The 72,089-nt window shown below is 39.3% G+C and overlaps 1 protein-coding gene across 5 annotated transcripts; it reads right to left on the bottom strand.

Moving 5' to 3' along the window:
- Positions 1–22,107: 22,107 nt before the first annotated feature.
- On the bottom strand, positions 22,108–68,302 carry kirrel2 (kin of IRRE like 2 (Drosophila)). 5 transcript variants are annotated; one of them, XM_015376899.1, is made up of 15 exons: positions 67,634–68,301; positions 42,863–43,018; positions 42,089–42,238; positions 38,257–38,414; positions 35,881–36,031; positions 35,660–35,765; positions 35,218–35,366; positions 34,955–35,082; positions 31,698–31,824; positions 30,432–30,532; positions 29,535–29,733; positions 25,952–26,071; positions 25,688–25,797; positions 25,423–25,533; positions 22,108–23,409 (listed from the first exon to the last, which is right to left on the bottom strand). In XM_015376899.1, the coding sequence occupies exons 1-15, from the start codon at positions 67,689–67,691 to the stop codon at positions 22,906–22,908; spliced, it is 2,328 nt and encodes a 775-aa protein (XP_015232385.1). In that variant the 5' UTR covers positions 67,692–68,301; the 3' UTR covers positions 22,108–22,905. The 5 variants fall into 5 exon arrangements, with proteins under 5 accessions (XP_015232385.1, XP_015232387.1, XP_015232386.1 ...); XM_015376901.1 differs by having other exon boundaries at positions 25,964–26,071; XM_015376900.1 differs by having other exon boundaries at positions 22,906–23,409; positions 42,863–43,015; positions 67,634–68,302.
- Between the last annotated feature and the right edge of the window lie 3,787 nt (positions 68,303–72,089).

The following is a 72,089-nucleotide window of genomic DNA, read 5'->3' as shown; positions in this document are numbered from 1 at the left end:
TGCCTGTATTTTTCCAAAGCTCATTACTTATCACCTAGTGTTTGGATGAATGTAAAGCATATTGCCATAGATTTTTCTAGGGCGTTAATCATGTCAGTGTTGCAGAACAGGACCTCAGCAAATGTGTCCTATCATAGCCTCCCCCTCTTAGAAAGTAGAACAAGGTGTGTTCCATCAAAATAGCAAGCCCCCTGCTTAAAACTCTTTTTTAAAGATGTTCTATTCTTTATTTTACAGGCTCCTTATAGAAGATTGGAATTAACTCCTAGGAAGCTGTAACACTACTGAAACACCAAGTTGCTGAAAATCTAGATCAAACTTATTTGTTTGAGTGACATTCCAGTCTATCTTTTTTCCATTTTATGTTTTTTTTTTTTTTTAGCACTTTGAATTATCTTGCCAATGAAATACACCATCAGAGCAGTTTAACAGCAGCAACATAAACAGATGAAATTAAATAGGATCTATATGCCTTTTCATAGTTATTTTGTTGTTAAATAGTTTTCTTTCTATCTTTTCCTGTTATCAGAAAAAGTATTTCCACCAAGTGCAGAGAAAATGTCTAACAAAAAAAGAAAATAAGTCTTTGCTAAAAAGACAGGCATCCTAATCAGTGGTCTTGTGGCGCTTCATGCCATCTTGGCTGCTGCGGAAAACCTCATTTGGTAATTAATCTGTAAGAAGTGACTCCTTATTTCATGATGTATTTAGTAGATGAAGGAATGGAGATAACCAGGTGCCCTTGGTGGAAAAGTCTCCCTCACCATCTGTGAAACTTTAGAAAGTATATTGGAGAGGTTCAACAGTAAGCTAACATGCTGTCATCATAGAAGGAAGTAAAGAGTAAAGGCATAGCCAAAGGTCCAGTGCCCAAGTTTGAAGACCTACCAAACCAAAAGCACCTAAAAAAGACTATGGTTAACCTTCACCCTTAGTATTATTCTCATGTAGGTGAGAACAATTGGCAGAACTTTTGTCACTCTTTTGTCATTTGTCCAGAGGCAGAAATTTAAAAAAACATAGTTTACACTAAGTTTTGGGGAAACAGAGAACTCACCTATCCTAAAGAACAGAAGTTGTTTGCTCCTGATTCTACCTTAAATATATATTTTGATTACAAGCTGTCATCTGAAACACTGAAGGTGCTTTTTAGCCCTCTGAGTCAAACTGAGCATATGTTGGAACCAGTCTTTCAGATTTCGACTCTAACGCAGAAATAGCATGTCAACTAGGTCAAGTCATCACAAAGATCGAAATATTTAGAATGAAGCAGGTCTTCTCTGCAAGAAAAAAGAATCTGTGTGTGTTTGATTGTAAGGGGAACATCAGTACAAAGAACCGCAACACTTTTTTGTTTGTTGACGAGGTGTGGTGCATTACCGCTCAGAGGTGTTGACTGGCAATCAGTTCTGATCCCCTCCAACTTATCCAGTCAGCCCGCATTCTGGTGCAGAGGTTGGACGGCCCTTAAATATTCAAACCTCCAGATTACTACACCGCACTACACAAGGAAGTAAAAAATACAGCTGTTTATTTGACAAAGCCTCTTCATGCCATTTAAGAGTGACACCAATTTCTTTCCTGGAGTTTTTCCATAATGTGTTGATAAGTATGAGCTAAATAACGAGATGTCTGTAGATGTTTACATTTGCAAACCATCGCCAGCCGGAGCTGCTGCTCGCTCGCCATGTGTTCCCTGCGGATCTATCGGCGTAGTTACAAATTTTAAAAATTCTATGTGTTGCGTGCGAAAATTCTGGCTTCATGGAGTCCGTTGAGTGCCGTGAAAGCTCAAATTGTCATAATTTGGCCACACGGACATTGCGGATGCTTCAAGCATAAATCCAGCTATAGGCTCGGACACAGTGTCTCTGGTGCTGGGCAGCAAGTCGATAAGAGCTACCCCCAGCTGCTTGTGAAGTTTACTGTGGTCCTGCAGCTTGTGATTGGGTTACTATGGCATGATTCCAAACACCGCTGAGGCTGCGGACGAACTGTTGTCTGGTTGAGAATGGACTTGCAGTTGAACAAGAGGGGTAAAGGGGCAGACATTCAAGTCCTCTCAGAAGGTTACCACAACCCTGCAAATCAGGGTGTAAAGAGGAAGAAACAAAAGAATTAGTGTTTGAGAATGGGTTGTATGGTGGAGGATCTGGTGTGTGTGTTTCAGCATGTTTTGCAGACACAAAGCAGTTTTCAGATGTTCCACACATCCTTGCTTTCATCCTGTCTTCCTTTGCATCTCCTTGTTTTGCTGTTTTCTAAAACATCTCTCAGCTTCATCCATCATCCAACATTTTAAAGAGGCCTTTTGTTTTCTCAAAGTCTGTTACTCTTCCTGCCTTAAATTCCTTTTAGCCACTAATTTCTTCTCATATTGGTTTATCTATCTTCCAACTTTTTTTAGTGTTGCAACATTATCAGAACCTCCCTGAGGAAAATCTGCAAATGCGATCCAGTCATTAATGCATGCAGTGCTTTAGAGCCCACGTTTTATTAGCATAAAATCAAATGTTTCTCCTTGGGGGTAGGCAATTTCCTGGAACCTTGTCTTTTTCCCATTCTATTAGAACTGCAAATTTGTCCCATTATTCTTAACTAATTTACCCGTGTTCAATATGTACATACTGGTTAGACAGGTAACACTTGGATAATGACGGGGATCCCTCTCTAGATTACTTATGTCTAAGTAAAATCAAGGACCTTCTGGTAATACCTACAGCCTTCCCTCTAGTGCTTTAGAGGGGCCCTCTCAAGTAATCCTTTTGTGAATGTTTTTGTTCTTAGGTGGAAAACGCCACATTACCGTTCCTCTCCCCAACAGAAAGAGTTATCAGTATTTAACTTTTTTTATTTGCTCTGTATTTATGCACCTTAAGTTAGGTTCTTTAGTATTATACTGATTTTAGTACATTTAAATTATTAACCTATTTATTTTAGTTTTATTTAGCTTTTTTCCCCAAATATAGTTTTGGAGCTAAAATTTCATTTATATTTAGTTTTCTAAAATAATCTTTCTATAATCTATTTTCAAAATTTTCTCTTAAAATAAATTACTTTAAACTGTGCCAACAGAAGATTTATCCATCCGTCTCAAAGCAGGAGTTTGCATCTCTCGCCGACCCCTAGGGACCTCGACGACAGAAGTCCTTCCTCTCTTAAACTTCTAAATGGGGTGCTGGAACACTGCTGCTTTATGTGGTACCTGACTCTGCTGACAAATGCAGTCTTTGGAAAAAAAAAAGTCAGTAATAGCAGATCCCGCTGACAATGCTAAATTGTCATAGGAAAAAAGTGTTCAACTATGCAATCCAATTAAATAAAGTAGATCAATAGTAATTGAGTCAGTCAGCACATTTTATATTTGCAAAGATGATAACAAGACAATCATAACAGCCATCACAGCTTGATGTCCTGCCCCGTTCTTATCTAGACAAGATTTATCTCGCTAACTTGAAGGTCTCCACATAAATGTAACCCATACATTACAGACATTTGAAGAAAACAGTAAAATGTTGAATAAATCTTGAGGGGAAGAAGTCTAGCCTGTTCTAAACAATCCCTAATACACAAAAATATCTGGGCAAATCCTGAGTGAATACAAAAAAAAAAAACATTTAAATGAAAATCAGCACTGATAAATCAATATATATAAAGGGAATTAATAGGAAACAGATTTTTCCAATCACAGAAGATGCTCTGAGGACCTCAGTGATATAGTCCAAGTTATACATGGGTAAACAGCTTATTTTTCAGTTGACATTGCGTATATTTAATTCCAAATCCCACATGATCTTAGATTATTACATCTTACATTATTAGGCAGAATCTCCGAACCAAAGAATCTCTGTGCCAAATGATGATGATAAAGCAATCACCTGCCCTGCTCTGCTTCTAATTTTCTAGTACTCACTGCCTTAACTGATTACATAGGTTAACTTTAGGCATGACTTGTGAGCCAATTGGAGGCAGAGAAGGGTGGTTTACGCTGATGTTAATTTTGCTCAAAAAACGTTTACAAGTTTACTTTAAATAATTTGCCTTGACGATTTTTAAAGAATCAAGCTAGTCAAACAACTCAACTTGCCAGTCAAACAACATTTTCATTTCCTAATTACAAACATCCTCATGAATTAACATTAGTCAGCACTTCAGCTAATGTTAGCAAGGCTACCCTGTTACGGTTAGGCCCACATCGATGCTCACTCTGCCCCCCATCCCCGTTGGACAAGATGTTGTCAGTAAGGGTGCATTTTCGCCCTTAGCAAAAGATGTCGGCACAACTTTGGATGTCTGCTACGTTAGGTGGGTTTGGGTCATTTTTATCGTTGGACCTCGTCAATTATGTTAATAACATGTCAGGGCTCGACAGTACTGGGGTAGGAGAATATATCACTGTTAATGTGTTGGAAATGCATTTTATTTATGTTACATATTGTTATGTTATAGATTGTTTTATTGAATGGTTTGAATGATGAATTCCAATCATCATATGATATAAGTATATATGTCTATGAGTTACACCAAGCTAGTCTTTATTTCAACTTTAAGAGTTTATCAACTTTTCAGTTTATCCAATTGGTTTTGATGCATTTGATTTAATTTTTAAATATAATCTGAAATATGAACAAGGATGTAAAATTCACATCTAAAATCTTTTATTTAAATAAAATTTTTGAGAAATAACTCAAACACTATGTTTGCCTCAACTGTATTGTATATTCATGCAAGCTGCCTGTGTGACCAGCAATACCAACAAACTGCTCCTGATTAAGTTGTGTTAATTTTAATAGTAGCCCACACTAACTGTTGCAAATCAGCTTTTCAAACAGACAGTTTACAAAGGAAACTACTGACTTACGAAGTGAGAGAATAGGTGTTATCCATAGATGTATTCAGGAATAAGGAATAGTTCACTAAAAATCCATAATTGTCTCTCACAGGTCTATGGGCCAGTGTTTAGTTGTTTCATAATCCTTCCTTCCTGAGATCAAATAGCAGAAATTAGATGACCCTGAGTAAATACTACAATGGAATTTTGGGGTAAAAAGAGGACAAGTATACCCACATCTCCAGGGACCACAACACTAATGGAGGACAACACACATGTATCCCTAGGAAAGTTTCTACATTTCAAGCATAGATACTGTAGTTTTAATAGAAATATGAGATCCATGTATTTATATTCTTAGTGTTCATGTCTGCTAAAACTGGCATATCTCAAAAATGGATGATTTACACTTGCTGTGAAGGCAAAGGTCTTTAATATAAGTCTGTAAGAGTGGCGTGTTTGGACTTTAATTTCCCATTAGCATTAGCCTTTTTGACAGGTCTGACGTTCGCCTTTTAATAATGCATAATAGAAAAATGTCAACAGTCATGGCACACGTTTCTTGTCTTCACACAAAGGGCGCCTGATAAAATGCCTCTAAAGTCTCCATAAATATAACCTTGATTCAATTTGCTGTTTTGATTGCCATGAGAACCAAACTGTCACCACAGATCATATTATAAAGCCTTGGGACTCCGCTTCAAGAAGTATTCCTTGCCTATTTTGCATACCCGAATGGAAAGCAAATAACTTAGGGACTGAAAACCCAAATTACATGTGTGATGCATTATTTTAAAGTTAACATCTTCTAGTTTCTGAATATATAAATGAATTGGGTATAAATTGCAAGCTGCATCAGTTCAAACATGACTTGCGAGAGCATTGTGCACGCTCTTTTTAAAAGCTGCTTTTCTCATGATTCATACAAGTTTACTGTGTGCGAGCAGCCACCCAAACCCATAAATCCCTCAATCACTATATAGACTGGGGACTTTATAGTGAACTTAGTCAACTTACCGCTTGGACAGATGATCACATCTCCGTTGGTCCACTGCAGGGTTCCTGTGGCATCTTTGTTATTAGTCGCCGCTATCAGGCCGCTATTAGCTGCAGCCTATGGTGACAGCGGGCCCCTGTGATAGCAAATGCCAAAAAGCTTTATCAGGAGAGCTCTCTGCACAAAGCTCTTCGGAGGCCTTTCATTCTTCTTATACACTTGGTAAACACTTTGTCTCTTACGACCCTTGGTCATTTCCAAAGAACTGTGGTGAGAAAGGTAAACTTCAATGACTGTCTGAAAACAAAGCTCACCACAGATCTACGCCTGAAAGTGCGCCTGCGCAGAAAAAGATATCTAACAGGACAAGCATGTAGGAAGGTCTTACATAAAGATATCACCAGAATGATTGACAATTAGGATGACCACTTATTTAGATGATCCCCCTGGAAATAAAAGATCGTCATCAAACCATCATGGATGGTTTGAAGTATGACCAAAAGCTGGAGAAGACGGCAAGCAAAGGGTTAAGCTAAAAGAATGGACATCCTTGCAAATATAGCATCCACTTGTTCTGAAATTAATTGAATACTTTGTACAGTACAGCCTTTGTTGGCAACGACAGCGTAATGTCTCCTAAATGGAGAAATTTGTTGCATGCATTGCTCAGGTGTTTTTTTTTTGCCCATTCACTCAGGCAAACAGTCTTCAAATCTGGAGGGTTTTGTGAGGCTCTTCTATCAACTCTGATCTTCTTACCATAGGTTTTCTATTGGATCCAAGTCAGGTGACTGATTTGGCCATTCTACCACCTTTATTTTATTTTCTCTGAAACAAATGAGTTTTCTTGGCTGCAGACATCCCAAGTCTACCGCTAGATTTTGGAGCTTGGGATGTCTGTGGATATGTGTTTGAGGTCAGTGCCTTTCTGAAACGTCCACCCACTTTTTATTTTTATCATACTGATATGATGGCAGCAGATTTTATACCAACAATGTCTGTAAATTTGTTTGCCAGTACCATGTGCTGAAAAAAAGCCCCACGCCATGGTGTTCAAACCTCGAAACTTCACTGTTATTATGATGATTTCGGGTTGATATGCAGTACCATTTGACCTCCCAACAGGATGTGCATTATGGCATCAAAAGAGTTGGTCTCCCCTGACCAGACTATATTCTCCCAGTATTTCACAGGCTTGTTTAAATGTTATGCAGCAAACTTTAAATGAGCTTCAAAATGCTTTTTCTTCAGCAAGGGAGTCTTGCATTGAGAATGTGCATAGAGTCCGTCTCCTCACCATTTTTGATACATCCAACTACTGCAGAATCATCAGAAAACTTCTGAAGGTGGGAAATCTCTGTGCAATAGCTTAAGTCTATGGTGTACAGGGTGAAGAGAAAAGGAGAGAGGACAGTCCCCTGTGGGGCCCCGGTGCCGATGATCACCTTTTCTCACATGCAGTGCTGCAGGCGTGCCTACTGTGGTCTGCCAGTCAGGAAATCCACAATCCAGGAAAAAATGGGCCATCCACCTACATCGCTTTCAGTTTCTCACCCAATTGAGCCAGCCTGATGGTGCTGAATGCACTAGAGAAGTCAAAGAACATGACTTTCACAGTGCTCGCTGGCTTGTCCAGGTGGAAATAGACACGGTTGAGCAGGTAGATGATGGCACCCTCGACTTCTAGTCATGGCTGGTAGGCGAACTGGAGGGGATCCAGAAATGGTCCGACTATGGGCCAGAGCTGCTGCAGGATGAGCTTCTCCATGGTCTTCATGATGTGTGACATCAACGCCCCGGGTCTTTAGACCTTGGAGCCACTGGGGTGTGGTGTACAGGAATGATGCATGACGTTTTCTACATCACAGGGACCTTGTCAAGACTCAGGTTCAGGCTGGAGATGCTGTGGAGGACTCCAAATAGCTGGGGGACAGAGACATTGGACACCCCGGGGCTAACATCAATGCGGGCCTGCACACTTGCCTGAACGGAGTCTGCTCAGTTATCCCCTGACATGATCAGGGTTGATTGTCAGTGTGGAGGTGACAGGAGGGTCGGGGTAGAGGTGTTATGCGTCATCTGAATCTGTTTGACTCTTTCTAAACATTCCTCTCCTCTCTCCTAATCTCTGGGTCAGATGTTTAGTTCATTCATCATTCATCTGTCTCCTTTAGTGATGATAATATGTGTAATAAGTGTAGTATTTTTGTAGCTTTGGAGGCAAGAGTGTCAGATTTAGAGTCCATGCTTTGGGCTTAAAAACATCCAGGAGTTAGAGTTGGCCCATTTGTTAACTGCCTGGAGCCGCCAAGACCAGGGACACATTCGTGTAGTGGTTCTTCAACAGCACCCTGGCAACTGGGTGACGGAATGCAGAAAGCTTAGTCGTGAATCTTTATCCACTGGTCACCACCAACCTGTGCATGTTTCTGACCAATTTTTCCCGCTTAGTGACGCACCCACTGGGAAGCCCACTCTGGTAATTGGCAGCTCCATAGTCAGAAATGTGGTAGAACTCACTGGTTCTATATTTGCAGAACCAGAATGCAGGCAGTAACGACCCCTGATCTGAGGTCACCAAAAGTAGTGTTGTTTAAGTGTGTAAGTTTGCTAAAACAATTCGCTCTGGTCCCCTCCCTCATCTTACCGCTGGTTGTCTAGGTGGTGTCCTGAGAATGATGTGGGCTACATTGATAATTTGCAATCTTTTGGGGGGAAACCTGGTCTGATACTAGTTCCCTTCGTACTGCCTTAGACAACATAGCCCCTTTTAAAAGGAACACATTTAAAAGTAGAAAGCTGGCTCCCTGGTTTAATACAGAGCTGGGCACTGTGAAACAACATGCTAAGAAATTGGAAAGAAAATGGCGCTTTACATGCCATGCCTTCTCCCGACTCTTAGCACTAATGATTTTTTGGGATTATTTATAAATAAGAATGGTTCCATTAATAATAAGGTCTGAGTTGTCCAGGCTCCTCCTCCATCTCCTCTTCCTCTCTCCCTGCTTCTCCTTCTCCGGTGAGAGAGACTCATCGGAGAAGGAGTCCCTCTTGGCCTTGGGCAAGCGATGCTCTCTACTCTCCTGAACTGACTGACGAGCAGTCATTCGAAGTCAGGAGGCGGATCCAGGTTCAGTCCACAGGCAGAAACCAGCAGGAGTCCGAAGACAAGTCAGGCAAACAGATCCGAAACAGGAGGCAGGATACGGAGTACTTTCTTGTGATTGGCTTACACAAGAGAGCTTTGCTATCGGTGGCAAACCATCCCTGCTTAAAAAAATGCATTTGGGTATTGAAGCACGTCAGGGCATTCTTAGAAATCCAAACGCAAATGCAGTAAAGTTTAAAGACCACTGGTACTTTCTAATTTAATTTATAATTGTTTATGGACCAGAAAGACTTTGGTGAATCTTGTTCTGTACATGTGTGGATCTTTTGTGCTTGAGTGAACCGTGCTCTGTGTGCATGGATTTTGTATTGTGTGTGTGGACCATGCCACTTTCAATTCTACTGTTGCAATTTTCAACATTTATATAATTACTTTAAATACAAAATAATGTATGCATTTAGCACTTTTAGTGTTAAATGGTTTTTGGCCCCATTTAAAATGTTTTCTGATGGTATAATTTTGATACTGTTGTCCTAGATATTTAGACAGAGATGTATGAGTTGCTGTTGTAGGAGAAGGTGAGATGGAGCAGAAAGTGCTACAACTGTCACCAGCTCTCTTAACTGCAAGGAAATGGAAAAGAAAACATGTGACCCCAATATTTTAGGCTCATACATCAAATTCTATCAGCCTCACAACTTTGCTGACCCATTCGTACTCTTTCCCTCAGTCTTCCCTGTCACTTCTTCCCACATCTCTGTCTCTAGTCAAAGTTGCTCATATGGTCAGGAAACCCACAGTAGGTGAGTGCAGTATGTCCTGTTTTAACCACCTGCTGCTGTAATTTTCCATCTGGTCTGATGCTCACCCTCTTGCCAGTCTGTAACAAATTATGGGCTTGTTCTGTATTGCAATGGCTCTGTTCTTGTCACAGATTGCAGTCCTTGTAGCAGTCAGTTGAAGTTACGTTAGCATAAAGCTTTAACACTATGTAAAAAGTCATATCATACTCTTTTCATATAATTAAAGAAAATTATGACATAAAAACTTCATATGCATCATTAAGAATTCATTAAAATCTAGTTTGCTTTCAAATTGATTACTCCATCTCTGTGTCCAAAAATCTGAGTTGAGCAATATTTTTCCTTTTCTCAGAGGACTTTTTCTTCTGTCTGAAAGGATTTAAAGCTGCAAAAAACTTTCCATCTCCAGGATATCCCGATGGCTACCTGCCAAACTCTCAGCCAACGGTTTACTGAAGATTACTTCAGGCATGACTTTATCTCAATCTTTGGTTCTCTGAGTCCTGACCTTTTATTGTTTATCTTAGGTCACACCACGGTAAGCAAAACACTACCACCAATCACCATACAATTTACCCCGAAGCCTGCCCATTATTAGAATATGACAGCCCTCACGCAAGTCCTGGTCCCGGGAGCCACGGACCCTCCCTGGACCAGGGCTTGCACGTGAAGATGGAGAGGAGTGCAGCACGCAAAGAGCGTCATGGGGTGGTTACATTTTGACTTCACGTCTGCATCTCTCTCCCTTCTGTGGCACCTGTCTCCTCGCCTTTTTTTTTTTTTTTCCTGCTGAACTGCTCGGGACACGCTGGTATCTGGTGGACCCCTCTCGTACATGAGATGGGTGTGGTGTCCAGTACACCCTTCTAGGAATGCGTGAGGCGGGCTCCGCTGGAACCCTCCCTTACCGCCTGTGTGGTGGTGGTGGTGGAGCTTGGGGACCGGATGACCCATGTGAGAAGGAGTTTTAAAGTTATTAGATACTCTCGTTTCAGAGATGTTAAAGATCATTTTTTTAGTTCAGATAATTTTTTTTGGACATTTGTCTTTAGGCCTTATGTAACGCAGGTATAGAAGTATTCCGGCCCAAGGCCGGATCTCCGGCTCGTAGCGATTGCCCGTGGTTAACAAAAATCAGTCGAAAATAAATTGATGGTAAATAAATTTAAAAAAGACAATAAAAATCCCTCTAGCATTTGTATGCCAATGGTAGCAAAGGAGCGCTTTGAAACTAACAGTATTAGCCAATCAGAAGAGGAAGGGGGCGGGTCTTAGGAAAGCATGTAAATCATCCTCTCGTTTCTTGCTCAAGTCACCAGATAGAATGTGTTACAGTGCTGAAGTTCTACATGTTCAACAGAGAGATGTATAAAAAGTCAAAAAATAAATAAATTAAACTTTGTGTTTGGAGAGAAGGACGATAGAGAGAACGGAATTGCATGGAGTGGGCACAATGCAGTTCATGGTTCCATTAATACTAAGATCATGTCACGACCATAGATAAAGGTCTTAAAAATAAATGTCTCTGGGCATGGCTGGAGCAGACGGGGCGAGATGGCTAGCCATTTAGCAGCTGGTGCAGGAAATTAGGTGACCAGACGCTTGCTTCTGCACGCTGTGCTTCAGGAAGCTTATTTACGCCTCCAGTGGCAAAAAGGTGCCACGCAACATGGGTTAGACCCTGGTCATCAAGCTGCTGTTCCTGTGGGCCTGCACACTACACGTTTACCGGGCACTACGGCAACAGCTGATGTACTAGCGTCAATAACTGACAGTGTATGCGAGTTAAAAATAAGGTTGTGCGCTTTCCTCGCCAAACACAACACTTGGCAGCAAAACTGGATATCAAAAGAAATGTGGTACATGCAAGTGGTAGATATAGATGCACTTTTGCCATCTCCTGGCCGTTTTTGGTATTGGATTTTCAAAAGTCAAATTTAGTCTTTAATCATTCATGCAATCTATATATATATGTATATATATATATATACAGTATATATATATTTATTTATTAATTAATTAATTTATTTATTTATTTATTGCATTGAATAATATGTCATTCCTGTGCTGGCATTGAAAAAGAACAATAGAGATGTTTACCTTATTTATTGTTTCAAAATATGTAGTAGTTCTTCAGCCTCCCAGATCCTTCAATTTGGATCTGCCGTTAACCCTGGCAGCCTTATAGCATTTCCTGTCCAAATCTAACTATTGAAACTTCACATTAACAGCACAGTTGAAAGATAACAGTTGTTCTCTATGCATTACTTTTGAATTGGCTTGAAAAGACCACCAATTAATGGAGGAGCCCCTGAAGCACTGAAAAAGTAGTCTTGAGATTTGGGAGTACTTCCTTTTACATAGCAGGGCACAGATCACCTGTGTTAAGGAGAGGCAGCCACTGGATGGTGTCTGTTGTCAACATTATTTTCTCTATATGCCATTCTGAATTAAAAAGGCTTTGCCTCTATCACAGCAACAACCAGTCCCTGATTGGTTACTATGATGCAATATCACACAAATGTTAAACTCTAGCGGTCACTGCTCTGCTCTATCTGCACCATGCCGTTGTTTGACAACACCTCGTTTTTGTCAGGTAGCCTGTAGAGAGAATTCACCACAGGCCGCTTCATTGCTCTTAACTGTATGGTTTGCAAAGGGATACTACGTAAAGCAACTTCCCTTTGCACTGAAACTGCATTTGGCATGAATGCACCCAGATATTATTATTTAGATTAGATTGGATCATACAGCAAACACTTGCCTTTTTTTTACATTTCTTTTACAGGGGAGTTCTATGAAACCAAGCAAACTGTCATTTGCGCACCCTCAGGTTATCATTTTGCTCACATTGTGTAATTAGCACTTGTGCAGTCGTTTATACTTGTGATGATTATGGTCAAGTTCAGACACCATAGAAGGACTTCCTTTTTTAGATCCTTGAGAAGGGCAAACTTCAAACTGACCACCCAACTGGTTTTAGCAGAATTTTGTCTGTGGGGTAGGTATGTAATATGAATCTTCAGATCCTGAATGCAACATGTATACCAGCAAGCAATTTAAAACTCAGAAACCAATGTTAAAGATATACAGACTTACTAAATGACAAATCCTTTTTGATAAAATTATTGAACATCAGGCTTTATTTAAAACCACAGGGTTTATGAGAGCTATAATCTAACACCCTGTAATGATATTAATCTCCTGGAGGTGGATTTACTGCTGCTCTTTCAGGATCATTTACACCTTCACGACTTTTCCTCCAGTGATCTTCAAATCCTTTTGTTAATCTAAATATTTAACTTGTAAACTCCACCTAAGCAATTTAATATTAGTGCTATTATTACTCTCCTTATTTATATTCCCCCCCCTGACAACTCTGCTATTGATCTGCTCTCAAACTGCTTTGCTTTTTATCAGCTTAATGTGCTGTGGGCTAATCTTAGAATTATGTGCTAAAGAGCTGATCCACACACTTCAGAAAATTCACAGAGCATAGAAAAATGTTTTGTGGTTGATTGTTAAAACTCAGTTGGAACACATTTTATAGGTGCCTTTTTCTTTTACATCCTCCGACAATGTGGTCAAAGGCCTCCCTCTAACACCGTGAGTATTGTGTCACAGGTTTTCAGGCACAGTACACAGTCATACCCAAGATTAAAGGCATATTTTCTAATATCCAGAGTACTTAACTTGGTTCCTGCTTTCTCCTGTTAATGGTTCAAATCTATTTTGAAAGTGGATGTACAGTAGAGTTGTTTTATTATTGGTATTTTGAGATTTAAGTGGATCTAGCAGTGTCACATTTTTTAGGGTAATGAGAGATTTCAAAAAAAAAAAATTCACACATCAGTATGCCAAAATTTTTACTTTTATACTAGAACATTGTTTTGAAGTAACACTATTCTTGTTGGTGTATGATTCTCTTATTTTCTGGGCACCCCACAGGGGAAGAACCCATTTTTAAACAATATATACACAAAGAAGATGGCCACAAAGCTTGTTAAAGTAAGACTTCTTCTGATGAGAGTTTTTGTCTGCTGAACTTCTTTCTTTCTTCTTCTGATTTTTTGTCAGTTTTACAGATATGTTTTTTTTATTTTATAGTAGAATTCAGATTACTTCTTATTAATCTACCTGTCTAATTAAATCACTTCTTAAAGAAAAGAATTTAGACATAATCAGCCAAAAAAAGTTGTGCTCTAATGGTTTACCAAAATTTACCAAATTCCTTTAAAGATTTTGTTTGAGAAACATTTTGATAAAACAAGAATAACACAAAGAAACAAAGTAAATAACATTATAATACTTATAATAATGATAATAATAGAAATCTACTCTTTCTTCTTTTCTCTAAATATCCAATTACCAGTTGATTTTAGTATCCTGCCTTTAAACAAAAACCAAATCATCCTGAGCATGTGCGATTTGAAGATATATATTTACAGACAAAAGAAAAACAATGCTAATGAGTAAAAACAAAAACTGATGATAATCAGAGTTCTTTAACCTCCATGTACCTCATGAAAACCATATTTTGTACCGCTCTTTGAGCTGAGTCCAGCTTCAACATTGCTTAACCACTGCAACCTACCCTTGTTTAAATAAGGAAATAATAAACCTCTTTCAATTATAATAATAACTTTAATGCAGTTTACGCAGAAATTAAAAATGAAAAAAACAACAACACATAAATAGAAAACCACAGGGCCATTACTTTTGCTTTAAAAATAAACACAACTGACATCCAGAGGAGGACTAGATAGCACATACATGTTTTAGATTGCATTCTCCCCTAAAATTATATTATTGTTACCTCCACAATGCAGATGTGGAGGTAACAAAGGGGAAAACACATCTCCACTTCATCCAAGCCTCTATCCTCCTTCCATGGACTGCAAGTGTACCATCAAGGTTTGTAAGACTTAGAACTTCACCCTCATACCCCATGTTTCCCTGCTTTAGCCCCCTCCTTCCTCTCATCCATCCTTAGCCTGCTATGGGAGGAGAGAGGAATGCTGAGGAAGCACTATTGAAGCCAAGCTGCTCAGTACCTCTTCTATCTTCATCTGTCAGGCTGCTGTTGCTGCTCCAGTTGAGCTGCAGGGTTTAGTGTGTGAGTTTTGTTTATGTGTTTGTTTGTGTGACATGCATGCAGGTTGATATGTCAGCCTTTTTACACCAGGTAACCACTGTTTATATGTTTTAACCTTTATTATTGTACTTAGATCTATAAACTTCTTTCTGGGTAAAAGTTCTGGTCAGTATTGTTACGAATCTAATAAGCTTCATAGACAATTTTCTTCTCATGAGCCTCGGCCATTTTCAAAGAACAGCTGTGAGATAGGTGAGCTTCAATGACTGAAACCATACTGTAGCTCACCACAGATATACGCCTGGAAGTGCGCATGGGCAGAAAAAGATAGCTAACCAGGTGAGCACGTAGGACGGCCTTACATAAACGTATCACCAGAAAAAAAGACAATTAGGAGGATCACTTATTTAGATGATCCTTCCGGAAATAAAAGATCCTCCTCTATACCTTTTATTATATTATAGTCATTATTTGCAACAGGTCTCCTAAAGGAAAAAGGAACATGTGCTGTCTCTTTATGTCCTCGTTTTCTGTGTATGTAAGCAGCTTGCACTGGCGAGTTTGCCTACAACAATGGCATGTGCATTGCAAAAAAACTGCAGTGTAATGGCTGGATCAACTGTGGCAACATTAGTGATGAGAAGGACTGCCATAGGTTGATCATGCAACTTTTTTTTTACAGTCATTAAGGTCTTCTCGCCAAAATCTTTCCTTTCCATGTCCTCCTTTCTTAAAAAAAAAAAAGTTAATTTAAAAAAATCATAATGGCTTTCTTGCTGAGAGTCAGATGGGCAGATAGATACCTCTCTCATCTCTGTCTTGTAACTATTGCCAGCAGCCAGTTGGCTTAGCTCAGCAAAACGAGTGGGAGCAGGGGGAAACACTTAGCCGGCATCTGTCCTGAGATAACGAAATCTGAGGAGCATAAAAATGACAAGCTGTGGTTTTATGAGCCAGATCATATCTTACCCTCTCCTCAGTGGCACGCTTTCAGACTCCAGGAAATCATTCTGTGCTAATGGTTAAGAAATGGGGCACGACTTACCAACATTTTCTACTTTTTACACCCTAAACACTTTGAATTTAACACTCAGACATATTGTATATGGATAACCGAGAGTTTTTCTGTTATCTCAAAGCAAAGCTGCAATATCTGTTTTTAGTCTTCTAGCGCTATCATAACTGCTGAGCTTGTATGTTCACAAAGTTTAGCTATTTTAAAACCAATTTTTTAAAATCTGTATAACTATAATACCAATAGCTGCCTAGTGCTGATGTGGCATGGTCACTGATCACTGCGCTGGTTGGAGACATTTAATTTCAAATCTTATAATTCTTGGAAGAAAAATGAAGCCAAATGCTGAACTCTATCTTTGCTGGAAAACTGCTGCCTTTCTGTCATCAATGTAATTTCCTTCTATATTTGTTTCTTGACAGCGTGAGTCAAATGAGTGGAAATGGGGAAACAGAGTTTGTCTTCCACAAGATTTTGTCTGTGACAATGTAAAGGACTGTGAGGCCTCATGCAAAACCTGTAAGAGGATGAGATGAACACTTGCTTTGGACATGATCTTATTTCCAAATATTCCTCGTCACTGTTTTTTTACTGCTTGATTAATTTCATACCACCCTCCTTTTCTCTTTTCGTCAATATCTTTCTGATTTCTCTCTACCAGTCATAGATGCTCACAGAGGGCACAATTGCATTTCCTTTTGATTTTCATTTCTGTGAATAAGGAGGCATATTAGGCCTTAATCCCAATCAATACACCCAATCAATGCAATCTGCTCCTCAATCACTGCACATTGTGGATTGGAGCCTCACACTGTGTTCTCACTGATTGCATAGTAGTTTACCAGTTAAATGTGTGTTTTCACTTTGGTTCTTTTTCATCCCCTTTCACCCCCTGACTACATGCTCTTACTAAAGCTTTAAATGCGCCGGCTGAAAATGCATCAACAAGGTGAACGCTGAATGTGACCGTTTCAATGACTGCTCCGATAATTCAGATGAAGCTCTCTGTCGTGAGAAATTTGTCAATATTTGGTTTTTTGGACAGTTCTTTTTTTTGTATTTCTTTTAAACTGCTGAAGCTGGCTCTAATCTTGTCAGTGTCATTCAAACTAGATTATAGTTGCTAAGTCGAGCTGCATGTTGAGCTGTCCGCCAGGAAAAAGAGCCCCAGGCCATGTGCTAATTTATTTTTATTCTTCTTTGAAAGCTGCCTCATCTCTGGAGTTTATATATATATATATCTCCCCCATTTAAGTCTTTGGGTGTCTTAGATTCTTTTTTTATTTGTGAATATTACTGTATATCTTAATAGGATTTAAGTACTTTCTACAGCAGTATCAGCACTTATTGGCCTGTTATTGTTCAGTAAATTCAGTCTTATTTTCTAGTTTCTATAAAATTTCTTTTTTTTTTTTAAATACATAGGCATAGACATAGGCCTTTAAGGTCTTACAAGATGACATGCATCATAGGAGGGCAGAATGCAAAAAGTGGAGAGTGGCCCTTCCAGGTCAGCCTTCACTACTAGACATCTGGCCATGCTTGCAGCACCTCAATCATCTCGAATAGGTAGTTTTTGTCTGCAGTTCAATGATTCGAATTCTCCCCAGAGTGAGTTACACATTTCCTGCACTTACAGGCATGCACAGAAAAAATAAGTGCAGCTTTTAAGATTGTCTCTTTGCATCATACTATTACATTTTCACAGTTTGATTCTGCTGAAAAACAATCTACCAGAACATAGTACACAAAATATTACAAATTCCCTGCAAATTCTTGTTTCTAATTTATGGCTCTCTTTCTGTGTTCATCGAAGCAGCCTGTTGGTGGTGCACTAACCATACTGTTCAGCCTGAGCACAGTCTTATTAGAGTCATTTATCATGACTGATTGTTTTTTCAGAGATTATTTCAGAATATCGAAATGGTTGAATTAATTAAGATGAAACATTTAAAAGTGTTAAACACTTAGATTTTGAAAGATTTGGGATTTTTATTGTTACTCTTTGAAGACATTGCCTTTGAAATTGTGTTATTTTTGATAAAACCATATTAATCTGAAAATTAACATAGCATGAAATATATATTGTGGAGGACCAGTGTAGCTCCCAGGATTCTATTGGAGTCCCTTCCTTTTGGAATATTATATAAAGGACAGCAGGTGCAATTTAAAGCACTGGTTTTTAATTGTCCGGTATTCTTACAGTCCATATATTCATATTTCATTCACGTTAATATTCATCTCATGGCTGTAAAGCACAGCAGTAACAAGTAACATGACAGACAGATCAAGCATAAAGATTTAAACAATCCTGAAAAGAAAGCCAGGCATTTAATATAAGTAAAGGATTTACTAAATGTTTATAATATTTCTACATGGTTGTCTTCATGCCAACGGGCCTACCTATAGTGGTTTGCAGTCTCAGTTTAACACAAATGAAGCATCATCCTCCACCTATATTATAAAAAAAAACAAGCCACTGGAGTTCTGCATCACCATCCAACCAAACCGCCTCCCTTCATACTCCCACATCTTTTTGCCACGGGAAGAAGGTATTTGGCTTTAATTCTCTGATTAATACTTGCATTTTTTTTTTTTGTATTATTATGGCCAAAGTTATTTCTCTGGTTCTCTGTAATAATTGATTAACTCATTTGTCACTTTTTTCCCCTTTTTTGTGCTTTCTTATGCGAGTTTCTTCCCTTCATCTTTATCTCAGTTAATTAGGAATCTTTTCTCTGCTTTGATGTTACTCCCATTTTTTTTTTTTGTCTCACACCATGGCATATTTTATCACTTCTTTATCAGGCCTCACTTTTCTCTTATCTTTTTTGTCTGTTCTGCCCCATCCACTTAAGTCACCTTCCCTATGTGTAAGATCAGCATGCATTCTCACTCTCTTGGGACGTTTCCTAAACCCTTTCTTAATAACATCTAATACAGGATGTTACCACCTTTGATGTTGGCTGTGAACATGAAGGTAATGTGGCAACACGGTAACATGCTGATCTATCTGTTTCCCCTTTTGAAGGTCCCATGGTGATTGTGCTGCAGAAGTCACTTGTGAAAATCATCAGTGATGACGTATGCAATAGGGTCATTGGGGAAGGGTCACATCCAGGTTGTTCTGCAGTGGAATCCTCATGGGAGGAGTCGCTGTGTCCAAGGTGGGTGAGTACAACATCAGCAAAGGAAGAAAAGAGGGAGATTTTGACATCTTTGCAATCCCTGTGCTCTCACATCCAAACCTGGTCTAATTATTTTTACTTGGTCACATATGACGCTCCACAGGGAGACTCTGGAGGCCCTCTGGCATGCCTTTAGGAAAGCGGGAAGTGGTTTCAGGCTGGCATTGTGAGCTGGGGTGAGGGCTGCGCTCGTCAGCACAAGCCTTGAATCAGTGTAACCAAGCTCAGAGAATGGATCAAAAAGAAAAAAAGCATTTGAAGACCAGGAAGATGTGAGGAGAAGCAGTTACAAACAGTAGTATTTTAGTATGATTTTATTAAGATTGAGGCCAACTCTCTTTGGGTTTACTCTCTTTAATAGCCAGCATAGCATACTGTTTCCTAGGGCCCAGCTGTTCACATTAATGACTTAAAACACTTTATTTGGTTGCTGACTTCCCACAGGAACTCCATAGACTCGTTTTAAACACTTTCCAAAGGTTTTGCATCCCTGCCTGTTGTTCTGACATCTATTCACGCAGTATGTCACAGGTGGATACACTCTACAGTTAGAACAAACCATGATGAATTCCGGAAGACTTTCCCTTGCAAGGGTTCTTTAGTTTGATTTCATAAACACTTCAATTTTGCTGTTTTTCGATGCACATTGTTGCCTCAAAAATGACCTAGTTTGTAACATTGCAGCATTGTAATATTTGTTTTGTCTGTTTAAAGTAATATCTGACAGGTAGATGATGCCCCATCATTTCACCGTAGCTTTAGAGTGAAACTTTAAACTTAGACAAAACCACAAATTTGAATAGAAATACTTAAATAACATAATCAATGAAGGAAACTGGACCAACACCATTTAAAGTGCATGTTCATGTTATCCTTAGAATGCATTAATACCTGGCTGAAATGGAAGAAAAAAATTGCATCAATCAGTCTAAAAGCCTGTAATTTACTTTGGAAAACTGCCAATGGTTAAAGTGTGCCAAACTTATAATCAGTGGGCCCAACTAAGCAAACATCTCAGTATCCTCCAAGATATATTTTGAAATATTTTTTGTTCTTTTATTTTTTGGTCTGCATGTTCTCTGACTTTTGGCAAAATTAGTAAATTATTTGACAAGATATATCCATACAAATAGATGTGTGGAGGTTGAACTGTAGATTTAGCAGCTAAAATAGCTACATTTAGCATGGGCCCCTGATTAAAACTCCTTTGTAACCAATGCCTAAGAGTTATGCTGACATAAAATGGACTGATAAACTATAAAACCAAATAAAAAATGTTTATTTTTGGTATGTAGTTCTCTCTGCAAAACTAGCGTGTGAAAAAAAAACACATAATGAAGTTACCAATTTCTTTTTTTTTTTTTTTAGCAGAAAAGCTACAGTCGCCACTTTTGTCTCTCATAAGATAAACAGTATCTTATAGACAGAAGCCCTAATAAGTGATGGGTGATGCTCCTGTTGTCTTTCTCATCTGTATTTTTAAGGCGTGCTAGCCCATTTTCAGCAAACCTACAGGTAAAGCTATGCAATTGGTAGAAGAGGGACACAGCTTTAATTACCTCTGCATATGATGTGCAAATAGTCTTTTGATATATTAAAGCAGACTAAAATGGTGACGGAACATTTTCATAAATTTTGACGTTTGTACAATTTGAACATGTCTTGTCTTGAAGAGATATGACTTGTATATCATATTTTCTTACTGAATGCTCTGATTTGGAGTTCCATTGTGTGCCTGCTTGTTTTATGGTTTTATATGAAAGAATTTTACAGATAAACTCCTTTTTATTTGGCCCTGCAGAGTCTAAATACATCACCTGCTTTTCCCGTCTTTGACGCATTCTTGTTTGGTAGATTATATTTTACATAATAAATGCATGTGTTGAGAGAACTCATCCCTTCCCACAGTGGAATTGTAATGAGGATGTACCTCTCCTCCCTGTTGTGAGCAGCGTGCTTACCTGGGGAACAGAGATGACAAGACAAGCTCCTATTGTCAAATAATACCTTTCTTTGTCACAGCTCTATCTTATTACCCTGCCAAATGGGCATGTTGACTTCAGGAGGTGGATACACATATAGTGGGGAGTGATGAGGGATCTACTGTCTCATCTGTCTTCATTAAAGTCACAGCAGCAGTGGGAAAATTGGAAAATCAACATAGACAGTGCTACTAATTTATGTATTCATCACTTTTGCTACATGGGAAGCTTTGTTTGTCGATGTGAAGATCCGGCTGAATATCTTCCAGGATTTGCCAGAGTCTGTTCTTTACTGGAAATGGTTTTATTTAAATATAAATATGTGTACAAAGGTACAAGCAACAATATCTCAGTTCTAGCAAATAAAATTATTAATACATCAATATAAAAATGAAAAAACAAATGGCATTTAGTTGTGTTCAACTAAAAGAAAATGAGCATTTTAACTGCAGTTGATAATTAAACAACTCCAATGTGAAAAACTGACAGCGACAAAAAAAAATCAAAAGACAGATTACAGATGTATATAAAGATTTACTTTACAATAGCAGCTCATAAGCTGTACTTTAAGGCTTATATAAAATATAAAAATAAAAGACAAGCAATGATGTTGGTCTTCTCTCTTTCAGTGACAGTTTGTTCACTCGTCAGGCTGCCCTGGCACTAGCTCGCATAGACAAATGGCAGTATGGAAAACATCCAGGTAGTGATCAGATGAGGAGAATCCCATATGCTCAAACGTGAAATGGAGATGAATATAAACGCTGAAGGTTTGTCACAAGACACATTGTTTGCATGCAACAAAGAGAGAGAGAGCAAGAGCCATTTGTACAGATGCAGAGTGTTTCAGGGTAGTTCTGGTTCTTGTAAACATAGTAAGACAATTCGATTGAATTTGTAAAACTTTAATGATCCACATTAGGACCACCAATGACCTATCACATAGCTTTTCTGAGCCTTTCAGTGGTTGAAACTATGTTCAAGTTTAGAGTTCGAGATTGCCGACATTTTCCTCAACACAGCTTTTGATTGTTCCTATCTTTGTTTTACAATCAGAAAACAACAAGTGTTGGCTCATATTTTTCCCCATACCGCTCTTACCATCTTTTAAGTTTCCGTCCTAACCTTTTCCTTCTTGCACATGTTTAACATTTACTGTACACACATTCTCCTTGTGTTTCCACGTTATCCGCTGGAGAACAACACTTCAAAAGTCCAAAACATGTCATTACCAGTGGATGCTCCAGGAATACAGCTACACAAGATGTATTCCGCTCTTCATACAGTACAGCGCCAGCAGCACTCGTTGGCCAGTACATCTAGCCTGTTGTGCAGAATAGGATAAGCCTGTCTCTGTAAATAGCTCAGTCTTTTGTTAATGATAGGGACACAAATGTGCTTAGAATTGCTTTCGCATGCCAACAAGACATCATATGACAGATTAACAAAACGAAATGTTGTCCATATTGTTCTTTATTTTTTGTTGGTGTTTTCTTTTCTTTGAATATGTTAAACCTTTGTGAGATCTTCTTTCCAAGTATTCATGTGGTCATTTTTGACATGTAGTGTTGACTCAGAGTTAGGAACTGGAATGCAGGTTTAAGGATATCCCAGCTAAGATGTAGTCGTGTTCCACTTGACCCCTTCCATATTCAGACAATTCGTGTAAAACCTGCTGAGGCATCACACACACACTGTTAAATTTTCCATCTTCAGATCCATCAAAGGGAAGTTTGGTTATCCAACGACCATAATCATAGCTGTTCAAACAAATCCTTGCAGGACTGTCTGAGTACATAGGTCTCTTATCATGTTATTTCAACCACAAAAATGGTATCTACTCACTTCTCCTACTTTTGATTCTGTTAACATTTTTCGTGTCCTATCAGACATGAGTCTGCATCCGTTGAGTCTGCCGGCCGTAGTCGGACTGTTGGGAAGACACTTGAGAGGAGGCGTAGGAGAAGCGAGATGAGCTTGACACCTTGCTGGCCTGATCTGATTGGTCATACGCATCAACCTTGTCGTAGGAAGATGGCTTAACATAGCTGGTGAAGGCACGACCGTAGGTGGCAGGAAGGTAGGCCGAGCCACTGTAGAGGGGATCTGTGGGATACATGTTGGCTGATTGGGTCGGCGACTGAGGCTGCTGCTGCTGGGCTTGTGGCTGCTGTTCGTATGAAGATCTGCTCACGGTGTTGGTGGCACATCGATGGGAGAACTCGTAAATACGAGGTTGAGTGCCATGCTGGCCATATATAGGGCTCGGGGAAGGCAGCTGTGATGGTGTGTAGACTGGCCGTGAGTTGGGCACGTACTCTGAAAAGCCACTGTTGCGGATGTGACGATCATCATGGCCCCGGACATTGTAGTATCCGTTGGTGGGGTCCTAAGATGAAAACAAAGAAAATACAAATCCTAGCTATTAAATATGCTTGATATTATTTATTGTTGTGCAAAGGTCTAAGAAAACAATAGTGCATACAGTTCTTGAAGAAATATACAAACTCCTAAAGGTTTTCAAGGTGTTCTCATGTTGCCACTCTCAACATATATCATGGAACACCTATTAAGATGTAATGCAATGGATTATGTTTTCTAATGGATATTTAGCTTTATTTATCTCCCAGAGCTCTAACTGATTTAAAAGTTTTAGCTAAAAAAAAAATCCCTCCTTCAAGATAATACTACCACAACCATGGTCAGTCTGTTGGAATTGGTTAACAGTCAACTATAGCCCCATTTACACTACCCTTCTGAAACTGTGCCAAGATCAGTCTGAGCACGGTAACTGAGATAACTGTTGAGTGTAAATGGCACACACAACTGAACTGGACCACACCAGACAAAACCAAACCGCGCTAACATACAGTAGTACTCTTTCATCAGTAGTGCTCAGAGCAGTTCAGTTCTGGATCGGTTCTAAGATGACCAAGAGCGCATGAACAGACCATGTTATCTCCTTACAGTCAGCCTCTGTAATCATGAAATTTCAGACATTCATAAAAATACCAACTTGTTGCTTAGTAGTGTGATGAACCCAGAGATGGGAAGTAACGAAGTACAAATACTTCGTTACTGTACTCAAGTAGATTTTTCTGATATTTTTACTTTACTTTACTACTTATTTTTATGGCGACTTTTTACTTCTACTCCTTACATTTTTACACAAATATCTGTACTTTCTACTCCTTATATTTTAAAAAATTGGCTCGTTACTTTAGTTTTGAATCATTTCAATGGAGTTACCGTTATTATTTTTCACGTCATCAATACCAAATTCAATCTAATTGGATGGGAATCTATGTTGCATTTGACGCACCACTACAAGATGAATCAACAGATGCGGCGGTATTCATTCGCGGCAAATCATTGCAGCTTGGTGGTGGTGGCGTTAGCATAGTAGTATGGACGACGAGATGATTGAAAATGAACACAACGGAGATCTAGTCCTATTGGCAGACATCCATTTAAAGTGTAGGCAACGGCATGAAAAAAGTGGTTTCTACTTTTACTTTTATACTTTAAGTAAATTTACAAGCCTATACTTTGTTACTTTTACTTGAGTAAAGAAGTTTAATAAGTACTTACACTTTTACCAGAGTATTTTTTAACACAAGTGTCTGTACTTTTACTCAAGTACGGAAAGTGAGTACTTTTGCCATCTCTGGATGAACCTAAACTCCTGTTGTTGTTGTTAACTGCATCTGTAAGCCCTGATTAGACTTTCCTGATATCCACTTTCTAAAAGTCGATTCTGTCAAGTAAATTCACCTAAGGCTGCCTTCTTTGCCTGACTATCTGCAAACTTCCTGAATGTTACGGGTGGCGCCATGTTGATTTGCTTGTTTACCTCTAGAGAGCAGTAGTACTGTAGATTGTCATTAGGAGGTGAGGAACCGTGCTAGCGTGGTGTGTAAATGGTCGTAAGGAACCGAGTTCGGCATTGTTAACTGATCCAAGCTCGGCACTGATCGGTTTTTAGAGGTTAGTGTAAATGGGGCTTAAGTCTTAGGTCTTTGTTGGGTTAAGGTGTGAGAGGTCTAGAATTTGTCAAAATGTTTTTTAATCTAACCCTTTTTAAACATCTCAACAGCTATCCCTGATCTAGCTGCTTTTTTTATGAGGCCTTCTCCAAAGTGAATTATTTATTCTAAGAACAAACTACAGGAGATTCTGTTTATGAACCGATTTCTTTTTTGGGTTACAAAAGAAATGTGTCTGGATATATGTACAACTTTCTTTTAAAAATGTGTTTTGTTAAAATGATAAACCAAAAATATGTTGGAGTAAATGATGCAAAGTGATATATTTGAGAGGTAAGTATAAGTTGTAAGAATGTTGTAAAATACTCTACTTTGTACATTGATGGTCGTTTTTTTTAAAGTGTTTTGAGTTTTACCTTGATGTCCGATCTTTCGTCGTCCTCCTCCTCCAGGAGGTCGCTGTGTTCTGTGCGAGATGTCCCTGGAGACTCACTGCTGTTTGGAGCCTGAGGGAAGACCAAGCATTTCTAAAGAATTACAAGAATGAATAAGACCTTGCTTGAATAGGAACAAAAGGACAGTTTGAAGTTTCTGTTCCAGTGTCAATGTAACCCCTTTCTTTGTAGCTCGCATCACTGTCTAACTCACAGGGAAGTCAAAAAAAATATACATCACACCTACCATTGGTTCTTTGACATCCTCCTCATCATCGTTGCCGCGAGAAGCGTTGTGATCACTGTGAACAATCTGAACCCTGATATCACTCTTGGAAAGTCGAGTGCATCTTTTACCTGTGGGAGTTGAAAAGGGTCTCAAGTGACTTTGTTTTTAACATTTACATATTTAAATCCAAGATAAAACTGCAAAAAAACAAAAATCTGCATTCAGCATGAGAAAAAAGAGATTTGTTAGATATGAAGAATTTTCTATCTCGCACATACTGACCGTTAAGCTCACCTTTGCCTGTGTGTCGGCAGCAGAGGGACACCAGCGTAATCACACAGATGAGCAGGACACAACCCCCACCTACTGCTCCCCCAACAATTATCAGCATAGGTAGGGCTTCTGTTATAGAAGAAGAAAAGGGCAGGGGTAGATGGAAGAAAGACAGTATGTCAAAAATTTGAGGAAAAGAAATCAGAGGAAACCAAGAAACTTGTCTTCTTTAAATTCCTTAAAAACACTGTTGCTATAAATCCATAAAACGTATGCTTCAGTCTTCTCACAGCGTCTGCAGCATATGTGCATGTGGACAATTCTGCATCGTGGTGCTTGACTATTGTCTCTAATCTCTCTGATGGTAGGGTAACAAGGCCTGACATGCTATGAAGCAATAGACAGTAATCTAATTAGAGATTCCAGCAGATACTGCTGCCCTTCTCTCTCTGGAGACCCCTGCTCTGATACGTTGATGTAAATCACTGTCGAGGACCCTGTTTAAGGTGTTTGTAAGTTTAACATTGGCTCTGCTAATTCTGAAAAAAAAAAAAAAACAGGTAAATTCAAGACCACTTCAGGGGGTTTGCAACCTCATTGTCTGAGCCTAGCTATGCAGTGGTGATAGAGATTAAGATCTGAACCACATACACATGTCGTTCCTTATCAATATCTACGTTATGGGGAAAGAATATTCATTAATATAAACATGATTAAATTACAATTAATTAGAAGAGTATAATTAAGATAACCGCAAACAGATGCTCAGTTTTCTCTTAATCTCTAATGTTCTTGTATCAGGAACTGAAAATAACACTATTACACTATACACCTTCTATAAAAAATGTTAAAATATGTCCAAGCTTAGGTCACCTTAGCTTATGCAGCTGTAATTACACTGCAGAAATTGTACTTCTCATGTAGGGATGAGTAATACAACAGAGCTAGCTGCTATAGCAGGGCACAAAGCTGCAATTTAAAATGTTGCCATTGCAACAAATGCTGTGATTTATTAGTAATTATAGATTTTTAAACGCCCTTCTTAAAATTTATTAATGAGCATATAATGATTTCATTATTCCTGTTGCTGAGCACGTGGCTCCAATATCATAATTTGTCATCCACTATGACAAATTAACTCCAACAGCCAGCCATCTGCTTGCGGTATTTACAAGACAGAAAAGACTTTAAAGATCAAGCAGCAGAAAGTATAATCCACATGGTTACCCTGTTTATACCAGTAAGGATTAACACAGGAAGCAGGATAAGTGTAATTTAAAAAGTCAATGAGTTATTGCTGAAAATATGGTTATTAATCATGTTGTGCTTGTTTTAGCAACCATTTGCTATGGATGATATTTGTAGTGATCATATTATCATCTTTTTTATTGGGGCCACTGAGCATAGCTGTTTTTTTCATTAGTTTATTACGAGCCACCATGACAAAAAAAAAAAAAAAAAAATCAGCATTGTTTAATAGTCTACCAGTAATTATAAGATGACAAAGCTTTAGAAAATGAAACAGCAGATCCTTATTTCTCCATATTGTGGCCATCAAAGCTATGATTAGTTATGCAACACAGCTGACTACTACAGGAAGCAAGAAAAGTGGTTATGTTGCAGGGCTGTCAACTCTCACCCATTGGGCGTGAGACTCCCGCATCTCAGGGTCTTCAAACCCTTTCACTCCATATCCCCACTTTTCCACACTAAGAAATATCGGACACTAAAACTCAACTCCATCCTGATGCCCTGTTTATACCCAGTCATATTAATTTATATTATATTATATTAAAAAATACCGGGATTTCTGAGCAGTTATTACAACGTATGTCATTTGAACTTTTATCTTTATGTTATCTAGACTAAGATTATTCACTTTGTAAATTAATGAAGACCTTAATCAATCTAGTACTTCAGTAAATGTGAATAGAATGTACATCAGCTAGCTTAAATTATCAATGTAGAGACTGAGTGTAGGATCACATAAAATGGTTTGTTTTCTCTACACATAGTGTTTTTTTTTTAGTGAGGTTTAATCCTTGTTTCCTCTTATTTAGCCAACTGATTTAGTCCCAGTTTTTATCCATGTTTTCCCCACAAGTTAAATAATTATTGCTCAGTCTAGTTGAATAATCCCCCATTGAAATTTGGAACTAATTAAACCAACACAACTATCTAAATTCTTAAAGCTTTGAGGTATGCCTTACCAACCCATAGGAGGTCCACAAAAAAGAACCATTTAATTCTATTTGTCAAAAGATCAGCGACCAAAGAAAAGACCAACCAGATACACAGAGGATGTGCAGAACAACTCATTTATCCAGGATTGATAAAGGAGGAACCACAGGGACGTTCTAATTTTTTTTATTATTTATTATCCTTATTTAGGTCCATCGAATATGTTTAGAAACTTAATTTCCATCACACCTTCCAAAATTAAACATTCAGGGGAATGCTGTCTTGTGTCATGGTAAGTTTCTATAGAATCTACTAGGGCTTAATCGGTTAATTAATCGGTTTATTAATCGTGATTACCGGTAATCAATTGTTGAAAGAATCATTAACTAATTTAGTAATTGATTAATAGTTAACTGGAATATAGAGAGTCTAGAACATGCTTTTGCTGACAGAGCAACCTACCTTGGGCAGAAATTATACCAAAATTGTAAAACAAATATTTTAAAATGTTGTATTTGAAATAAAAAAACTTTTTCATCTGTCATCATGCTCTATTGAGAACTCTTCAAGTGGAAAGGTTTTAGCTTAAGCTAGTTTAATTTTGTAAAAAAATTCTTCTTTAAGGAACCTTTGGTTATCTGATTAATAATTGAACAAAATAATTTAAAGGTAAATTTATTTTGCAAAATAATGGTTAGTTGCAGCCATAGGAATCTACAGACTCCTAGAGGGTCTGAATTGTTCAGCTGTTTTGTTACTTTTAAGAAAAACTAATAGCATAGTGAGTTAAGATTTTTAAATGCTTAGCCTATTACCAAATATTCATAGACAGTGAAGTTTGCATGGGATTTGATTCCACTGGTTCCTGTATTAGTGTCAGTATTCCACTGATAGCTTATTAGTTCCCCATTGTTTATTTTACTTGAACTGCATAGAATACTTAATAAACATAGTTGTGAAATTATTAGTTTACGGTTTATTTAAGATGAAGTATTTTATTAGGTCCCATTCTTCTTTACTCCAGTTCTCTAAAAATCACCAGACATTAGAAAATATATAATGTTTATGTATAATGTGTGAAAACATTTCCAGATAACTGCAGATAATTTATGGTTATTCAGTAACATTTACTGTGTTATCAAAAATTCCCCATTTAGCCACTTTGTTTCAGTTAAATCCTCTTAAAACCTACAACCTGTAGCTGCACCTATCCTCAGAGCCTTTTAATCTGACCATGACAAGGGTTGCCTCTCCAAACTATTTTAAAATCTCACTCACGGTTTGGTGAAAAGTTGGCAGCCCTTGTGCTGTAATTTTATTTGGTTTTGCAGTTTCTGCTAATTGGATTTATGGGACAGATCTATGTTAATATCATTTTAACATTATATACAGAGCCGCTCTCAATGTTTACCTTGCTCTTTCAGTGTCACCAGTGCAGTCCCTGTGCCGAAGCGATTCCAAGCAGTGCAGTTGTACCGCATCTGAAAATCCTGAACCAAAGTCTCAGACAGCACCAGAGAAGACTGGACTCCATGGTCAGTGGTTACAGTCTGCACTGAGTAACGACCAGAGGATCCAGAGGACAGACTCATGTCCCCAAAGGTCCACACCTGTGGAGGGTAAACATTAGGTTGGAAATTACTTTTTTACGTAATGAATCTCTGAACAAATGACCAACGCAAAGGCATGCACACTTGTTTATGGATCCCTGTCAGCTGCTGTCAGAACCAGTTTATCAGTTTATTCTGCTCTCCATCTGCTGACCTCCAAGGTGCTCTGTGGCTGACATGGCTCATAGGCTCATCCTTAAGCTACCATCAATATCTACCCTGCGGGTGAGGCCCAACGAGGGTTAGGAGGCCATGCAATGAAATAGGGATCCTCTCTGCTGTCTTCAGCTTGAGGACAGCAGGGCACCTGTCTCTCACTCCTCTTCAAACCTTAATTATCCCATTCCAGCCCAGTATACCTGCAGCGGTTCAACAGGGTCAGCTGAGCGATGCCTCTCTGGCTGCTAATTGAATGTAGTTCTGTAAATCCTGCAAAACCCCCATTGTGCGCTGCTCCCCTCACTCTGGAATCCTTCCAGCCTCTCTGTGCAATTACAGCTGTGAATATGTGCACCCAAGTGTGTGTCTTTTAACAAGTCAGGCTGAGGTGTGTTGGAGCAAAGGTCTGATGCTGAGGTCAGGGCTAACATTCCTCTGACTGCGGTCTAATGTGGGTGTGGTAAGTAGAAATATTTCAGTGTTTTATTCTCCCACAAATGATTAAATAAACCACTACACAAACAAAGAGGCTTGCTTACAATCTTATCAGGTGGAGGGCTGCTTCCCACGCGGCACTCAAGTTTGCCCTTTGAGTGCTTGACAGCATGCTGTGTTGCGTCTGCTGTGATGATAGGTGGACCTGGTGTGAGGATGGCAGAAAAATAGATAAAGGAATTGTTTTACTTAACTGAAGCTTCAAAAAAAAACAAAGAATCCATAACCTACCAATTTAAGACGTTAAAACATTTAAGATATTGTTAGCTTCATTATTGTTATAGGGGAGTACACAGAGCAAGTTAAGGTCAACAAGTCGGGATGTCTGCTACAGAAATTTAGGAGAGTCACAGACAGTGCATTCATTTTTTAAATCACCATTTTAGTGAACTTTGTAAACCTCTGCAGTGAGCATCTTTAGCAGTTTTTATTAACCAGCCTAGCTGGGGATGTGGCTTTAACATGTTCGTCACCCCAAAACAGATTTTTTTGAATCGTGTAACTTCCTTATGTGGTAAAAAATCAGATCTGTTTCCGATAGTTTTCAAAGCGCCTGCAGTCTGAGTGGTCATGTTGCATTTCATCTGACTCTCCTGTTAATCATCTAGACTCTGACTAATCACTCATAGACTCTGACTAATCATTCATAAAGAACCCTCTCTGGCACAGCAGTCACTGCTTCAAAAAACACATTATAAACAGTTCTGTTCTCTTGTCTTACATTGCGTTCTTCTTGTTATGATATGATTATATTGTTGTCAGCTCTCAATGTCAGATAAATTATAATAACATAGAGACCATAACAATATTCCATAAACATTGCCCAGCTAAGTGACGTATACATTTCTGTTGTGCCCATATGGGTTTGGGCTGTGAAACATTCAGACTGGCGTATGATCTTGGTTGCAATTAAGTAGCAACCTGAACAACCACGCAGAAAAAAAAAATATTTCAACAAATCATTGGAAATGAGCAACAATGCATCCTTAATGACTGACAATGTATCCTTAGTTTAAGATCAAGATCTAGTGCAAAACTTAAAGCCCATACAACTAGTCAAACTAATTATGGGCAAAGAAGAGTTTGACTGCATAGAAACTGTAATATTTTACTCTGTCTATTACCCACTGACCTTTTTTCTTAATCTTAATAGGATTATTAAAAAAATCATTTACCTAAATAATGACAAGAGAAAACAGTTTCTGAAATTGAATACAAACTAATCATCTGCAAGTGCCAAAGTATCTCAAACTTTTACAAAGGAACAATAGTTTGTTTCTGTAAAGTCATTTGCTGCAGCCATTACTCACCATTTACTGTTAGAGTGACATCTCTTTCTGCAACTCCTATACGAGGAACAATGGCCTTGCAGGTGTACGTTCCAGCATCCTCCTGGGTAACAGCCTTCAGCTGCAAGGTGTTACCATTACTGAGCACCTGGAGAGAAATTCAAAGAGACAAGTGAGAAATGTGTCAGAAAGGGAAAAGCGAGAAATTAAGCGGTAGAGAGAATAGGCAGACAAAAGAAGCCCAAGCCTTCAGCAGGGGCCCCCTCATTGCAGAGGCAGCGCAGAGGTGGGCTGACCATTGTAAGAAATGCTGGTGGTTGGAGTTTAATTTCATTGTGAAGAGCTTTAATCACAGCATTAAGCACTCCAGCCACCGGTGAGTGACCGTGCTGCTGGGGAGATTGTTGTAATTAAACAGTGGGGACAGATCGTGGCATACTATGTGTGAGTGGGCCCTAGCCTTTGGAGCTCCTACACTCACTCACTCCTTAGCTCATTGATCCTGTCATTCCATCAAGCTGTGATTAATCCATTTATCCCTGCTCTGTCCTCCTCCCTCCCTTTCTCCATCTTCACATCCGCCCTCTCACTCTCTCTATTTTATTTTTTTATTTCAACACACTTATGGAGTAACCCAATTAATCCATTACTCATGGTTGTCTAAGGGACAGTGGCAGTGGGTGGATTAGAAAAATGCCTGCACATTTTGCTTGGAGTGGCTGAAAGTGTTCACTCTGAGAGATGACGGCACCGCTTTTTTTTTTTTTTCCAACAGCGGTCTGCGCTGGGGCTGCTTTCTCCAGCACAGCTTCAGAAATTATATTAGTGGTCTGGAAAGAGGTTCCTAAGGGACGCTACCTTTAATGGTGTGTGCAGGGAAAGACATTTACCAGAGTGATGTAAAGTTAAGATGGAAACTTCTCATTATTTCAACCCAAGAAAGTGACTTTGAGGAGACAGATTCAGGTGTTGTGTCTAGATCTTTTTTTTTTTTTTTACCTGAGCAGCAGAATCACTGTTATAAAAGATACAGGAATTTTTTAAGACAAATACCAGACAATCGCAAAATTAAAAGTAATTAACAGGCACTTTATAAAAAAAAAAACAAAAAAAAATAAAAAAAACATCAGCATTCTTGCTTCCCAATAGCAGAAAAGAATATAACAGAAATATTTGGCAAGTCTGAGATCAATTGAAATAGAGTTTGTTGCTCTGAAAGGTTGGAAAGCTATCCAGTAAGGAACAATCTATTTATATCTTTTACAGTTTAGAAATTTTTGCTGTGAGATTCTGTTAAAAGGTTGAAATAATTTAATACCTGACTTACATTAAATAACTCTCTTTGGGTCTTATTTTAGCTTAGATGGTTCTAACATTACCTCACACTTCCTCCATGACACCACTTTAGAAATATTATGAACTTGGAAGCAGCTTTCTATTATTACTGATTACATGAAAGAGAACCAAGATGGTTGTATACTGTTGGGTTTGACGGTGTAAATACTAATGCGAAAAAAGAGTTGAAAGAAGTTTTCATTACAGTCTAAGGTTCAGAAGTAAATGTTATCAATTTTGTTATATCAAGTGTCGATGAGTGTATCTGGTTAATATCCAGAAGAATAATTAGCCATCTATATATTACAATACTATGAAGATCTGCTCGGATCACTTTATTTCAGCAATGACATTTTCAAAGGTTTTGAGAAATGGATATATCATTAAAATGTAAAGCTAGATTTGTGGAAACCATGGAGGGTAGAAGAATAAATGCCTATTATTCCCACATTTTAGTTGCATTCATTTACAAGCGTTCATATCACTATAAATATATACTGTTATTTCACTTAAAGGTATAGTGGAGGATTTTCAGAACAGAAATGCCTATTAAACACTTGCAAGAGCATGCACAAGCCAACTTCTCCTTGTGAATGCTCTGTTTAAAAGTTGCTGTTTGCATCGCTCATACAAGCTTACTTTCCAAAAGAAGATTTGTAATTTTTCCACTATGTCAGACTCACCACCGGTAAGTGAAAATGGGAACGAGCACTTAGGACAGTCTTATGTAAACATATCACCAGAATGATTGACAATTGTGAGAACCACTTATTTTGATGATTCAAATAACAACATCCTCCACTATACCTTTAAGATAAAGACCATATATGCATGCAAGGCTGATATAAGCAAATTAATCTGCTATTTTCATGGAAAAACAACTGATTACCCTGTATTTTTTCACTCTTTCCACCTTGTATTGATTAATAACAATAATGGCTATCTTTGCTCCATACCCTTTTATGAAGAGATCATCTAACATTTATTTATAAGCCCCTTCAGCAGTTCACTGAGCCATTTCTCATAAGAAAAGGAGTAAAAAAGAAAAAAAAAAGGCTTTACAGGTATACTATCAATATGCAAATTTTCTGAGCCACTAACTTACTCCGTCCTTGTGGGAACTATCTGTTAATCCAGATCATTGGTCCCAGAGGAAGCTAATGGCTACTGCAAGTGTGACCATGACCTAAGTGGGTCTGTACCAATTTAAAAAAAAATTACAATCAAAAGTGTCATAGTGGATTGTTCTAATGAAAGATGAATGATTTCTCTGATCAATATCTAGGTAAAAACATTTACAGCAAAGTGGATTTTTTTTTTCAAAAAAGAATGATTTTTTATACAGCTAAGTAATAAAAAAACATGCATTTAGATTGTTTATAACAAATAGATCAGCCATGACTGGGTAACCATTTGCATCAGCTTCTGGGACCAGTTATTCTGAATTTATACTACCTGATCAGAATTCTGCCTTAAAGGTCTTAGCCCATTCCATTAATCAATCTTACATGAAGCTAAAGGAAGAAAAAAACAACAATAAAAAATGGATATCATGCCAAAAGAGAAGCAAAGTATGGACAATATGGTAAGATGTGATCTTCTTATAAACTGTTTGAAGTCAAGTAGTAATTTCTTTTACTTTGAACCAGTTGTCAGCTGACTGATTGACCAACTGATTGCCTTTGACTTATGGCAGTATGCCATGTGCACATATTTTTCTGTATGAATCTGTCAGTGGGCAGACAGTTTTCTGCCAGAGGCTCTAGCCCGAAGGGAGCTAGCTGTGAGAGTTGTTGAAGATTCAGCCAGGAAAAAAGTGTCAGAAAAAGTGTGTGGGATTCTTGCCTCAAGGCCATGTGCAAATGTTTCTCTCTGGAGGAATGTCAGCATTGAGGTTTAACCATCAAGATAAAGTGGTGACTTATTTTTGCTGGTTGACTTACCACGCTGGAGCCATGCTTTGTCCAGGCCAGAGTCAGAGGAGGGTTTCCAGTCCAAGCACAGGTAAAGGCAGCATCCATCCCTATGTCTACAGTCATTGGCTTGGGCTCTGACAGCAGTCTGGGGCCAACTAATGTAAAGCAAACAGTTTCAATCAGAAAGAAAATTATTTTCAGGCAATATTCACCTTTAAGATGTAAAAAAAAAAAACAACCAAAAAGGCAGCTTGCTCTTCAGCATTTCTAGTTTCTGAACTAAAACTCACACTGCACATCGACCAGTGTGCTGACATTGGTGCTGCCCACGGAGTTGGACACCTCGCAGGAGACTGGGTCGGTGAAGTAAGAGTAGTCCACTGTCACCTCAAGGCTGTCCCCATTGGCCTCTGAGATGGGCACACCTCCTTTTGACCACCTTGAAAGTAAGAGTAACCATATTAAACTGTTTCATTTATTCAGGAAATTTAATTAACCATGCATATGAAAACGGTCATTAGCCGATTCAAGGCCAGTGCCAATCAAACTCTGCCAATCATGAAGCTAATTTCACCTAGATAATTGACTGGCAAAGCTTTTATTTATTTTTTTCTAATACACATCTGTGTTTTCAAGAAAGTCTGAAATTACATACTTTATGATCAAATCATTGCAGATAATATTATTTCCAAGGATCAATGGGAACAAACTGAACTGAAAGAAATGGGATACCTGTAACCAGTGATCTCAGGGTTGGCAGATGCAGAGCAGATGAAGAGAACTTTGGCCCCTTCAGTCACGGTCTGAGGTTGGACGGATAGGGTCACTGAGGGAGGATCTTTGAGGAGCAAACATGTTCATGTTAAAGTTTCAGGACTAACGCTGGCAATCCTTGAACTCTTCATCTATTTTTCATGTTTTAAAGATCTGTATAGACAGGTACATGCACTTACGCTGGACACTGATAGTAACTGAAGTCTGTCGTCCAGCTGGGGCAGCTGGGTTGAGAACCCTGCAGGTGTAGGTGCGTCCAGAGTCACTGTCTTCTGGAATGATTGGAAGCATACTGACAGCTGCCTCCCTCTTCCCATCCTCCATTAGTGTCTACAGAGTTTGGACAACAACAATGTGGAAACTTAGAAAAGAAAACTTCCTCAATGTTGCAAAAAATAAGTTATTACTTTATGACACTGTGGGCTTTATGTTTTATGTGCATAGTTTGAAAATTGCATTCCCGATCTTTGGAATGTCAGTTAAGTCATATATTTTATGTTGCAGCCACAGAATATTGTGCTGTTTCTACAATTTTCAGAATGCTCCCTGTCAGCGCTCCGTGTTGGTTATCATACTTTAAATCTATTTACTCCTTAGAAATCAATACTTCTAAGTAAGTAAAGCAGTAGATTCTTAGGATTTGGCTTACCGGATGCCGACTTTTTCAATTATGTTTCTAAAAAATGCATAAAGAAATTTTGAGTAACGTGATATAGTGCTTTGAAAGGCTGTTTATCTCCCTTTAACTTTTTCACATATTGTCAAGTCAATGGACCGCAAAATGCATTGTATTTTATAGGGGTTTAATGTAATGGACCAAAGTAATGCATTTAATGACAGAATGATAAGAAGACTCTATAAATATTAATGCTAAAGGCTTACTAAAGATATTGAACTAGACTTTAGATCTAAACCATGCCATACTTGCTCTGGCTGCATATCTGAAGTTTTGGGTCATTGCCCGGGTGAGAGCCCAGGTGCCCTATTTTAGCTGTACCATCTTCCCACCAGCTCTGACCAACTTTATTGTAAAAACAATAGGTCCTCACTGCTTCTTTCCAGGGTTTCATTTTTTTGTGACCTTAAAAGCTGGCCCCACTCTACTGTCACAGGACTTAAGAGCTGGACTTACAAAGTCAGTGTCTTAAACACACTGTGGCCAAAACTGAGTTCCTCTGCAATATGAAAATTGTAATTATTTGGCAAAGGCAATTAACTGCAAAACCCTACTTTCTCTAGCTCAACCATCTATAAAGGTCATATTTGTGTAACACAGGACTAATACATGTCCTGCCGACATATTTACAACATCTGAGCTGTAGATGTCTGTACTGACAACTAGTGTGTTGCTTTCTTCTCTGTTGAATACCCTTAATGCTAAGCTTAAGGATGTTTGTGGCCATGTGCGCCTTATTTAATAATGGAGTAAAAATTTACTGAATTCTGGCATTGTGTTATAAGATAACCCTGCTTCTCCACAACTTTCTTCCTGACCTGCCTGGTGTTTTGGCTGAGTCTGCATGATGGTATGGTGCTCACTAATTCTCTCAAGCAAACCTCAGGCCTTCATAGAACAGCTTTATTTACAGTAGGATTCAATTCATAAATTAATTAAACAGAGGCTGCAAAAATATAAATTATGTGGTGATAATGAAATAAAATAGGTTAAAGTTATAGCAAAGTCTAAAGAGAAGATAAGATAACTACAAGGGCCACAGAGAATGTGGGGGGTGAGGAAAAGTGTGACGCATTGAGTGTGAGCTGAACCTTTTCCTTTGACAGCCAAATCAATGGAGCAGTTCCTTGGCTAGACAGACAAAAAGCACATTTATGCTAGATCAAATCACATCACCACCTGTCACCACCACTCACTTGGACAAAGCTTTGTCCGACCCTCCACATGGCCTCAGTTGGGAATATTGACGGATATTTGCTCCGTTATTCACAAAGCGGCCTCATGTTTTAACTGAATATTGATGCCACTCTTCTCCTCTTCAATTTCTTATACCTCACATCCTTTCATATCGCTCACCATTCTGACCCTCGCCCCTACCCCTCAAACCCACGCCCACCTCTCCCTCTTTTGCTTCTTTAAATGTGGCCTTTAGCGTCGTTTAGAGTGGTCAGGGAGCATGAAATATGTGACACTTTCCCAGCCACGGCCCGCTGACGCTTTGGTGCATCTCCATTGTGAGTCTACATTGTTTTGGGTGCTTTCCCCGCTGCAAAGGCTGTACTGTATGAAACGCTCATGCCTGTCTGAGCTTTGGCATGCTCCAGTTATGCTGTAGTATGGTTGCATTAGCAAGCAAAGGGGGGCGGAGGTGGGGGGTGGAAGCATAAGAGGGGAAGGTGGTGTTCAGAAATGAGTGATAAGTGAAAACAGAGGGGGGCAGCTAAGAAGTGGAGAGTAGTAATAAATAAAAATGGAAAGATATTTAGAGTCCTACCCTCAAGAGGAATTATCTTTTCTTTTAATAGTCCTGTATTCAATTATCTATAAATTAGTACAAGATTACACGGGCGGTTAATGGTTAAGCCTACTCTCACACTACCTTGGAATAAATGGCCATCTCCATGACCTCTCCGTCTCTGTACCAGGTGATATCAGCTGCAGGTTTAGCTCCTGAAGCTCTGCAGGTAAGGTTGTGCGGTGTGTGGGCCTTCAGACGTACAACAGGGCCGCCTTCCACCACTGGGTCAGATGGAGGAACTGTGGATCAGAACAAAAACATAGCCATTAAAAAAAAGGGCAAGATTCAGGTGAACGCACATGCAGGCTAAGGCTTGCTATAGCTTTAAGCTTATCAATGTATGACTACAACTTATTACTACTAAGCATCTTTTAACAAGGTGTAGTTTAAGACATAAGGACCAAAAAGAGTTGCTAGTTGGCAAGAGGAAACAAAAAAGAAACACTCAACCTTGTTTATTTCCTTTCTGGAGACTAGCATTATTACTCTATTTGCTCCCACCGTTGCAGAGTGATGTTTCAGTCGAATTGCTTATTTGTTCATTTATTTGCATGGTTTCGCACGCACCACTGGCAAGCCGAGCGTGCCACCCCTGATGAAGGCGTCTATCTCCCCCGACCAATAAGAAAAGGCATAAACATGGGGTTTGTGCTGGCCTTTCTCGCACCCTCCGCCGAACCAATTTCGCTGTGTGTATCTGAATTGTCAGAGGTCCTTCCGTTGCCGCAGCATGGACACTAATGGAATCCGAGTGCTAGGTGATTTTAATTTCCATGCCGATTCCCCTGACTGCACTCCCACCGTTGACTTCTTTGACTGTGCAGGATTGCTTTGGTCTCATCTGGACAACATTGATTTATACACACACACAAACACACACCTACACACCCCACACACATGCAGACTGTTGCACATACAACACAGGAAAGCCGCAGTTCCTTCTTGATAGTTATGTCCTCACAAACAGCTAAACTGGATCCTGATTTCATTTCTATGTGTATTTCACAGGCATAGTGATAATGAACATCCAGCAGGAGTCTTAGGAAGCTTTCCCAGGAGAAGTGGTAGATTTTCTTTGATTCTCATGGCTTTGCATTGTGTTTATGTATGTATATTCATATATAGATGCAACTGAAGAGTGCTTTGATCATTGTTGTGCAGCTGTGAAACTAAATATAAAGGTGAGCAGTTGAGCAAATATCCACAAACCTCAAACTTTTCACATATTGTATCATTACAGTCAGCAAATATGATGTATTTTATTTGCCTTTTATCTCCCAAACCAGCAAAATTGTTCCCTTAGTGTGAAGTGGAAGGAAAGTTACGCATGGTTGTCAAGATTCTGCACAAATACAAATGTAAACAAAATGATTTTTCCCCCATTGTTGTTTTAAAGAATATATTAGCAACTCTTTGTATAGTCCAGGGTTTCAAAGAGTCCCGTCAACATATTATCTCACCTGACTGGGAGCTCATTTGGTGTTCCTCCAAAAGGTACCACTGGCCTCTAGATTGCTTTGCTAAAGTATGCTACCCTTTTATAGCCTTTGAATTTAGATAAACACCTGTCTTAGCAGGTTTGCCGTTTACTGTACTTTTCCCCCCAGTTTCTAAAAGTGGATTTGCCAGTGCTTTGTGATCTTTACAAAGCTTGGGATATTTTTTTTATAGTCAGACTGTACTTCAAACACCAAAACAGCTTTCTCCCTAACATATCTGCTGTTCTAGAATTGCAATGCTTAAGGTAGTTGCACTTTGGAGTAGCTCCTTTAGCTTGATTCTGATATTCTTTTTTATTCAATTTCTCCTTGGGGTTAATTAAGTATTTTTGAGTTTAATTTTCTTGAACATGATGATGCTGTTCATTTACTGTTCTGTAAAAGCACCATGTTGCCTTCACAGAACAGCTGAAGTTTATATACAAACTGGTGGACTCTTTTTGCAAATTAGGTGGGGGGGATTTGGTGATTCTATTTACAGTTCTTAGAGTAAAGGGGGATAAATACTAATAAATACCACACTTTTGAGATTATGTTGAAAATTTTGTGCATATTATCTTTCTTTCACTTTCCAAATATTTATCACTTTGCATGGGGCTAGATGATGAAATGCACCCCATAATACACTGAGGCATGTGGCTGAAATAGGGCAGATAGTCTTTTGTTCTATTTGAGATCCATGGGAAGTTACCCTACAAAGAGAAACCGGATCTCCAATCGACAACAATAAATTAAAGAACAGCAGCTTCTGAAGCTCAGTGTGTCATAACAGCTCTGCATAAATTCTTCATTTGAGTTCCCCTCTCCTGACAAGGATTATTTGCGTCTGTAGTAATATATAGAATATTGACAGGACTAATTAATGGAGTGGCGTTCCTTTGTATGCCACCAGATGCCAGCAGTGCTTTCTGTCTTGCATAAGGTCTGTCACTTCTAATCCTCTTTTCAATCTGACCAGCACTATCACCCCTCCCCGCCACTACCGCCACCCTCTTCCCTCCACTCTTGAAACTCTGTGTGAAGAAGTAGATCACTCACATCACGTTAATGTACAAAACCGCCTTGCAGTTGATAGATGTTGTGGCTTGCTGCAAAATGTGCTAACTGTGCAGATCTGGACCTTCAAGCGACTATGCGAGTCATTTGTGACTGCAGCAATCACATTATCTTGGACCTGTACAGTCTTGATTATTGCCACTGAGAGTATAGGCGTTTCCCCTCATTTTATTTTTCTTGCTGAGGTTTGCTTGGCACTCTTGTATAACAGGTTTTTGCAGAATGAAAACAAGATTTTAAGCAGCTATGGCAAAAATCGTTACCCACTTAGTCAAGAGGAGGTAAAGTAAATGTATTAGTACATTACACAACTTTTAAACAGAGTTAGAATTGTACAGTGCATTGAAAATCCATTGGCTGTTTACAGATTTCTTTTCTTTGTTTGTGTGTTCTTTTTAAACTTAGGAGTTTCAACATCAAACATATTCTAATGTCATCCAAAATTAACGTGAGTAAATAATAAGTGCAGTTCTTAATGGATGATTTTACTCCTTTAAGGCAAAAAAATATATATAGTATATCCATGCCAGCAAGACAAATTGTGAAAAAAAAGAGTAAATCTGATCTGATAATACTAAATCTGATTGATTTTGATTTGTTTAGTCTTCTTTCTATACTTTTTCTAAATTAGAAAACAGAAATTACCTGTCCAAATAGTGCTGATAGTAAGGAAGTAGGACGTGAAAAATGGATGCTTCCTATTTATAGTTTATCTAGCAACATAGGAGCCATTCGTTTGCCCACAACCCTTTGCCTGACAGGCACAACCAACCTCACAGAGTTGAATAAAAATACATTGTTCTGTTACCTGTACGGTGTGTGACACATACAAATGTACACAGCTTTATATGTTTTGGGTTTTATAATGGGAAGCTTCAATCAGTCACTACATCTGTGTAACTTTTTGTTTTTAATTTATAGTTCTTTTCTAAAAGGCAGTAATCCTAATTTGACAAGCATTATCCATGTATGTTTCTATTTTGTAATGATGTCTGCAAGGGTGAAAGCTGTTTGGATTCAGCACAGCAGGCTTGAGTTCTTTTCTTACAGTTGACTTACTGTTGAAAGTTTATGGGATAATAGCAAGGAACTACAATTTGCACCACTCAGATGGAGGGGTAGTCAGCAAACTAAGCCTTGAAGAAATGGATCAAATCATGACACACATCAAAGAGTTGTAGATTGGAACAATTTCTTTTAAATTTACCAATTTTTGCAAATTACATTTGTCTTTCTGCCTTGGTGTTGCATGATGAAGACACTCCCCTTACTTTTCCCCCCTTTTTTTACAGCCCTGCCAGCCTGCAGACCCTCACAGGGGCTGACTATGAGGATCATGATTGAGCTGTGTATCTTACCTAGTACAGTGAGCTTGGCACGGTGGGAGCGTAGAGCCGCCTGTGTACCCTGACACTCATACACTGCGTCATCCGCCAACTCTGCTGAATCGATCAGCAAGCTGTGCTCGCCTGATAGCGGGTCGCCCATTAAGGAATAGCGCGTCCAGCCTGCATGAAGCCAGCACAGTGAATAGAGTTAGAAGCAAACAATCTGAGGAACAACAAACACATATTTGAAAGGAATAAAAAATAAGCAGGGTCCTTCTTTGAACAAAGGCAACAAAGAAGTGGAAAAGCTCTTTCTAAGGCACAAGTGAAAAGCATACAGCACCTTACAGGGACCAGGCATTTAGTTATTGTGTTAGCACAGTGGCATGAAGCTTGAAATGCAACACGTGATAGTTCTGCTGTATGAGGAGGCTGTCCTTTAAACACAGACACAATAAAGATGGGGTTGCTAAGGTCAAGAGGAAGCCTCTCCACTTTCTCGCTGCGCTGCTACACATTTAAATGTCAGTGCGTGACAAAAGCCAATTGATTATCCATTTTCCTACAAGACTCTTAAAATGTTAAGCAACAAATTAAAGTTTGGTGTGTTCAGCAGGATGCTGATCTGTCAGCGGCGCTTTCTCACCATTCATTTGTATAAAAATAACAAAACAATGGCTGACAGAGAGGGGGTTGATTTCTAATGAGATCAGGCATTGATTGCAACAAGACCAAATGAGACAGAAAGGACAAATAAATTTAGAGGGAAGGTGAGGTCAGTAGAAACAAATATAGTGAACCTACCTGGTAGGTCTCTCTCTCCACCCAATGCCAGACCATCTTTGGTCCACTGGACCATTCCTCTGTAACCCACAATCACACAGGGCAGAGTCACGGACTGGCCCTGCACCACTACCTGGTCCTGGGGCTGCTGGGAGAAGTAGGCCGCTTTGGTGGCTGCTGGGAGACAGAAATAGAAGGACAATGTGAACATTGTTTCTCTGCTAATTGGATTTACTTATTAGTTGTAAACATACAGTTGTACAATAGAGAGAAATCCAGTGGTAATTATTTTTTTCAGGAACTTTTTTATAAAAATTGGGTGTTAAATTATGGATTTTGAAAGAGTGACAAAATACCATTAAACCAAATAAAAAACCAAACTTTCTTCTGGTTGGGTCATCACAAGAAATATTAAAACAAGAGAGCAGATCAGTGACAAACCACAGCAGACAAATGACTACTGTCAAATTTAACATTAGATTTAGCAAAATTTCAAGGTGGGTATCATCTGAACTTTAGAACGAAAGCCTAACTTCTGGGAAAATATAGGTTACTTAGTTTTCTAGTTAGTTTGTTACACCTTAACTATTTCTAAAGACCATATGCTTGTATGTTCACTGACATGACGCAAACAGATACTTCCAGTGAGAAAAATCTGCCACTCTTTAAATTTGTTTCTTTGTAAAAATGGGTGTTAAACAATCAAAACACCATAAAAGTTCCCGGGGGAACCATCCATTTGAGCCTGTTGAAAGTCAGTTAAAGACACCTGCTGCCGTTTCGCCGCTGTGTTTAAGTAAAAGGCGTATACTCTCCCTGCGGATTGGCTGGATTGTCTTCACACACATGCCGAAGCGCAGCATGAATACAGATAGTCAGCTCCAACTGTTTGTGCCACTATGCTAAAGATTGAGTATTACAAATCCTACTGGCAGGGGAAAGATGGCAACACTCCAGAGGTAACTAATCCATAGGGGAAGGTAGGGTGGTGAAGAGGGTGATGAGGTGGGTTGGTTATCTTTGCAAGGTGTCTGTGTGATTTGGGAAGAGGACTTATAAAAAAAAAAAAAATGAAAAAAAAAATCTTCCCTCTTTCTGTGTTGCTCACAGAATAAAGACTGTCCTATTCATTCAGTGCTAAGCCCCCCCTCCCCCTTTTTAACTGCTTCCCTTGGTGTGAGCGCTTAAACAGACAGACCCCCCCACCACCACGGCAAAGAAAACCCTTGAAAGGAGGGCAACATACGGTGGCCAGAGACACGCTATTGTCCCCTTGTCCCTCTCTTTTAATAGGCCTCTTCATTTCCAATCAATCCTGCTAAATGCAAGTTTAATAGCTTTTCAATAGCAGCTTTTCCCCCCAAGAGGGTGGATGGGATTTTCTCCCAGTCTGAGTCTTTTCTCTTTCTTCATCTCTTTTCACTCCATTCCCCGTATTTAAAAAAAAAAAACCGTTTGGAAAGGGAGGGGAATTCCGAGATTGTTGGCACTGTTTATTCCAAACTCAATTACCCACTTCATCTCTGAGTCCAAAATGGACTGAACGGAAAGGGGGGGGGGACGGGAAAGGGGGGGTCGTCTTCCTTCATCCTTTGAGTCCTCCTCCCGCCAGTGTCACGCAACATCCCAATTAAAAATGCCAAACAGTGAGCTCCTCAAAAACGTTAGTTCATCCCAAGCACATGTAGTTCTCAGCTTCCCCCTTAAAACCCATTTTCATTTTTAACCCATTGTTTCTAATTCCCCATCTGGCCCCCAAGGAGGTGTTCATAGTTTAATAAAAGGAAAAAAAAAAAAAAAAAAACTTTCCAATATTCTCAGCCTCCACATTACTTTATCTGAATGTGAGTTGGCAGTGGGTAAAAACAGGTAGGCTGTATGTATGTCACGCACTGTGGATCAAAAGAGGCCAATTTGAGAGCGTCAATGAGAAGTGTAGCGTCTTTGAGCTCAGGCTATTAGGCATTTACCGAAGGCTTGAATTTTCTCGTCATAGTCTTAAAAAAAAAAAATAAATGTCTTTTTTTTCTCTGCCTGTCCCTAACGTGCTGCCTTTATGAGCTACTGAGTGTTTCCTCTTTCTCTCCATGCAGAGCGAGCTGAGGGTTTTCTTTCCCATCCTTAAAGCAGTGCAGACATTGATTGCAATTAAGTTTCTCGCCCAGAATATCTAAATGTTTACAATGGGTAATAATTCACTGCATTGGTTGATTGTTGAGATGGATTACATGCACTGAATTGTTTCTCTTTACCTCGCCTACATACCATTTTTCATGCTTGCAAATGGCAATCAACCCTACGCTTGCACACATACAAGTGCAGTTATACAAACATAAAGTGCAGCGCATGTGCTGTAGAGTGTTCTTTTATACCATATAAGTGATTCATGGCTCTCTAGATCCCTTATTGAAAACGCTGAACGGAACATCTCGACTGGCTAATGACTCATGCTAGATTCCTTTAATTCCTCCTTGCTGAATTAGACAATTCTTTGACGGTGTATTAGCAGCTTAATTACATGAATACATTTCTGACATGGAGGGAGATGGAATAGAACAGAGAAAGAATTGAAAAAGTAAGAAGATGTGGGTGTGAAGAGGATGGTTGTCAGTGTGGGATGCTGTGTCACGCACTTGTACTCAAGTACACAAACCCAAACGGCGATACTTTGAGTGTTTTTTTTTCCAACAAGCTAATATGAAAAGTTACATACTTATAAAAACAACGGCAGCCCTCTTAAAATTTCTTCTGTGCATCCATTTATTCATATTTTATCAGCTATTGGACTACTGGGTAACAGTTCCTTAAGGTAAACCCACTCTCCTCTTTTTGCCCAGCAACCCTCTCAAGCCCATTTGGGGGGATTCGAAGACACTTGGAGTTTGCACTCTTGAGCCCTGCTACTGGATTCTTCCCCTTTGGGGAGGTCCAGAAAATGATTTAAATATCAGAGAAACATCTAATTGCAGACATTCTGAAATTCATTCATCTCTATTTCCATCCTGCTATTGTTGATTAACAGGACAGCATATGACCCTCATCCACCGCCTATATCTAGAAGCTCATTCTTATAGTCATAATCTACAGTATTTCTCATGACCATTGATGAATAGTGGAACACGAATAGATCAATAAGTAAGTCATTTTTCTTTGTGGTTGAACCTGCAGCAGTATGACATTACTTCTGATGAGGCTCCAATCGCTGTGGCCATCTCCTGCTGTGTTCTACAATCATCTGAGACTTTAAGTAGATACTTGATCTATTAACCTTGTGGTAGAGGTAGACAATCAAACTTGAAGGACCAGTCCACCCTCTTCTGGTTAACAACCATGACCTTAAGATTCAGGTGACCTGATTCTTATCCTGCCCAGCTCAAATTCTGCTATAATCCAATCCATTGCTTGCTGAAGGATATTGCTGTAAGATGCCAATGGCACTATATAATCTGCAAAATGCAACATTTGAGAACCCAAAGTAGCCATTCTCTTTATTAGCATGCCCAAATCAGGGTCTGAGAGAGGCAGTCCTAAACAAACTGGGATTAACTGGACTTTGTGCTGACAATACACTATTTCATCCACCTCATACTTCCAAAAAAATCAGCTTGGGTGACATGGGGATGAATTTTCTCTAGAGTCACAAAAACACAATGGGATCTGATAATCAATATTCCATGAACCCCATTAGCAACAATGAAAGGGCAATGAAATGTTCCACTAATATGAAAGCAACACTGCTATCCAGGGTTGAGGAGTTCTGTGCCCTATGTTTACTAAGGCCTCTTGTCTAGGTAAATATGTATGAAGGTAATTACAGTTGTACAAACTCATTGCAACATCACATCTTTTAAGTTCTTAAAGCAGCAAAATATGTTAGTTTTTCATGTTTCTTGCCTTGCTTCGTGTTTAGTATGTGCTTTCCTCTCCTGGTAACAAGGTCGACACACATTAGGCCTGTTAAATTTTAATCCAGATTTCTTAAAATGGAATACCATTTCACACTGCCAGATGCAGATGAAACTGTGTATTTCTGGATGATGCTAAGACCCGCGTGTGTGTTTTTTTTTTTTTTTGTTGGTTACCTTGCTTTGGTAATATTTGTTTCTGTACACATGCATCTGAATATGCGAATGAGCATCTAGGACAGAGCATGTGTTAATAGGAAACACAACGTGTCAGGCACCAGAGGGCATGTTTAGCAGTTGCTTTGACACTGTGACTTTGCTGTGACATGGTGGGAGTTAAGTGCAGCACAGAGTCCTCCCAGATATTACTGTCACCTACTAAAGAGCTTTACATTGACTGTTCTCCCTTTTTATATGATCTAAAAATCACATTAGAAGGGATCAAGATAAGATGAACAGATGTTGGCAGAAAGAAAACATTCACCACTGGACATCCTCAAATTCGACTGTCTATGTGTCAGTACAAACTATGTTACCAAAAAATAAAAAAACAAGAAATAATAATATTAGCATTTCAGATGACCTTAAGAGAAACTATGAATCCAAAAATCATAGCACATATATTAGAATGTTACCACAGTTACTACTGAATATAAAATAGAAATATATAATCTAAAAACCCAAGGCTGTTTGTTAATTTAACAGGAGGCCACGTCCTTCAATAAAACCATAAACTAATACAAAACTCTGGTCCCTTTTCATATTTCCCCATTTGCTCATTGACACACAGCTGAATACATCAAGACAGATGCTCCATCTTGCATTGTCATTGTACTCTATGACCTCAATCAAATTTTTTTGTTGAAGAAGATCATGTTCCATAGTTTGGGGTCTGTTTTTGGTAAGTCAACACCTTTTCATTCATGTCCGAAAGAGCTATGAAACAAGGGTAAAATAAAGCCAGTTTTATTTTCCATAAAAGGCAAACACAACAAAATAAAATTGATTAAGAAGAATCTGGAATCTGGCAAACTATGAAAAATTAAAGCTCCAAACTTGGAATAAACAACCTTTTTTTCCAGAATGTCATCTATTGTGTCTTGTCTAGATACGGCTGGAAAATGGGAACTCAGTTTCTTTCTGTGCGGAATTATTATCCCTTTGTTTTGAGCTGAGCTCTTTTGTTTTTCTTTTCCAGTGTGGATACACTTGTGCGTATATTTGTGTGTACTAAGCAGACAGTAGAGCTGAGCGGCTGTACCAAAGAGTCCCAAAGGGGATGCTGCACCCATCTTATGTTTGATCTGGCTACTAAGCTCATTAGCGTGACTCCTACGGAACTTCTGAGAGCTCGAAGGAGGCTAACAACAGATACCACCCACTGGCTTGAAGCAATGTGGCACCAAAAACACATGAGCTCAGTGTGTGACAACCTCTGTTCTTTCCTTCAGCTTTGGACCATTGCAGACAGCTTCAGCCTGCGTCTTTACAGATGGTCTTGTCTCTAATGGTGCCCATGCTGTCTCAGTTCTATCTGTTTCTCTCCCATGCTGCATTCAAACTAGTTCTCCCACCCACCTGATCTCACTATCTTTTTTCCATTCTGCGCTTTTGTGCCCAAATTGCACTCTAACAGCTTTTTAAGAGCTGTTTTGCCAGAGTTTAATCCGCCAGCCTCCCCTTTCAGCCTTTATTCCATTGTGAAAATCTTGGCTCAGGCCTGAGCGCTTTTTAGAGTGGACCAGCTCACACACACACCAGACCCCCACTGTCTGCTGCTTTACTGATACCCCCACCCTGGGCAATTTCCTCCATCCATCTACAATCCTTTGCCATCCTCTCTCTGCTCTGCTTACAGCGCATATGTATGTAGCTAGTGAGGCATGATCCCTAAAATCAATGGCTAGCAGACCCTCCTCGAGCATTATATAAGGTGCTACTAATTGTTAATTTGCTTCCTATTGGGATCTTCTGCCATCACTCTGCCTTTCTATACACTCTCACTTGTCATCTTCTGCCAGACTTCACCTAAAACATTCTCTTCCTCTTTGTCATCTTAGATTCCTTGTCCCTTTTTTCTTTTGCTCTTTTCATTCATGGTGTGAGAATCACAGGAGTTTGTGTCAGCTTGTCAACACAAGACTCAAGAAGGCAGGTTAGAAGGGGAGCAGTGAGGAATAAAGGAGCTATGTGTTGGAGAGGGAAAAAAAACTAATGTAAAAATGGAAAAAGTGGGTTTCTGTCAACTTCTAGTTGCAAAGGAACAAGTCAGAGGCAGGTGGTGTTGGTGCAGTGGGGGGCATTGATGGAATGCTGTAATCAGCCTGTCTCCAAGGCCATCACCGCAAGGCTTTTCTCCATTGCGACGGGGTGCTGCACACATCAGGGCAGCAGTGAGGCTGATCTCACAGCGGGCAGCTGCAGAGGCACTCAATGAGGAGCTGCAACAACAGTTTGCAGCAGATAATGGAATAGAGCGTTATGTATGCAAGAAGAAGAAAGTGAAAGGCTGGTTGTGGTGGGTGCTGATGTGACACAGTTAGCATGTGAGCGTATGTAAATAATCTGCCCAGTCACCATACGGCAGTGTCTTGACAACCTGCCATATGTATGTTGCAACCTCAAACTTGTGGTTCCGTACCTTCAGGGTTTTGAGTGGGCAGAAGCACCCCCCCTAAACTCCCACCCTTTGAAAACACTCTTAAGCCCCGAGCCAGAGCTGAGAGCTCACTCCGTAAAGACAGATAGCAAGTGACTGGCTGGCTGACTGGCAGCAGGACAAAAACAAAAAGTGATGTGAAAAAACACAGAGAGGAGGGGCTCTGTGGTGGTGGTATGAAATTGTCTGTACACATCAGCTTGCTGTGTTGACAAGATGTTGATTGAGCTAGTCTTGTCATTTCGCTCCTGCTCACCCCCTGGTGTTTTTCTCAGCAAGACAGCTGCTGGCTGGATGTGTGTCACAGTTCCAGCCCTTTTCTGCCCCCACCCCCTTCCCTGCATCTTCTCTCTGCCCCATCCCAGTTTCTGCTGCTCTCTGCCCTTCTTTTACCAATTTGGATGGAGGGGCTTTCAATTGCAATTTACTCTGCTTTTAATCACTATCTTCTTGTGTTTTGCTCTTTTCCTGAAAGCCCTGATTTAGCCTATAGTTGAAATTGTAGATAAAACCGCAATACACCACAACTTGTGGAGATGGCCCAGAGGTGGAGTAGGATTTTGAAAAAACATGACAAGCAGGGCTGACCCCAAGCAAAAGTGAAATAAGCTTCTGCCTTGGATAACCAGAGCAGCAGGGGGCAATAATTATCATCCTTTCAAAATGTTGTAATATATATATATATATCTATATAGGATCAGTACTGAATCATTTCTAACTAGACTGATCCCAACTATTATTTTGGAAACCAGTTTTGAATCCATAATTTCAAGCAGATTTGGTGACTAAAACACATTGTGCTTTGGGTTCAATTTATTCTTGGTTTGCCTCCGATGGCAGCTAAATAAAATAAGTCTTTATACTAATAACTTAATGAATTAAAAATCTATAATATAACAAAACAATATCTAAAAGAGGCTAAATTTGTTTTTATGTTTTATATCTTTAAAACAATTGAAATAAAAACAAAGGAATTCTTAGCATAGATTATGTAGAAGGACGCAGAGCCCTAAGCTCTAGGGTATCAATTATTTTAGTCATGGGATTTGCAGGCTGCTCTTCCTAATTGAGCCCAGTGGAGACCCCCTTAGCTTTTTATGATAGGAAGTAGTGTGTTTCATAATTAATACCCCCCCCCCCCCCCCTTTATTATTATTGTTATTATCATTTTTAATGAGGGTGGTATTGCTGTAAATGTATGCATCTAATTAGAAGAAAAGGGCCATCTATTGCATTGTTCACTCCTGCAGTGTTTGCTTTGAGTGAGATGAATAACAGACAACCTCATTCAAGAGCAGAGGTGGCACTCCGAAGTCATTGCTGTGCTTTTCTGTGTATTTGAATATAAAACACAGCTAGCTCAATGAGAGTCTCATTAGTGTAGCTTAATATGTGTGCTTTTTAAAGCTTAGAGGTTAATGCCTGACTTGCCTCTGTTTCATTGGAGTTCTCTTTAATTTGATGCATAATTCTCTTTTTTATTTCATTTTTTTTTCTGAAGAGGCTCTTTACACAAAGCAGCTGAGCTGAGTTATGAACCCTGCATCCAATGAAAACACAAAGGCAAACAAACACTTTTAATTAAATGTGTTTAAAATTGCTTTTATCACTCTTCGTACTGTGCTTACTGCATATTACTGAACATATTTCAGAACTATACTATCGCCGTCATCTGTCGTCCAGGAACTATAACTCCTGCCGATTAAACAAATTACTTCCTGTCCCAAGAGAGCCATGTCTTCAATGGAAACAAAAACCACCTCTATGCTTCTTACAGACACTGTTCAAACCTCCCATTGGTTATAAATGTTTGTGCTAATTCTGGTTCTTGAATTTCTCTGACTGCAACTGCACCATGTTCAAGATATTGAAAAAAATCAAGTTAAAGTAATAGTTCAGAGTTTCTGAATTGAAGTTCTGTTAAAAGATGCAACGTGGCATTATGTTACACTCTTCATATCAAAATGCATTCTCTCAAGCAAAGTGATATACAGCATTAAATTGTGTCACCTAAAGTGTGTAATTAGCCTAGGATCGGATGGTTTGAGTTTTATGTTTTACACCCAGTAGTCTCTGTTTGAGACTCTTATTTTGAAAGGAGAAAATAAGTATTTGTCAGGTTGGTTAATTTTGTGCTCTTATACATACTTAATTTTAAAAGTTCAGATAAACCTTTCAAGTTTTTCATTTTGATACAGAAGTTTTTTTTCTTTTTACTTTTTTAAGACAGCAGATGTCTACTTTCATTTTGGCCTCTTAAACTAGCAGGTAATTTCCCTCTCTAGGTCTAAATAATCTAAATTTACTCTAACTAAAATGCCAGGAGAGTTATCTACTGAGAGTCAGATATAAACCATTTAATTTCCCACAGAACCTCACTTTAAAAATTAGAACTTTCCCTTTAAAATATTCGTTAAAAAAAATCACTTTATTAAGAACAAAATAAAGTGGGAATATGGTAAGATGCGAACCTCACCACATCCTGCTTTGTGCTGAGAAAAGAAGAGGGAAGGAAAGGAAAAACTAATTTCCTGAAACTCCATTTCTTAAGCGTTGATTAGTAAAAGAGCATAATTAGAGTGAAATGTGAAGTCAGGGTTTTTCAGATTGCACCGCTTCCTCAAGAAATCAGGCCATGATTAATGAATAAATGATTAATGAGGGAACTAATTAATCAATTAATTATTAAGCAAGCAGTCTGAACAAGAAATGGGTAGGATGACAGCGAACAGAGAGTGTTAGAGATGCTTAGGTTGTATCTTGGAAAGGAAGAAAAAAGAACTTGAGATAAACATCCTGTTTGTTCTGTCAGTTTGTTTCATCTTTAGGGAAGAGTGAGGGAGAGGGTGGATAGGAGGATGTAAAGTCAGATTTCTTCTGTCTTTTTGTGAGATTGCTAATCTAGAATTGCAGCAACTTCAAATTATATAACATTTAAAATTACACCTTGCAAAAAAATACATCAGAAGAGGCTGAGTGCAAAACAGACTTTCTGTACTCCCTTGTCTTTAACTAGGACACCCCATCAATCTTTCATAATCTGCACAGTGGGTCTTTCCTGTGTGACCAGGCTGATGGGACTGATGGGACATCATAGCCAGAACTGATGGATGAAACGTAGGCTCCAAATGTAACTGTGATATACTGGACCATTGCAAGTCAAGTTTGACCTTTTTTTCCTTGTTATTAATCACTGCAGTGAAAGAATATATGTGATCTATCCCTCCCACAGGAACTCTGCATACGGTCCTCTTACACATCTTCTTTCTATACCTCATAGCTTAGAGGTGGTCGGTTTATTTTATTTATTTATTTATTTTTTATCTGTCAAATATCCCCAGAGCTGCAACATAACAGGATATAGGATCAAAAATAAATTTAAAGCAGAGGGATTATTGTCTCCATGAAAATGCACTATTACTCCATAAAGATGCCCCCCACCCTCCCCAGACAATCTAAAGACACTTCCTGAAAGAGAGAATATAAAGGAAGCTTTCATCCCTGCATATTTTTCACTGGAGTTGGGGAAGTTTCTTGCGGGGGGGTACTTTAATGGAGGACAGAAATGCCTCCCAAAGCTGAGGGTGAGATCAAGACTGCATTTATTCAGTTAAAGAGTTTTAGATAGTTCTTTGTCCACATACCGTTCTCTCTAACATGCCTTTTGTTCCTGTATTCGTTCTAGTTTATTGTTTCTCCAAAATGGCCAGTGGCTGGACTAGTGTTGTATTCTGTCCTAATCACACCATGGCAATTGCAGATTCCCTTGGAGTCAACTGGGTGTGAATAGATCTTTTTCACCCAGGGTGGGCTGGCTTATTAAGTGTGAAACCCTGGACATATGGTGGCTATGTGACGGGATGTATCTGAGCAGAGAATGCCAGGGGTTGGGCTTTTGACCCTTTTGACCTTTAACACTTTACCGGCTGCACTGAAGTCTGCAGTTTAATGAACTTAAACACTTCATTGTTTGCTTTGTCTTGGGATGTGTCTTCAAGTGAAGAATGTAAAGTTTCCAAGACGAGGCAGATGTGCACAATGTTTACCACACGCCTTTTCTGCGGTTCAAGATAAGTATGCAAATGCAACTTGCCCTGTTTGCATATTGGAAATAGAGCAATGCAGGAAGGTAACAACATGCATGTTTGGTGGCCAGACTCTTGTTGGGTAATCTGTTTGTGTCATCATGTGCTAAGTCCACTGCTTTGACAGTTCAACTAAAAAAAAAGCTGCCTTTAAAAAACAATTAATTTAAAAGTTTAGCTCATGACTATTCTACAGTCATAAAAGCTAGCTTTTTGTAAAGTGATATTCTCTCTTAAATGTAAACTGTGTGAACAAGGACTGTTTCTGGGCTGTATTTAATCAGCTCAAAGTATAAAATACTTAGTCTAAGTTCACACATCAGGCAAATCTGTCCCAAATATTCGTTCATCATGAGGTCATATTATTCTAATCTACTATTGTGCAACAGTTAATTATAGCAAATAGACACTGGCCTAAACTATCACTTCTTTTTTAATGAAGCTTTATTGAACACAGAGAGAAATAGTCATATGAACTATTTCTTTTCTAAACAGCAACTACTTTGTGTCTACATTCTCCTTCTGTCATACCAGAGACGTCGGGTTCTAGAATCTGTAAAGACTGGCTTACACTGTGCGACTTTCAGTCGCGCGATAATTTTTCCATCAGGCCGACTTTCAGGCTTATCGTGCGTCGTGTAGTGTACAGGGAGAAACGAGGGGTGATCAGCCTCTCACGATCACCTCCCAATCAGGAATCGGGAGGTCGGGAGAAAATCGAACATGTTGGATTTTCAGTCGACCATCGCGTGCAAATCGTTTAGAGAGCGTGCGCAACTAAGGATTCTTCTTATTTTTCTTACTCTCCGATGAAAACACAAAAGCATGGTTGGGGTGCGGGTGAAATTGAGTTCTTTCTGTAAAATTGACAGAAAGTAACAGACAAGTCTGATGGAGTCATATTTCATTACTAATGAAATGAACATGCAAAATAAATCAGATTTTGGCTAAAAATCAAAAATGAGTGTCGACACCTGTTGTCTGAACTGAGCTTCAGACTGATCTGGACAAATCTGTAAGCTTTTACACTGAGTTAAGGTGTTCTAAGGAAAGCTCTTTAAAAAAAATACATGAAAAGGCAGCATTTTAGTACTATTTTGGGACTAATGCTTTGAATAAGACAAAATATAAAACCCCTGGTATATGGACTTAATTATTCTACACTGCCAAGACATTCTTTAAAATGATTTTTTAACTTGTGGGTGACACTGATTGGAAGCATTTCTGTGAATTAAATGAATATTTTTTCTTTTTTTCTTGTATTTGCTGTAATGCGTTAAGACACTACAGGTTGGGAGTACAACAGGTTTGAAAATGATTATTGGATCTGGGCAGTTGGGGTTGTTAGAACATAACAGGGTGTTTAAAGGCATAACTGACACTGCTCTTATACATAAGCTTTTATTTTGCTTCATTTTCCTCCATTCAGTTTTCACAAATATTACTCAAATGAAACTTTCTTGCATTTGAGAGAATTGAAGAATTCATAATTATATGAATATAGTTATTTTATAAAACCATAAATGTTAGAGAAGACAAGCTTAAGTGTAGAATAGATTACTCACTGATTTATGTATGCATATGTCACTGTGTTTTCTTTATTGGTAGGAATTTCCATCACTCTTACCAAGTCATGCCTTTCTATCTAATATGACAAAAACTTAATGGAACTGAAAAAAATCATTTGGTTTCAGTGTCTCACTGAAAGATTATAAATGTGCCCCAACACATAAACACACTGCAAACCCTTTGAAAACTTTCTGAAAGCACCCTCTCATGATTACACCTTTACCCTTAAGCACTATAGGTTTGCAAAATACTTACTTTGCTGGTCACATATACAGATATGCCTCAGGTTTGCAGCTCTGATAAACAAGTGAAGTGTTACAGGGCTCTTAAGCCCATCTGGAGAGATGATCGATCATTAGACAGAGTGTGGAGATAACTCGCTCAGCTTGCCTGCTGGCTACTGCTGATCCCATATCACTCTCGCAGGATACGGTATGAATCACAGGAAGTTGAGATCAATCTATATAGATTGTGCCGCGTGATTACAAATGAAGAAAAAAAAAATCCCATTTGGCCTTGCCCCCTCCGATGTCTCAGTGTCTCGCTGTGCTTGTGTGCTTGATGCACCCATAAACGTGCATTAGATATGAGCTTTTTAACTCTCCTTCCATGCTAATTTTTTTAGTATACGCTGCGTCCAATCTGCAATCTGTCCCACCTTTGCTCGTTTACTCCACTCTGTCCATCCTGTTCGTAAATCTCCCTGCTTGAGTGAGTCGTCTTTTAAATCTTAATTAAAACAGACTGAGAATCCCCCCAAACCTCCACCCCTCCTCCCTCCTGGGGGCTGGCTGAAAGCAGCTTAGAACAATCAAGAGGATGGATTAGAAGTGAGAAGAAAAGACAAGAAGAGGAGAAGCAAGAGGTGGAGGCTGAGATGGAGAGGGGGTGGGTGGGTTCGGATGAATAGAAAAGCAAAGAACAATATTGTGGGGAAAAAGAAAAATGACCCCTTTCCTTCAAGCCGCCTGATCCTCTCTCCTTCCACCTAATGTCTCATCCCAGGGTCTCTCTCTCAGGGCTCTGGAGTCTTGGCCTGACCTATTGACATTCAGCTTCTCGGCAGATTAAGCAGCGAATGGAGCCTCTAAAAAGGGTAAACACACTGGAGGAACAATGACCAACAGCCAGCAACCTTATTGGATTCTAATTAGCTGCCAGGAGAGATGGCTAGGGGCATGTTAAGTGCTGTGGGACACAAGTTAAACCTCCAGACCTCAAGCACCGCAACTCACATCACCAACTACTCTTTCTTTATATGGATAGTTAATGTTTTCTATTCATTTTTCATTCAAGCATCTAGCATATTTCATTCTCTATTTGGGGCCTTCTCTTATGTCTGGAAGAGCAAAACATTTATAAAATAGTAAGGTTGTTTGTCTTTTAACTTTTTAAGGGCTGAGAAAATACCATCATTCATCTGTCTGTCTTTGTATTTACTTTCTGATCTGTGTTTAGCTGATTCAAAACACTGCTGCCCATGTTCTCACTAGAACTAAGAAAGTAGAGCACAGCAGATTGGTTGTCAGTGTATCAACCTCCCAGACCACTCAGGTCTTGTAGTTCAAGCCTACTCTGTACACCCGGAAGAAGAACCAAACATGCAGAAGCAACATTTAATTCCTGTGCTCCACTTAAGGGCTCATTATACTTGTCGCTCGGACATTCCGTGTGGAAAATGAGCCAGTCAGTGTCTGCAGAGTTTATGATGAATGTGATTGGGGGGTGGGTGTTCAGCACAAAGAGCAAGCTGAAAACACCATGCAACACGTGGAGGTAGAAAACACAGCCGTTTCAGACTTTATCAAAGCCTCTTCATGCTGTTCGTGAGGGACTGTAATTTCTGAGTTCTGGAGTTTTTCCACGATGTGTTGATAATGGTGATATTTATGAGCTAAATCACAGGATGTCTCTAGATGTTTACATTGAGGAACCAGCCAGCAGGAGCTGCTGTCCGCTCACCGTGTTTTCTATGCGCATCTGTCTGTGTAGTTACAAATTTTCCTAGGTGCTCAGTGCAGAAATTCTGTCCGCATGGAGTCCACACATAAGGGTGAGAAAGCACAAAATGACTTAACAGGACCTCATGGATGAGTCAAGCATAAATGAAGCATTTTCTGTAACAAACTCCAAGAAGACTACCTGCTTGTATCATGTTTATATCTTCACTTGTTTTTATTGTTTTTTTTTTCTTATATGTATTGTTTAAATCATGTAAAGCAATTGTGCTATAAATGAACTTGCCTTGCATTTCTAACTGTGATTCAGACAGATTTCTGATTAAAAGCCTTCAGATTAAAAACATAACAAGACTTTGCATTTGCACAAAAACTTGGCTAAAACGGACTGAAAACACTGAGTTTTTAAAGGTACATAATTTTCTACATAAAAAAACAGAAGACCTTCTATAATAATTTCTTTCAACCACATTACCTTTCATTACACCTTAAACATAAGCAGGCCACTTGAACAACCATAAATTTTCGACAAATTGAGAGTGAGACTGCATTGGTTAAACAGCAAACAGGACCTTTTGAAAGCACACAGCTTTCCTGGGCTGGCTCCCTTTCTTTAATTTGACAGGGTGGAACAAGGCTTGTCCCCCTGAGGCAGCTGTTTGACTGATCAAGTTAAAATAGGCTGAAAAATTGGGAGAGATTATTTTATATTAAACAGATTGAATTATCTGTGGTGAAGAGTAAGGATGAAGAAGAGCAAAATCATTTCTCTGCATCGCCCTCCGGGAGGAGGGCTATGGGAGAAAGTGAGGGAGATAAATGGGAAGGAGAGAGCAGCCAATCCTCAGTGGTCGCAAATCAGAAAAAATGCAACCTTTTCTTTCCTTGCTCCCTCTCCTGGTCCAAAAGACACAGCCTGTTAATTTGAGGGAGTCCACGCTGGGCGGCACATACGTGTGAACTTGCTTGCTTGTGCAATGGACACTCTTGTCTTTTTAGCAGCCCCCTGATTAGGCAAACTCACAGTGGTGATGTGGTTTCAGGGGTCCCCTGTAAGAAGCCCCAAACACTAATTAGACTGGGCTCATTAATGTGTGAGGGAGAGGACCCGGGCCACCAGGGGTTAAAGCTAACACATTGGGGGAGAAATACAATTCCTTACTTGATACAGGCCATAGTCACGTCAGCATATGAAAGTATTCACTAATTAGTGTGAAAATACACATGCACACACAAAGAGCCATGTGTAGACAAAAACTCATGCCGACTCACACCTTGAAGATACACATACTAAGCTTATGGGCATTCCTTATACCACTTGTTAACACAATGGTTAGGATCAAAGAGCCAACGGCTGAAAGAGGAGAGGACAGCCACTGTTATTTGTGGAGAACAATTTTAGCCTAGTTATGCATGGGGGGGATACACGATACACGAAATAAGCAAAACTCTTATCCTCACCATCATGTGAGTCTTCGAATCCTTCAGAACACTTTTTTAAATCAAAGCTGGAAAGAAATGAACAAGAGACTCAGTTGAGATTCATGCCCAGAGGTGTAAACAGGGGGATCCTCATGACCACTGTCCATTTCCACACCATTACAGCAACAGTCATGGCTGTATTTGGTTGAATTGGTCTATTGACTCCACTCGTACACACTGTGTTTGACCTACAAAAAAGACATCATTCCCCCGGTTCTTTCTTAAAATGAATGTGGATTGACTTGAGACAGCGTTGCACAAAATGGAGTTCTTAAATCCATGGTTCTGGGTGGTATCCAGACATTTAGGCCTTCAGTGGTGCCAAGGGAAAAAAAACACAGTAATTTAATTGGAAGATAAATACCAACAAGAGAAGCTTTGTTTTAACCTTTGCCGCACCAGAAATTTACCAAAATACAACAAAATTCAGGAATTTTTTGTACCCTGCCAAATATTTGACTGAACCTATCTTAACTGAGGCCAGCTTCAGTAGCTGATCATTGTAGATATGCAGTTAAATTTTATATATATATATATATATATATATATATATATATATATATATATATATATATATATATATATATGACTACTAATGATTACATTAATCTTCTTAGCATTTTGAGCTTTGGGTAAAAATGTTCACTAAAGAATGTTATCAAGCACTGTAAATATCATCAAATTCTATACACAAGACATCCCTATTGGAAGACTGAGGTTAAGGTAAGCACATCATAATTTCCTGCTCAAAAATTTAAACTTTACATCCAGAGTTCTGTATTTTATTTTATTTTTTTACTTGAAAATCTCCCCCTTAAATTAAAATACAGAGTTGAATTTCCTTTGTGAACCATTCAATCAAAACCATTGCATAAGAATCTTTATTCTTTATTATTACTAAAGGAGAAAAATAACCCAAGCACATACTCATACAATACCAATGCAGTGAATCATGGCTTGAGTTTCTAAGGAGGTTAAACAAAGGGCTGGCTTTAAAATTGGTTTTTAAAAAAACTCCCTTGACCACTCATGGAGTTGACATTAGCCACCAGTCTCTCATAAGACTGTTTAGAGAAGGAGGAATAGTTAAACTAAGGTCTATAGTGTGGTTAATGGCCTAACTGAAGTGTGACGACTCAAGAGCATCTCTTTGACAGGCCTCAATAGGCCTCCAATCAGGCTTGACGGACTCCTACAATCTTTGGTCAGCTGTTTTAACTGCCCTGTGATAAAGGGGCTTCATTAAGAACCTATTTATCTTTCCTTCTACCAGAGTCCTAAAAAGGCTTTTGACGCATCCAGCACACCCCTGAACCACCTCAACAGAAACTAGAGCAGATGCATCACTGTTTAAGCACATTAAGTGAAGCTATGAGAGCTGTATAGATAGTTAATGAACCAACTTCATTAAACCCCTAATCTGACTTCTGTAGCAGTAAAACCTCAAAAATACTTTCTGGAGAATATCTGAGCTTGTAGTTTATGGAGGGTCTGGTGTGTGTTGTTAAGTGTAATCCGGCCCTAAAATAAAAAGCAGAGAAGATGAACTCGCGACCTGTAAAAAGACTAGGACCCTCCCAAACAAGCCACAACAAACAACTCTCTGCAGGCACTCTATGCCTTTGATCTGAAGGAGCTGAGATTAGATCAGCCTTCTCTTCCCTCTCTTCTCTTTTGCCCTTTTTCTTTTTCCTTTACAACATCTCCTTATATGTCTCTTTCCCCTCCTGCTGAGCAGGTGTATAAAATGAGCCGCCTTATTCCTGTGGCACTGGGCTATGCCTAAAAGTGTAGTCTGTGAAGAGAGCGCTTCTCTCCCTGCCTCTCATCTTTTATCTCCCCATCTCCTTAACTCACCCCTTTTCCTCTGCTTTTATCCATATCCATCCCCTTTACTCCTTTTAAAATGTTCCCATGCACTCTTGAATATGACACAGAAAGTCCCAATCCTCTCATCTATGTGAATTCATCAACACCTCCCTGTCTATCTCCTTCTGCATCTCTCTTTCAGCCTATTGTCTGTTTAGCTATACGTCTAATTATGCTGTCTCACTTATGTAATTAGTGCAAAAATAAATGGCTGCCATAGTTCTGTGTTCCATTGCCCCTCCCAATGCAAGCTCTGAGAAAACAAATTATGGAGTACAATAGGTACAAATGGCTTCTGCACCAAACCACGTGATGGATGCATCCTGGGTTCCCTGCATCTCATCCCTTCCCTTTTTTTTTCATTTACTCACTTTAGTCTTCCTTCTTCCTCCATTATCTCCAGCTCTATATGTCTCTGTTGGGAAACTGTAGAGGACTTGAGCACTTTCTCACCCACACACCCTATCATTGGATGGCTATATCATCTGTCTTTCTGTCTTGACAATGACACTATATTCACCCTGACAAGATATTAAGCACACTTTTTTTCTGCAGTGTCTTTTCTTTTCTTTCCTCAGCGCCTTTCCATTCCCCTGCTGTCTCCAGTGGTTCTCTCCTCTCCACTATCCCCCAGAGCATTTCCTAAACCATGACTGCAAAGCAAACGCCTGGGATTTTGAAAACCAAACAGCGAGCCTCCTCACGCGGTAGTCCCATCTGTGGATGCTTTGAGTAGAGGAATAATCGGTCCCTCTACTCCTCCGATTCGTTCTATTTCCAGCCCCCAGGGATCCTCACAATGTGAAAGATACCTAAGTCAGATGGGTGCAATGTGTTGGAACAATGGTTGAGTTGCTTTGCCTATAGGAGATGGGTGTTTGGTTTACTTTAGCCAGCCTGGGAAGCACTCAGCAATGTACCCTCCCTGCAGCATCTTCACAAAAATGCAGCAAGCATCTCTTGTACCCCACCCCTATCTGCACTCTCAAGATGACAAACAGCTCATGAGAGGACAGGATTTTAGGCAAAGGGTGTCACATTATCAACTTTCTTTTAATCCTCCTCAGACTGTCAGTTACCCCTTTGTTGCCTTTCACCTTTGTTGTCTAGAGAAGAAGAGTGACTGGTTTTCTTTACACCACTACAAGCCTATCCATTACCCGGAATGCTGGGCTCCTAGCAGTAAATCCCTTTGACCCCTATCCCTTCCTTTCCTTTCTGCTTTCCTCCCATCTTTCATGCTGAGCCTGGTGTTATCTTTGCATTGCCTTTCTTTTCCCAAACAGAGAGAAAAATAGAGAGACACACCTTAGCCTCTCACCCCTGCCATCAACACCTCAGCCAGCTATTTGCTCTGCTTACTTTTTTCACAACTTTACTAGATAAATATTTTGCCATCGAAGGAGCTTCGTTTAAATGATCAGTTGATATGTGTTGAGTGACATCACTTCAGTTAATGGATCCCCTTTTTGCTTTCCTTACCTCCCAGGTTGAGATCCAAAAATTCCAGAGGAAAATGCAAACAAAAGACACACTACATTTACCATAAAGACCTCAAAGAAACCTCCCGCAACCACACTGAGCAGCTCAAGCAACAGCAGACTAAGTGCTTTGGTTAGTATCGATAACCAAATATTAGTCCAAAAATTCCTTGCTGTGATAACTGACAAAGAAGAAGAAAACTAGATATTATTCACCAAGCAACTTGAGTCTTAAAAATATTTTTTTTCTGCCTTTCCTCCCATGAGCTGTAATTATATATTTGTACGAGTAGCAGAGGTTATGTCATAGTATACTGTATATAAGACGGCGCATATAGAAAGTAATAGTACATTTATTAAAGACAAAATCATAACAGAGTTCATCTTACATCTATGATTAGCCTGTTTAGTGCAACTAACAAGAGTGAAGCAGCATTCTCTGTTTGCATTCCCCAGAGAAAGTGGATACTTACCGTAACGCTAAGATTTCCAAAAGGCTTTCAACTTTTTCATACCCAGGCTGTGCAATGCATAAAGCAATATTCCTGGGAGACAGTCAACCTTCTAGCTATTTGCTGAAAGTCTTGAAATCCAAGCTTGAATGAACCACCTTTTTTATATTTTTCTATGTAGTTTCCTTGATGCTAATCTAGAATTGTTATGCTGCGTAAACTACCAAGTAGAACTGATGTCGCCATGTTGGTGTGCTTTCTGATCTGCTAATAATGTAATTTTGGCACTTCGGAGCCAACTGAACAGTTTCTGTATTGAGTTGTTCTGCATGAAAATCAGCCAATTTTGGTTAAACTTAATTTCTTGATAAATCTATGGTTTGCATCCATGTAGGTGGCCAGGGAATTATCACGTAAATGGCACTGATGCATCAATAACTAGAGAATTGCAAATTAACTAATTACTGTAGAAAGAAACCACACCTCTAACAATGTCAGACTCTTCTCAGTCTTCATTTTTCTTTCAGTGTCTGCCCTTGACCTCCATGGTCAAGCCCCTGGTACACAGCGCTACATTTTTCAGCTCCACAACTTAGTCAGTTCCACTAACAATCAAATTTCTTATAAGGAGAGTTGGATGCAAAGTGAAAATAAACAAAAAAATAAAATAAAATCAGCATCTTGTGTCAAATTAATGCTGTCTGGTGGCACTGCAAACATAACTTTTCTTGTTTTAACAAGAGTCCCCTTGGCTGCCAAAGTCCATACAGCTATCTGTAATACAAAGTTAAAGAACAAAGCTAGTGAAGATAACAGAAACAACAGATATTGCCGTAATGTAGAAGATATATTTCAATTTGCTGTTGGTCTTTGTCTCGCGGCAGGAGACATCCCTGTCCTACCAGGCAGCAATTGATTGGAAATAAAAATTATTGTGTGGTCCTATATTTCTGATGTTTTTTTTCATTGTGTCTTTGTTTCTGGGCTTAGGCTCTCCTGAAGCCGATGATACATCTCTCTAGAAGGAGGTGACATGCATTTTTAGGGGAGACAAATGCAATCCAAGTCTTCCTTAAAAATAGCTGCTACTGTATGAATGTGACTGTTCCCCTTGGGGGTATGTTTTAATGAAAGGCACCAAATTAATCCCACTTTCTTCCGCTCTCCATTCTTCCCATTACGGTGTTTGCACGGAGGGAAAAAAAAAGAGTAAATAATTTTCTGCTTTCACATCCCCGCTATATGTTGATGTTACGGCCCCTGACGGAGAGAAGGGAAGAAGACTCAAGGCAATGGCAGGATGCTGACATGGCCCTCCTTTGTCCTATTCTCATTCATTTCCTCCTCAGATCTTCTGACTGACCCAGAGGAAGACAAGGTGAGGATGTGCGGAGACAGACAGAGGGAGAGAGAGAGAGTGAAGACAAAAGGAGGATGGGCAGATGGAGATAGAAACAAAACTGGATGAGACGATGTGCCATCAACAGTTTGCTGCTCGGATACTTTTGAGCTTCCTGTGTTTTGCAAGAACCAGCAGCACACATCCAGTTAAGTTGATCAGAGTTGATAATGACGCCTCAAGATGCACTGCCAAGTTCCTTATCTGTGTTTACCCAAATGGCAAAACTGATTACAGACAAGCAATCTTATGAGGCTCCATTGTTACCCCTGTTACTCCAGAGTGTGTGCCTGTGCTCATGCTTTGGAAGATAAAACATTTACCACCCATTACTCTTATTCTGATAGCGCTGTTTTAACGCTACATTTGGCAAGCTACTGTATAAGCTGCTTTTCCAGTTGTTTTTAAATAACTAATTGAAGCTAATTTATTCTTTACATCTTTTGCACTTTTGATACCACGGAACCACGGTATTTCTGTGCAGAGTGATCATACTTTAAGAATCTCATACTGGCCTGCTTCTAATTTAGATTCCATTTTCAGTCCAAACTCCTACAAGATAATCATCGCTTCAGCTCACAGAAGATACCCAGCAGTGAGGAAAATATCCATATCTTTGCCATGACTTTGTCTTCTAAATAATGCAATCCATTTGAGTTCAGGACTTGCTGGGGTTCTTCACCTTCCAAGCATTGTTTTTTTTATCATGGTGACTTAAAAAAGACTTTTAAAAAGTAAGGACAAAGCAAACGGAACATATTTGTAAATGTTTTTGACAAGAGTAATGAGACAGAGCAAATTTTTAAAAAAAACCTCAGTGGAATTATTGCTGTTCATGAGATGCTTATTTGCTTAATCACCAGGATGTGGGTGACACGTCCAAGTCTAAGCCTCCCTGCCTACCATCTTCCTCTATCCCCAACTTCCTCTTTAACTGTCCCCGTCCAGACTTTATCCACAAGAATTCAAAGAGCCCAGAGTGTCAGTTTATAAAATATGTACGGCTACTTAAAGCAAACCTCATGGGCTCTGTTGTCTCTCCACCAACATACAAAGTTGGACTCAAGTAGAAAGGGCCTATCTTTAGTAATAAGGAAAAGAGGGATGGCAGGGAGGAGAGATGGGTATTCCTCATCTCCTCTGCTACATTACAGTTTCAAATTGGAACTTCACTGCTCAAAGTATATGACTGTGAATGGGCTTTTCAAAACCTTTGGTGAAAGTCTACTTTCTGCCTCCGGCCCATTAGGCAGAGTTACTCTCATATCCTCCTGATTCAGAGTCACACATTCAGGCAACCTGGTGAAAAGAGCTGTGAGAAGAAGAGGAGGAAGCAAGGTGGAAAATTTCTCCTCCGTTACACTATAGTGAGACATGAGTGGTGACACGACTTAAGAGGAAGGGAGAGGAACTTGTAATCTCAGCCTGCAGCCTTTGAACTTGGCCCGATGAGACGCGGGCGACCCAAAGCAAAAGGTTCCAAAGAAGAGCTCACTGAAGATTACTCGGAATACTGATGCAGTGTGGAATCCAATTCCTCTGGGAGGCCTCTGAAAGTAAATTATCTGTGTTGAGCAAGACTACATACAGAGAAATATATGCAATATTCCATGCATGTGCATCAAAAGTAATAGAAAAAAAAGAAGCTAGAAGTTGAAGTTCTGAGTACAAACAATTTTAAGCATCTGTGCCTTAAAAAGTGACCCACTAAATGAGGTCTAGGGTCTCTTAGGTTCTAATTAGGGCAGCTGTTGCCATTTTCATTATTTGTGTGTATTTGTTTGAAGAGAGCATAAGAGAGAGATGTGACTGTTTCCAATGTGCAATGGGGTTGAGGTCATGGGATACATGCCACTGTCTAGCTTTGGCTTCTTCTCATCCAGCTGCTGCTGGTCTGTCAGGGAGCGGAGGTTTACTGGTGTCATGTCTCCTCCCTTGGGCTTTTGAATAATGACAAAATAATGCGGAACTAGGGGCTGGAGGTGAAGACGTATGCATGCAGCAAATGGCCATTTGGGCAAGCTTTGCCATTTGCTAAGAGCTGCAAGGGAAAAACTGATTCATGCAAGAAACTACAAATGCTGCCAGAGGTCTTAGATTTTATAATACCATCTTCTGTCTTTCCAAGACATTCTGTCAGAATGGTGTTGTTGGTTATTAACAATGACCTGGAATTATGTATTCCAAATTTTGTACATGCTTGTATGGGCTGAAATGTTATAGACTGAGCAATTTGGTATTTTTTATGTTTTGTGTGATGTAAATCTAAGAAAAAATACAATAATTGTGTCAGATATAAAGTAGGGAGTTAAGATCTATTTTTCATATAACAACATGATTTAATTAGGGTAATTACTGTGGCTATCCACTTATTTACCAACCTGCAGTCCCTTGCTTTAACCTGCTTTAAACCCATGGATCTTGTTGCTTGCCTAATACATTTTTGCTATTACCCAGGAAGAAGTATGGTGATCTTAGATTAGTCAGTTGAGTGTCATTGTGCACCAACAGGTAGGATATGGTATTTAGCAATAAATAGAAGTAAATACTCTTTTTCTGTGATCGTACAGTTACATTTTCCCATTAAAAGGTGACTTCAACAGAACAGCAAAGAGCATACATGGTTAAAGTATGGACATTTTATGACCATTTCCCCCCTCTATCTGTTCGTTAAATCCATGATTAAATACAAATTTGAAGATTTGAAAAAATGTCAAAGATTTTATTCTTTGATATTCAACTACAAACCACGTTTTGAGAGCTATAGTTTGCATGAGAACCCTCCCCAGGCCCCTCTGCAGCTGGCCTGGGGGCCCTAAACATGAGCTAAGTTTGTTTATCCCTTGGGCCGGCTCTGAGCAGTTGCTCAGAAATGCACCTTGTTGATCCTGATGTTTATATTTCTGTAAACTATTTTGAATCTACCAACTTCAGAAATGTAATTTAAGTACCAAATGAAACATTATTACAGTGTCAAAAGCAGAAATGTGTGAAACATTTTCTTTGAAAACAAAACAATAATAATAAAAAAAACACATGGTGATGTATTATCAAAGCGCATGGGCGCGTTTTGCCACAATGACTCACAAAAGCAGCGTTAAGTCAGCCCTACAAAGAACCGTAGGAGAGGGTGACGATTTGTACGGAGAAGAGACAGGTGCTTTGTGTCTGCCCTCCGAGAAAAAAACAAGCGCTCTCTCCCAATTTGTCTATCCCATTAACTCACCCGATCCACGCTGACCCTCTCTCCCCTCCTACCATCCCTCACTATGTGTCCCGCTGCATCCACACCTATGCGCTTCTATTCTGCACTAACGATCTGCTCCCAAACAACGAAGCAGTTCATCTTTTCATAGATGAAAATCACCGCGTGGACCACTGACTAACTTTCTAGTGTTGTAGGGATACGGAGCCGTACGCAGAGCAGCATTAACGCTTGCAAGACTGTCTTTGTCCCATTCATCCTCGCTGTCTGATCCACTCTTTAGTGTTCCGAACTGAGTCCCCCCATATGCTCTGCAGTCCGTATTCACAGTTTCCTGTTTGCTTTAAGCACAACGCCTCAGTTATACTTCATCTAGGTGCGCCCCGAAGACATAACCCTGCGCAAAGTCCCCGTTCAAAACAGACAACCTGAATTTGCACAACAACAGAGACGAACCAAACCAAATTACGCATTGGCTTTTTTTTATTACCCGGACTGACGTGAAGTGAAATCCCTAGATGCGGTTGGTTATTTTCCTTTTCTTAAATAAGTGATTAAACATTTACTGGGAAGTAACAGCAGTGAAATGTAGCATTGCAGCAGAGCAGCGCTCTAAGGCGACTTGACGCAGCGCCATATGGAGCAGCAGTCCATCCTCTTGTATGGATAGAGCTCTGCATGCAAAATTATAAAATCAAAGAAAAAATAAATGAATAAAAACATCCTACCTGTCACCATAAGGCAAAAGATGAGGTATAGAGAAGTGAGTGCAGGCATCCTGTCCATTGACTGTGAAAAAGATGCCGAACGAGCTGGCTGGGTCCACCACGGCACCGGGGTCGGATGATAAAGCGCACCGGATTCTGTCTATAACCTCATTCGGTGTGGGGAAATGACTGTGAAGGGGTTCGGTTAGTACTCAATCGTATCACTTAGCTGTACATCTCCATAGTTGTTAACTTTCCCACAGCATCAGCTCCTTCTCCAAAGCCAGGTCCTTCCTCGCTGGCGCGCCTCTTGCCTCCTTCTCCGCTCTCCGGCAGCGTCAGTGATTTGGACGTTTCAGTCAAGTTTCATCCACGATCCGCTTTTAAGTCTTTTCTTGCATGCTTCTTCCTTTCGGAGCCGCTCAGAAGCAATCTATCCTCTGCCTCAACGCGCAGTGACAACAATCCCGGTGAAGTTGCCTCTCTGCGGTCCGTTGGAGTCCGCTTACACTTTGCTCTGACTCTGTTCTCACTGTGCCTCAGCCTCTTTCTCTAACACATGCCTTTTTTCATCTCCCAGGCGGGTCTCCTCACTTTAAATCTCACTAACTCTTCCCATTTGGACATACACTCTGACAGTCATCTGGTGGTGGGTTTCGACAAATCTGGCAGGAGCTGACTCGCAGGAGCCCCTATGCCTCACACTCTTCCCCCTCTTCCCCTGCGGCTCACGCCCCCAGGGGACTACCATTGGCTAAGGAGGCGCCAGGAGGAGCGTTTCAAGAACATCTCAAAAAAGACTGCACAATCACGCTGGGTTGCTAAAAAGACTATTGTAAAATTTGAAGTATGCTTGTGAAAAAAAAGAAAACGTCTTTGATTTCTGCCTATTGAACTTTCATGCCTTGTAGGTATTTAAAAGACTATGATCTAGGTTAGATAAAAGGCAGGAATTTGAAAATGTCACCCTATTTGTCAGTTTCCTTCAGTTGAAATTATTTTCATTAATTTACAGCAAAAAAAGCAGCAACAAAGTCTATTTCTCAATGAATATTTAAAAACTTCTCCAATGGTTAATTTCCTACAATGGACTCAGCTTTTAAGCTCATTCCACACATTTCCCTAGAAGCCAGAGTAATTCTGGAGGCTTGAAGTCATCTTTTAAAACCATTCCTAATATGTTTATGAACACTGATTGCTGTCCAGGTTTCAAACAGGTGTTGATTCAAAGAAGGGCTGAGAGGTAACCCTCTAGTTGCTTTTTCTGCTCATCTTGTGCACCAGCACCCAAAGCACTCAAACATACCCATAGCAATGATACTTTTAACTTAATGCTTAAAAAGTCAGCACTTTGATCTCAGGTTAGAAAAAAAACACTTTCAGTCCTCTAAACATTGTTTTTGTCATTGTGGATGAATTGTCCAAAATAGAAGGCATTTAGTTTATTCACATGGGCAGCTGTTGATTATGTAAGAGCTTGAAAATATAAATTCTGGAGCAGATGCCCCTTAAATTCCCAGAAAAAAAAAACTGACTATATTGTAGAATGTGGCCCATATTTTCCAGGATCTTTAACATAACAGTAGTGTTGGTCTTTAGTAGCTTCATTGTTGCTTCTAAACAGTTTCACAAATTTCCCTTCAACTGGGTCAGTTTTGGTCAGATTAATACATTTTGGGCATAATATGGGTTCTGATAAGACAAAGATCCAGTTGGCTCATTATAGTTTAAAAGTAAAGAAGATGGTGTGAGTTGCTGCTCCATCAGCATCTCCAAAACCTTTTTTCTATGGGAACCTTTAATGCATTTACCTCTTTAATGATTAGATAGAAGACGGGTACTAAACATAGTTAGGATGAGTGAGGGTAGAAAAAGTAAAACAAAATGCAAAACAAATTATTTAGCACTACTTTATGAGCTGCTCATAAAGCAGTGGGATTGGATCTAACATACAAGTTGAAGGCTTAGATGAATATAATAGTTTTGCTAACTTTGGAATTTCAACTGGATCAAAGCAGTCTAAATCTGGGTCAGATTTTATAGTTCCCTCAGATGCTGCCTCACCTTTCAGAGATAATCCGAACAAACCAATCTTATTTTTAATAGTATCAATCTTATTTGAAAAGAATCCTATAAAATCGTCACTGCTAAGAGCAGTGGGGATGGATGGTTCAACAGAGCTATGGCTCTGGGTGAGTTTGGCAACTGTATTAAAAAGATATCTATGATTATTCTTATTCTTCTTTATTACTGGGGGGAAATATGTTGCTCTTGCTTCACAAAGGGTCATCTTATACAGCAGCAAACTTTTGTTTCAGATTAGGTAGGATTCCCGTAGGATTAATTTAATTTAATTTAACTGAACTTTATTGATCTCACAATGGAGAAATTAACCTCTGCATTTCTCCCATCCCCTTGGGGATGGGGTGGAGTAGCTGCTCAGAGAGTCAGAGTGGCAGTCTGTCGGAGTGGGGCTCGAACTCAGAACCTCAGGATTCCAAGCTCTATTCCCTTACCACTAGGCCACCACTCCCCCTTTTGCTAATAAAGGGGGAAACCAGGGAACCAGCTTTCTATTTTTAAAGCTTTTCTTTTTCAAAGGGTCTACGATGTTTAAGGCAATATACAGAGAATTAGCAACCACATTAGACTTAGATTTAGACTTCCTTTATTGTCATTGCACAAAAAAACACAAGGTGAATCTTGACAACGAAATGTCGATTACTTGGCTACCAGTGTAACAGGGCTAAGACCTTATTCCTGCACAATAAATATGTTTTCTATGAATAAGAGCTAGCTATATACAGGGTAGGAGTATATATATATACATATATATTGCAAAGAGTTATTGAAGGAGTAACGTCAGTAAATAAATATTGCACTGAGTTATTGAATACTGCACTGAAGAGTTATTGAAAATTAAACATTAAATTGAAGACAAAACTAAACTAAGGTGCGTTTATTGTCTTGTTTTGCTCTTTTTTCAGTGAAGAAATACTCTAATTCCAATAAAATTTGCTCGATAGCCCCACTAACACTAGTTTCATCGGCTGAAGCCGCCATGTTCTTTAGACTGAACTGTCGCGCTTCTCGTTGCGTCACACCTCAACCCGCCTCAAAGCCAACGCTGATTGGACGTTTGTTTGGTGAACGGCTCCAAATTTTCTTCAACGGGGAGTCTCCAGACTGATTAGTGATTGAAATTTTGAAAGCTCGCGAGATCAGGATGGTCTCACGAGGCTAGGTCTGGATATCCTGAAGTCGATGATAATCTCTTTGGTCTTTTTGTCTTTCAGGATCAGGTTATGTTTAACAAAAATCATTATGCTGTGAAGGGGAATACACTAAATTTTTGCTCTGCAGCACAGCTCAGTGACACAGATGAGAGAGAAAGTGACAGATTCTTTAAAATTTATGACTACAATATCTTATAATGATCTGCTAAAGTGAAACCTTATTTTGGGGGAGAGGAACTAATCATGTAGGCTATCAAAAAGTGGTCGGAGAGGACAGGGTTGTGAGGAAATACTGTTATTTCTTCACATTCAATGCCATACAGCAACATAGGGTCCAAAGTATGAAGATGAGAATGTGTGGGACTATTCACAGTTTGAACAAAGCCAATAGCATTAAAAGCTGCATTTAAGCTATCATCAGCGTGTCAAAATCCCCCACTATCAAAATCCCCCACTATCATAACCCTGTCAGTATTCAACACGAAATCAGATAGGAACCCTGAAAACTCATCTAAAAATTCCGAGTAAGGACCTGTTTAATGATACAAAGTTACAAAAAGAAGAGGTTTTGTTTCTTTGCAATTTGGATGAGGGAAACTAAGGGTTAAATGTTCAAAAGAGTTGCATACCAAAATAACCATAAAATATATATATGTTCCTAAAGAGTTAATAAAAGTGGATTTTTACTTTTACTGAATGGCTAACTTTAGTTTGAGGTCACCTCATCATCTAAAAAAAATCAGCTTTCACTTCTCTAAGGTTCTAGGGTCAACTTTTATGAACTATCTTTTTCTTTGTTTTGTTTTGCAATTAGATCCAACTCAGATTATTGACATGAACATTGACCGCTCTTTCAAAAATCTTAAGAGGGTGCTTGCTCGTGGCTACTTTGTAAAGAAGTGATGTCCTTACTTTTTCCAGATGCTGGCCCTAACATTGCTCACCAGGGCATTCAGACTTTTTTTTAGAAACCTGTAACCAATGCAATATGAATGTTGGGCATCAACAACGTCTCTGTTTTTAACCCAGCATAACAAAACCAGTTGGTATTAACTTATATTGACAGAAATAGATTGCTTTCTAAATAATAAAAGATTCTTGCTATTTTCTTACCTAGTGGTCATTTAATTGTAAAACAAAACTAATAATAAATATAAAAAAAACAACCCAACCGCAACAAAAAAACACGTGTAATTTTAGATTACCATTAAAGTGTAAGTCTCTAACCTTCTTTTAGTCAA

The sequence above is a fragment of the Cyprinodon variegatus genome, unplaced genomic scaffold (assembly GCF_000732505.1).
Source record: "Cyprinodon variegatus isolate N-32 unplaced genomic scaffold, C_variegatus-1.0 Scaffold143, whole genome shotgun sequence".
Taxonomy (NCBI): Eukaryota; Metazoa; Chordata; class Actinopteri; order Cyprinodontiformes; family Cyprinodontidae; genus Cyprinodon; species Cyprinodon variegatus.
This window is presented reverse-complemented; position numbering and strand designations above follow the sequence as displayed.

What these genes read in the sequence shown, in the direction of transcription:
- kirrel2 (XM_015376899.1), bottom strand. Translation starts at nt 67,691, where the DNA reads ATGGACAGGATGCCTGCACTCACTTCTCTATACCTCATCTTTTGCCTT. An exon ending in GCCCTCCACCTGATAAGATT is followed by an intron (nt 29,734 to 30,431) that starts GTAAGCAAGCCT and finishes TACCCTCCACAG; the next exon opens with GTGTGGACCTTTGGGGACAT. An exon ending in AGGCAAAGGTGAGCTTAACG is followed by an intron (nt 25,798 to 25,951) that starts GTCAGTATGTGC and finishes CAACTCCCACAG; the next exon opens with GTAAAAGATGCACTCGACTT.